The 72,089-nt window shown below is 43.4% G+C and overlaps 1 protein-coding gene across 1 annotated transcript; it reads left to right on the top strand.

Moving 5' to 3' along the window:
• The first annotated feature begins 21,185 nt into the window (after nt 1-21,185).
• Nucleotides 21,186-51,076, top strand: LOC147885111 (uncharacterized). Its single transcript, XM_087397135.1, has 7 exons — nt 21,186-24,078; nt 24,466-24,701; nt 24,782-25,802; nt 26,169-27,282; nt 27,440-28,652; nt 41,430-41,560; nt 48,219-51,076. The coding sequence occupies exons 1-7, from the start codon at nt 21,294-21,296 to the stop codon at nt 50,911-50,913; spliced, it is 9,195 nt and encodes a 3,064-aa protein (XP_087253261.1). The 5' UTR covers nt 21,186-21,293; the 3' UTR covers nt 50,914-51,076.
• The last annotated feature ends 21,013 nt before the right edge of the window (nt 51,077-72,089 follow it).

Below are 72,089 nucleotides of genomic sequence, written 5' to 3' on the forward strand. Positions count from 1 at the left end.
CATGTGAGCTCAGTAGAGCATCTAGATCCACAAATCTCTTAGTCAGTTCCATGATTCTCTCAATCACACACCACACACCTAGATTCACTCAATCACACCTACTGACACCTATCCAAGCACACCATGTGTTCACACACTCACAACCTTAGACCTTAGGACTCTAGATCCCATTACATCAATTTGTCCTTCATTTCCCCCCACAAATTGATGACCTCAACCCTAGCAGTAGTCCATGGGAAACTTCATGGCTTGCCCACCTCTAGTGGCAACACACATGATCCACAACGTGGTACTCACTCTAGTTGCATTAGCAGTAGACTCATTTGGGCATCCTCATCCCAACATGATATCACTCTGACTTTTGTTTGTTGGTTTACAATTGGGAGATAGACAATGACTATGCATGGGAATACCCTTAGATCCAACAAGGTAACACATAAGACTAACAATCATTTGAGGGGGACATCCCAAGGCAGAGAACCCTTATTGACCACACACACAAAAAAAAATCTACTTTGAAGATGTGGGGAAATACCCCCCTTTGACGGCATATCTTGTCCTTTTCCTCCTCTTCCAAGCTACCATAGTGTGAGGTTCATTGTCATTGGAGAGGTTCTTGGTGTAGCCAATCTTGTAGCTCCTTTGCTCTTTGTCCTTCTCCACACTTTAATGTATCTTGTCCATATTCTGCAATACAAGATCCTTGTAGTCCAAGCCTTAAAAACATTTTGTGAATCATATGGACTGAAGAGGGTCTTACCACTTGTCATGAAAGGGTAATGTCTACTCTTGTACAAGAGGTGGTCATGATTGTATGGCAAGGTATAGTCAACCAAATGCAAGTACATTTCATACATCATGAAAGATACTGAAACCATTACTAAGGCATCTTCAAAATAAGAATCATAATGGTTGTAGTTGAAACCTTTGTTCCAATCATATCCATTGGAAATCATCATGCAAGTCATGATATATTCTTCCTTCATGTAAGCTCTTGTCATAGTCAACCCACACTAGTCAACTAGTCAACAAGATAGTATGACTTGGAGTCCACTTCAAAGTATCATAACCTCAATCCTCAACATAAAAGGTGAAAAATGCATTCAACTGAACTTAAAAGGAATCTCTGAATCTCTTATCTATACTTTAACTCCTCAAGCATCAACTTAGCATTTAGTGTAGCATCAAACTTCAAAAATAGTCTAGAAATGCTTGTAAAAAACAGAGAAACCTTGGAGGATTGCTACCTCACTCCACAAAGCATCAAATAGAGGGCATTTGCTGCACAATTAAAGGTACTTGGAAGTAGAAGACTCAGTGCAAGTCTTAGATCAAATGAAGCTTCACACCATCAGGGGCAACAGCATCTTCTCCACCTCCAAAAACATGTCTTCTTTAAAACCTGACTGGTTTTTCCTTAGTTTCTCCCTTGACTAACCATTTGCCCTCAAAATTCACCAGCAGGTAGCCCATAGGGTCTCCTAAGTGCACCTTAGACCGTTTTTGAAATGGTGGCTCCAGCAAGCTATATCATCAGAAATGGCACGGGATAGGGTGAGTGTAAGCATGAGCTGTAGAAGGACAATTTCTAGAAACCCTCTGGAGTGGAAGTGCACCTATATGCGGGGAATCTATGGCTGAAAGGGTTTGGAGAATGGTCGCCTACATTGGGAGAGCAAGCGCTTGGAAATTCTACTCAAAAGAAGAGAAAATGGAGAAGAAGAGAGTGTGAGGGGGAAGATGATGACATGGCACTCAAGGAGGTCTCAAGGAGAGTGAACCAAGGCTCTGATACCACATGTTGGAGTTGCAAGAAGGATTGAGCAAGTGAAGCAAAAGAGAGATAGTTTATTCATGAGAGACAAGCTAAATATATAGGCTCCAGTTACATCCAGTAGTGACATCACATGTGAGCTCAATAGAGCATCTAGATCCACAAATCTCTCAATCAGTTCCATGATTCTCTCAATCACACACCACACACCTAGATTCACTCAATCACACCTACTGACACCTATCTAGGCACACCATGCTCACACACTCACAACCTTAGACCTTAGGACTCTAGATCCCATTACATCAATTTGTCCTTCATAATGGAGGTGTCGAGGGAAGAGGATAGAGCCGCCAAAGGGGCCAAGTGAAGTAAATACGAAGGCCTCGAGTCAATGAGGGTGGCTCTACATGTAGCCAATCCGGATGCCCCCAAAGATCTGATAGTCAGTACTCTACAGGTTGAAGTGGACGCTGCGCTCCATGAAAAGCAAATCCACGAGGTTGAAATAGCCCGCCTTAAAAGTAGATAGCTATGGCTTAATGTGGGTGATTGCCCATCTAAAACTTTCTTTTAATCAACCAAAAGGAATTAGATGTGGGAGAAGATAAATAAGGTGCAGGATTCCCAAGGTCGGCTCGTTACAAATTTTTGGCACATAGCAGAAGCCTTTATGAGAGAGCTAAGCACACTGGTGGGCAAAGAAGCTACCCAGGATGAAGAGTGGTGGCAAAGCTTTAACGAAGCACTAAGAAATGTGGACTGCAAGGTGTCAGATTATCAAAGGAGGCAGCTGGACAGGCCCTTTGACGAGGACGAGCTAGAAGAAGCCCTTAATGCACTGGCGAATGAAAAGGCCCCTAGACCTAATGGCTTGAAATGCAGAATTCTTTAAAGCCATTTGGGACGTGATGGGGCCAAACCTGGTCAAGATGGCAAACAATGCAGTGGCGAAAGGGGCACTGTTTGTGGATGTGAACTCAGGCCTCATGAAGCTTTTCCCCAAACGACAGTCGAGGCTGAAGGTGGGGGACTGGATACCCATCACCATGCTCAATACATTGTATAAGGTCCTAGCCAAGGCCCTTGCCATCAAAATCTAAGATATTTGTTCCCAAATAATCGACAAGGAATAGACAGGTTTTGTGAAAGGAAGAGATATCTATGAAAACATCTTGAATGTTGGCACAGCCCTGGACCACGCGAGCTCCTCTACTCAAAAGGTGGTGATGTTCGCATCAATATGGAGAAAGCTTATGATTGAATTAGATGGGACTTCATCCTGGGGACTCTTGAGCGCCTGGGTTTTGGTCGTGATTTTGTTAAAATGGTCCAATGCTTGTTGGGTAATGCTGGCGCAGTGTTGTGTGTTAATGGTGCTCCAGTGAGTCGATTTGAGCTCAAGAGATCCATCCAACAAGGGTGTCCAGTGGCTCCACTTCTATTTGCAATATGCATGGTTCCTTTCATCTCTATGATCAAGAACCGAGTACAGGAGGGGCTGATCAAGGGGATTATCCTCCCATCTAGTAGTCAGCTGTGTAACCAACTGCTTACTGATGACACAACCTCATTCTCCCAAGAAGATCAAGGCAATGTCGCCGGCCTGTTTCAATCCATCGAAGTCTTATGTAAAGCCTTCGGTTCAAGGTGCGATTGGGCAAAAACTTTTGCCATCCGATCATGTTCGATCCCCCCCCCAGTGGTGGCTGAAGGATTTAAGAGTCCAGATAGTCCCAAGGGGCATGATTATCAAGTATCTAGGTGCCTTGATAGGGGTAAGAGTCTCCCTGTGCCACCAGTGGTTTGAGTGGTTTAAGGAAAAGGTTAAGGCAAAGCTCCAAGCATGGAACAGAGTCTGCCTAGGATGGAACGCTCGTTGCCTTGTGGGTGGTTCAGCGTATACTCATGGCCTTAGTCACATATGTAGCCTCCATTTGGCACTTCAAGAAAACTCAATGGCTTGAAATCAAAGCCCTATTCAGAGGATTTTTGTGGGCAGAGTTGGAGAATAAGAGGAAGATGCATTACATTCCCTGGGAGCCCCTAAAAACCCCCAAATCCCAGGGAGGAATCGGATTGCCCGATGTAAGGTTTAGGAACATTGCCCTCATCGGGAAGTTGCTCTCGAGCTTGTTTACAGACAATGCTTCGTGCATTAAGGTGGTAAAATCCTTTGTCAAGAAAGAAAAGGGTAAGAGTGTGGGGAATTGGCCACGCCTTGTTGACTCGTATGACAGAGTGTTCTAGGCCTTCCCCCTCCACATAGTCGGTTTAGACCTGATCATCGTGAGGATGGTTGACGTTTGGAAGCTCTACAATCGCCATCTCACATGGAAGGGCATGAGAGGCATGAGAGGAGATGGGATCCTGACAGAGAGCATTTGGTAGAGTTTTGACCCTCTGAGGAATGGAGAAGTATTCGCCCTCCAGGACATCAGGAAGACCAGAAACCTCCACAAGAAAGGCCTACAGTGCTGGAACCATAGTAACGCTGACTGGAAGACCCTCGAGGAAATTAAGAGGGAGGTGCACATTTTAGATGGTGAAGTCGATCTTGTTAGCGCAATGCTAGAAAGGATCCCAAAAAGCTAGCCGTCGAACACAATGATGGCCGCCAGCGGTGCGAAGGAGCAGTAGTGGACGATGGGGAAAACCAAAATTGGCAAACTCTCATCCATAATTATATATCAGAAGCTTTTAGGTGGTGTAAGCCCCACGACAAGGATGAACAAGAGACGAGGGCTGAGATGCAGCCTAGCTTGGTGGAAGGCGAGATTGCAGGATGTGTGGAAAGGATGCGCATGTGGGAAGGCCAAATTCCTCCTCTGGAAAGTCATGAACCAATGGTTGCCGGTGAGGGCGAAGCTGGCGAAGAGAATTCATATCAACCCAATCTACCCCATCTGTGGTAAGGCACTGGAAGACCTCAGGCACTTGTTATGGAAGTGCCTGTGGTAAAGGAAGTATGGAGGAAGCTAGAGCAGGTTGTGAAAAGTGCACGGTTGATGAGTAAGTTCTCCCTAGGATCCAACTGGGCGCTCCCCCTCCTAGGAGACACATGGAAATTTTCTTCCACGTTGGCGGCAGTGTGGCCATACATAAGGGCGACGGCCCTCATGAGCATTTGGGAATTCAAGAACAGGTTGGCCTTCGAGCACAGAGTCCACAACTGGGGTTCAGGGCTTCAGTCATTCTCACCTTAATTAAATCCTATCTCTAAAACTTTGGTAGAATCATTTGTAAGGATGACCCCGTGATTAGCCAAGTCCTTTACGATGTTAAAGCATGCGTGCCTCAGGATCTATGGAGCACTCTAAGGTGGATAAAACCTATGTGGAAACATGATGAAGAGAGTGCTCATGACATGTACCTCAAGTCAATTAGCTTGAACTCATAAATAGAATCTTGAGTGAGTGTGCATTTTTCTCTGTACTCAACAATACATGATAGGCCTCTTATATAGAGAGTGCCCTTTGATCAACACTTGTGGGATCCTCTGATCCACATCTCTCCTTGTGGATATCCTCAATCCACATCCTAGGGTGGCTACTTTGATTCTTTCCTATACCATACCTTAGCCTTTAATCTATGTGCTCATGGCACCATATCTCAACACCTCCCGTTAGTGCCATGATCCATTGGCTAGTGCAAGGTGGTCAGATCTGAGTTTACATTCCATCACCTCCCCTTAGTGCATGCATTGCTACTTAAGGTGGTCAAGTGTAGCTTTGAAATGTCAATACCTCCCCTGGGTGCTTTCATATCTATTCTCAGTGGTCAGGCTTGATTTACAAACATGTGGGCTAAAGGTGGCAAGGTTTTTGCTTCTCAATGCTTGATGTCGATGGTATTGTCTTCTTTGCTTGATGTAGCTTGATGCGTGATGCTTTGTTCTTCCATGTGCCTTAATGCTTTATGTGTGGATGCCATGTTATGTGCTATCATCATCTCATGCACTTGTGCTTTTGGCATGCTTATGACAGCGATGTGTGCATTCATGCTTTGATTTTTCATTTGTTGCAAAGGTCTTACCAATTGATTTCTTTCAATATTGGTAGTGTCTACTTACGGATTCTGATCTGACAGGCACGTAGAGCTCGAAAAGGCGATCAATCACTTTTCCTTTTTGGAGCGTGTGCAAATTCCTCCTGGATTGCAAGTTACACCTTGTCGAAATTTCTGTGAAGAAGAGGTGTTTTGATGATGTGGCTTGGATGTTCACATGCTGCTTGCAGGATTGTGCTTGGCAGGGGCTATGTGCTTAGGTGGTAATGCTGACATGGCATTAACCTAACCACAGTTAAATAACTCAACCAAGGGTACTTCTAGCTAACCCTAGTTAGTTATTATCTACTACGTGGTAGAAAACTGACCAACCCCCAACCTCAAGTTTCCTTGACTTAACCTGTGTTTGCCATGTGGATTTGCCACGTGTCCTAAGGTTAACTTGCAAGAGATAAGGTCTTTGTGTAGACATGCAGCGACGTCGACGATGGAGGAGCGTGAAGAGAGACAACGAAATCAAAAGATTCTAGCTGTTGAAGGAGAGGCTATGGCGATGATGTAGAACTATGCAAGACAATGGCTTAGGAGACGCCTCTGGGTGCCCGTTGCAGAGACCAGTCGAGCTTGAGCGTAGCTAGCTCCTAAAGGTCACTGGTGTGGGGAGGGCCACGTTGAGTTATGGAGAGGCTTGCAGGTACCACTGTTGTAGAGGCTTTGGGTTGTATTGTTGTTGAAGGCTGTTGACCATCACATTGGCGGGGAGTCGAAAGCCTTTGTTGGAGGGAGCCACCTATGCTTGCTTTACCGAGTCCCTTCGGAGTATCCTCTTAGAAATTCGAGAGAACTCACTCCTCCAGTAGGTGAGAAATCGCCTCAATAAACCTTGAAGCTGGCCAGGTTAATCGCAACTTCCTGGGAAGGAAGAGCCAATTTGCATACTTGGCGATAGCGGAGCCCTGGCCCAAGGTCTCAGGCGTTGCCAAAGTGGATCTCCATGCAAATGGTAGCCTGGACGAGACGTAAGCTGTCCAACTAGAAGCGAGGAACTCTTGAGACCTAAAACTAATCTTACATTTTGAAACTAATATAGGAATGGGAGCAATCCTAGTGAACTACTAATCAGCTAAACTAGGAGAGCTAAACCTATGCTCTGATACCATGTTAAAACATGCGTGCCTCTAGATCTATGGAGCACTCTAAGGAAGATGGAACCTATGTGGAGACATGATGAAGAGAGTGCTCATGACATGTACCTCGAGTCAATTAGGTTCCAAGATAGATTAGCTTGAACTCATAAATAGAATCTTGAGTGAGTGTGCATTTCTCTCTGTACTCAACAATACATGATAGGCCTCTTATATAGAGAGTGCCCTTTGAATAGTCAACACTTGTGGGATCCTCTGATCCATATCTATCCTTGTGGATATCCTCAATCCACATCTCCACATCATGTAGTCCACATCCTAGGGTGGCTACTTTGATTCTTTCCTATACCATACCTTAGCCTTTAATCTATGTGCTCATGGCACCATATCTCAACATACGATGTTGATCGAAATCTCCAGGTAGGTTAAGTAAGTTGTTCATAGTGTAGGCCGTGGGTAATCCACCCCTTTTGAGGGCCAAATTTTGTATGGTCAGCTGACCCTTATTTTCCTTTTGATATATCACTCCTTTTATTTTCAAAAAAACTTGCAAATTTCAAGGCATTTTAGTTATATTTTTTGCTTGAAACCTACAAAATTTCAATAAAACCCTTAAAGAATTTCAACTCGACGGCCTTTGTATCTGTTAAGAAAACATTTTTTTGTATCTAGGGGCATAACCTCCAAAGGCTCCAATGTATTATACCAAGGTATGAGCTTTCAAGTAGATTTCAAACTTCTCCTTTTACTATTTATTTAGTCCTTGGAGGAAACATCTTCCATAAGATCGCTTCTAGATATAATATTTTCATAAAAAGTATTGATAATTTTTTTCGTATGAAAGTCAAAATTTCATACTTATAAAAAGTCAAAATGTATGAAAATTTTCTATATTTGGTTGTAGAAGCAACCAAGAACCAAGAAGAAGAATATTGAGAATGAGAAACGATCACCCTTGTAAATGCTAATCATAGACTCCAAGATGTTCTTGGAAACCCTTCTTTGTATTTGGTGGGCAAAGGAAGGAGAAGCATGGCTATCATGATTGAATCAATAGATAAGTCATAAGACAACTGGATACTAAGACATGATATTTGAAAGGTAAAGCTTTATGTGGTGGCAAGATTTGAAGACAAATCCCCTCACACAAGAAGTCTTTCATAAAGAATTAATTGAAGAAGAAGAAGAGTTTAATCATTTTAAGAAATTAGCAAGCTTGCAAAAATGAGTTCTCAATTTTGAGTTTTGTAATTTTGAGTACTGAAGTTCCCAATACGGGTTCTATTACGATTTGTAACATGTTTATAAAAGGACTTTAGCAAGACTATCATAATGAAATTTGTAGGAGCTAGATTTTATCTCTAGAAGATGTAATCTGGTTTGCTAAGGTTTATGACGGCACTATTGCAGCCACCACCAAGTCTACTAATCCCCCTACTAATAAAAAGAAGAATGGACTTTTTACGAAGAAAAGAAAATTTTTCTCTATTTTTAAGAAAGACAACACGAACCAATCTTGTAAATTTGTCCAAAGAAGGGTTATGTTGTTTCAGGTACATGTAGCATGGATATTATAGCAAGGACTACCCCATCAAGACTAGGAAAACCACCCCAAACCTTGGAAATCTTAGGCGAGTCAATGATTTACTCTGTAAAAATTTTCACTTGGAATTATCTTAGTGTAGTGAAATTTTTTATGTATTGGTTTAATTAAAGCAAATGGTATAATCTTAGGTCTTGAAGTACACATCCTTTTTGCACTCTTGAATTCCTTGTTGATGCATTATCCTCCACTTGTCAAATAACTATTCATCTTTTGTGAAAACGCTTTTCTCTTCCACCATCTTGTTTGAGCCATAAAAACTTTAGATCTAAAGCTTCAATCATGCAACTTACAATTTTGATGCCTTAGTGCTTGCAATAAGCTTCATAATTGACTATATATGGAGTGAATATAATGCATAACACTCACAAAACAAAATTATATTCAAAGAAATAGCATCCATTGCAACAAAGCCAAATGAACTTAATTTGCTTTCAATCTCCTTGAAAAGGTCACTCCATTCTTTGGAGTGTGGCCTCAAGAGGCCATGGTGTGGTTTTCAAGGAGGCCAGTATAGGGGACTTGATGTCTAGTGATGCAGTGGAGGAGGGTCAAGGTGAATTGGTATTGGGAGGGGAGAATGACAAGAAGGAGGGCATTGGTGAGGAGAGGGTGCCGTCGTATGCAAAGAAGGCCAACATGCTTTTTAATAAGCAATTTTAGGAGTTGTTTGGAGAGGAGGGGCATTCCCTCCTACTTTGCAGCAGATATTGCCCATAGAGTCAAGAGGTAGAGCAAAAAGGAGAAGGAACCATGCCTTTTGTTGTGAGGCTCTATTGGTAAAAATAAATCCTGATCTTGGTAAGTTGGCAAGGTGTGGGGTTATTTGTTCTTCACAAGGAGGGTTCCATCATTTGAGGAGTTGGGAAAGTTGCCTGAATACAAGTGTGAGTTGCTTGGATATTGTTATGAGGTGAGGTTTATGGGGAAGGGTTTTTTCTTATTGTGGTATGTTTTCGATACACCTTGGGTGGATGTTCTTTAATGTTTGTTGGAGCTATTGTCTTGTCATTTAACATAATGAATTCTTGTTTCATGAGGGTGGTTTTTTACAGTCCTCCGCAATAGTTGGGGGATGCTCTTGGGCACCTTGCATGTGCATTCTATGATATACAAGCTCCCTGTTTGGGACACAAAGAGCATGGATTCTATGGGATCGAGCACAAGATATCCTGGATCATCTTGATGTCAAGCTGATTAACAATTTGGTTACTCATGGCACATATGATTCGGCCACTCCCTAATATGTTCCAATTTGTAAATGGCAAGGCCATTTTGCATGCAACTATCACACTAGATGAAGAGAATGATGCATTGCATGTTGTTGAGGAGGGGTTGCACGAGGCTAAAGTGGGTGTTGAAGTTTTAGTGTAGGCTATGATGTGGGTCTTGAAGTCCTAATGCATGTTGATGGTGGTGAAGCTACAATGTAGGTCATGGATGGGGAGCAAAGGACAATCAATTCGCTGGCTCAAAGGTAGGGGATACTGGACATAACGAGTTAGCTAAAGAAGGCAAGAAGGTGGTGTGGAATAAGGGTAAAGTTGTTTAATTGGGGTTTGATGTTTGAAGCTTGAGCTTTATCCTAAGAGTCTTAAATGTGCTAATGTTGAGTGGTGGACTTTGATCGAGTGTTAAGGGTTGGTTCTGCTATCAATGATCTTGCCTTGCAGTGTGAGGATTCTGCACGTGGTGAAGATGAAGTAATACTCGAAGCTTACCATAACAAGAGAGGTTTTGAAGAGTTGTAATTAGAAGAAGCCACCAGCAAAGGTTGGGATTTTTTGAAGTGTGTTCATTCTTCGAGTTCAAAACTCATTAAGGCTGTTGTGCATAGCATGGGGGCTAGTAAGAAGAATAGGTTTCATTTTTTGTGTGGTTCTTATAACGTCTTGTTGCAATAGGTCTACCTTGACACTCGATCAAAGTCCACCACCTCGGCCAAACCTCAAGGAAGATGCAAGTTGTGATTTTAGCCTTGGTAAGTAGGTTTTTGGGTCTATACATGTTGGGTTGGCTAAGCCTTTTTTGGTTAAAGAGTTGTGGGATGCTTTAACCCCTATGGGCAAGGAGAAGTCTTCAAGTCCGGATGATTTGAATGTTGAGTCCTTTGTAGATTTTTGGAATGTTGTGAAGCATGACCCAATCAAGATGCCAAAGGAAGCTATTCAGAGAGGGTCTCTCTGTGAGGATGTGAATGCGAGTCTAGCAAAGCTTTTCCCAAGCTATTACGATGCTAAATATGTCCTACAAAATTGTTGATAAGGCTCTAGCAATGAGGATTATATAATTATGTATATCGATGGTAGACAAGGACCATAACGGGTTTGGGAAGGGCAAGGATATGTTTGAGAATATATTAAATGTTTTGATTGCTTTGGATTATGTTTGTTCTTTGAGTAAAAAATGCACCATGTTTGGTTTTGACCCTGGACAAATTTGACTTATGATAGGATCTAGTGGGATCATATTTGTAGGGTTTGGTTACAGCTAGGATTTGGGGATGCTTTCTTTGGGATAGTGAAGATATTGTTTGGGAATGCTCTGCAAATTTATGTTTGAATGGGGGTGTGGTCGAGTGATTTAGGTTGTGAAGATCTATTAGGCAGGGGTGCCTAATTTCCAAGTTCTTGTTGCAATTGGGGATGCATTTTGGGATGGTGAAGATATTGTTTAAAATTACTCTGTAATTTTATGCTTGTGGTCAAGGGATTTGGGTTGTGTAAATCTACTAGGCAAGGGTGCCCAGTGGCACCATTTGCTGTATGCTATTGGTACTATGCCTTTGATTGGCTTGTTAAAGAACAGTATGGATGAGGGAAGCATTGAGAAGTTGAGGTGAATGTCTAGGAAACAAATTTGTTCATTGTTGTTTGGTGAAGATATAGTTGCCTTTTCTGTGAGATAAGATGGATAATTTTCTTGGTATGCTTTAGCCATTTTGTGAGGCATCAAGGTCAGTATGTAGCTCAAAGAATACTTTTGCCCTTCAGATGAGTGTGGATGGAAAGGAAGATTGGGCAACGTGGGCTTGTCATTGCTAAGATAGAGGTCTGATTGCATTCATGATAATTAAGGGGCATAAGTTTTGTGGCTAGCATGGTCTATGTTTGGGGTGGAATTCTTGCTTGTTGGGTGGTGTCTATAGCAATAATCTATGTGGCCTAGGTGTGGGATTTTAGGAAGTGTCATTGGATGGGGGTTGAAATGATATTAAGGAAACTTTTTAGAGGGTGAGGAAGAAGCTCAATTTATTCCATGGGAGGCCCTAAAGGCTAGTAAACACATGCATGGGTTGGGGAAACCTGATGCTAGGTTGAGGAATGTCTCCCTGATCTGTTAGTGGCTACCGAATTTGTTTGAATTAGTACTTACTATGTGGAAATTGTGAAGGGTACATGGGTGGGGGTGGGGGTTTGGAGGCATATGAGTGATATGAGAAGCTAGTGACATTCTTTCCTTTAAAGATTATGGGGTCTGCTTTGGTTTCGTGTCTGGCGACTGCTTGGAAGGCTTTGGGTTCTTTGTTGTAGTGGAAATGTAGGAAGGGCATTAGAGTTTATGGGAATCTACTGAGAGCAATTTGGTGGAGCCATACAATGGTGTGGGATGGTAAGCCTCTATCATTGATCAATTTGCCTACAGCTAGGAAGTTGCACGGGAGGGGAGTAGTTGCTTGGGGGTAGCTTTGAGATGATAGGAAGACTAATTGGAGGTCTTTGGATTCTCCGGGGTGGAGTTTTGACTTAATCATGCAGAGATGGTTGTGTTAGCTCAGGGGTCTGTCTGTCAGATTTGTGGCCTATGAATTGTGTGGTTAGGTCTGTGAATCAATGGTTGCTACGTAGGGGTCATGTGTTATGTAGGGGCTAGGTCATGAATCAATGGATGTTATGTATGGGTTGTGTGTTGAGGAAAAATTTAGCTAAAGTAGCTTGTAGAGCTTTGATGATGGGCAAGTCATTTATTACAAGGTTGAATTATAAGTGGAGTATTTGACAAGGTGTTAGCCGGTAGAGGAAAAGGTTGGTGGAGATTCAAAATCTTGTTGGTGTTGGGAAGGCTACATTTTTTTCTACAAAAAGCTTCATAAAATGGTTATCATTCTATGGCTGGTTCTCAAGGTTTCACCGTTGTGCCCAATTTGCTGATAGTCAATGGAGAGTTTAAGGCATCTCTTATAAGAACGTGTAGTGTTGAGGGTCATGTGCAAGAAGTTGGAGTAGTCGATTCAATGAGCGGGGTTTACATTGAGATTATTGTGTAAGTTCACTTGGAGGTTGATCTTGAGATATTTGTGTAAGTTCACTTAGAGGTTTGTGCTTGTGGGGGATGCCCAAGTGTTCACATCTACTATTGTGGTGTGTTTGCTTTATCTTACAGGTGCCCATTAACTACCTTTAAGGAGGCCCAGTTGGAAGACTGTGGTGCTACAGTGGTTGCTTTGTTGAAAACGAGTCTGTTGGGTTTCACTGTGACTCTACAAACAAAGAATCTAATAGAGAGCAATACTTTGCTAGATATTTGTCATTCACTGCTGGGATAGTTCTTTTGGGTTGCCCAATAGCGTTGTCCATGAAAGTATGCCCTTGTGTTATATTCGCCCTTTTTTGTGTGTAAGATTTTGTATATTTGGTCTTTTTTGGGTTTGACAAACCCCTAATATAAGGCAACCGGTTCATTCTATTGTACTTTTTTGAAAAATATCCTTGATAAGTTTTTCATATGTTGAATATACAAATATAGAGCTTTAGTAGCTTTAAAGTGTGGAATGTCTTGAGGAAAACAAAATTTGATATTGAACTACTGAAACTTTTGCCATATCACCCCCAACAATAGCATTCACATGTTTTATATGATTGATAAATCACTGTTCTACACTCTCTTTTTTTCTTACAATAGTCACTTCTTGAAAACACACACAGAAGCTAAAAAACGGGTCACAATGCTCACATCACAAGAGCTTGCAATTTCTTGCCAAGTGAGAGCTTTGGAAACATGATAGCCTCACAAAAAAGGGTCTGACATCATGTTAGTAGAATGGGGAATGGGGTGAGAGAAAAGAAGTGGATACCACAAGATACCTAGCTGTACACTTCATTTAAATGAGAGAAAAATGGTATTTATATGAGTAGATGAGGTTATGTCCATTACTTCATTGACTTAGTTCATGTAGCTTGGTACACTCTCTACATTTGCTTGCATTCTCTTACTTTTGGGCCATCTTAACATGTTCACAAGCATGTGCTCTAAGAAAATAACTCTAAGAGGGTGATTCTAATACCATTTAAGAGAATAAGAAAGGAGAGAGCACACAACCGAAGAGCAAAGCTAATACGAATTGCACACACTCCAAAATTCAAAAAAAACAATCCTAAATCCTAACCAAGATATGTAACAATTGTAAATTCCCTTAAGCTATAAGGCCTAGATACCTCAACTTGATTCATTTGACATTGTAAATCGGACACCTTGACACAGAGATATTGGATCATGGCCACTAGTTATATAAGTCTAGGTCTTAGTGACCAAAGTAACCTTATGGTCAATAACAAAAAATAATGAGTGCATTATTCAACAACTATGCTAAAAAAATGAATGTATTTCTTTAAAACATCCTACATGGGAGCCTTGGTGCAAGTGCCCACTTACTTGCTTTGCTTCAATGTTGTTGAAGTCTTAGCAAACATCCCTCATGATGCAAGATTGTTCTTTTCAAGAATTGAGATGCATTAGTGTATTTTATTACAATACTAAAGCACTATTGAAATATTTTTGGTGCTTCTACCATAATAGCTTTTGAATTTGCCAAGGCGGGGTGTGGTCTTGGCTTTTGACTTTGCATAGATGGGGTGTAGTGTTGGGTATGCCTATTTTTGTCAATTCTAGCACAACAATACTTGGAAATAGGAACATCTTTGTTAACTATGATTCCGTTGCTTCTTATATCATCCATCTTAAATTTCTTGCTAGCTATGTGGCCAAAATTTTCACTTCCCTTTAGGTCAACCTACTAGAAAGTCAAAGCATAGTACCACGGGGTACATAGGAAAATATTATTCGAAAGTATATGCTTTATGTTATATCATTTCTCTTAGCAAAACAAGAGTTTTATTTTTTTCAAGGTATGAAAAAATGTATAACATTTTTAAATAGGTATACCCATGTATGACAATGATTGAATTTTGCACCAGCTGTCATACTTCTAAATAATTCACAAGTATTCAAGATTTCAACAAATTGCATTTTTATAATTTATATCATGTTCAATGATAAAACTTATAATTTATTTATATCACATTCATTTATAATTTATATCACATTCAATGATAGAACTTATCTAAAAAATGTTCAATTCATAATAAGCTTATCTACACCTAATTCATTAGATCCCACCTTGTAGTCATGAGCCTACATAGATGAGCATGGGATAACTCCTACCCCAAAGTTATGTACAAGATCAACACAAGTGGAATAAGGAAGTTACTCACTTTAGTTTACTTTAGACTACTACTAGCACATTGATCATTGTTCAGCTAACCTCTTAGAGGTTCTACTCGACGGCCTATTGGTGGCCCTTCAACAATCTAATAAAACATTGAATGTGTTCTCGATGTCCCATTGCTCATAGTCTTATAGCTATAGTTTTTTGTAGACATTCAATGCTTCTCTGGTGACACTGTCTTGCATAGCCTATGCGTTGGCTTAAGTGCCTATTGCCACTTGGTCTACACACCTTACATACCCCTACACTAGACTACACATTTGTCATTTATTGTGCATGTGTGGGCTATTTACTATTGTAGGCTCTTATTTAATATTGTTTTGCTACTCACCAGCCTCTTATAGCTTATGCAGGGACAATACCACAAACTAGGCAACTTCTTGTCTAAAGTTGCACTTATTCTTGTTGGCTCTCACACATTGCAGCTTCTTGCCTAAATCTACACTTGTTCCCTAGTTCATGCCATGAACTCCTCATGCCTGTAGCATGATTTTTGACGTGGATGTTTGTACTCCCCTACTACCTATCTATACATAATAATGCTTGTAAGCTTCCCACAAGTCAAGCCTGGTATTGCACCTTCAAATCACTTTCTTGAGCTCTAAGATTATTCCAACTAGCTTGCCACTTCAACTTGTCTATCAAATTATTTTGCAATAATCCTTAACAAATCAGTAACCCTAATTCAACAAGGGAGAAAAAAAGAGGATTTTCACACTTAGTGAAATCAATATCTTATCAAGTTTGAGATCTTCTTAAATCTTAGGTGCTTGTCACAAACCACCATAGTAGTATTAGAAAGTGTAGATCTCTCCTCTCTTTCAAACCTCATGCATAATAATAAAGCTAGAAAGCTTTCTAAGAAAAAGTATACTTGCACAATGCTTTCTCTTGTAATTCTCCCTCCTTACACTTCAAAGCATGTAGTATAGCTTGCAATAAAAAATAACACATGACCACTCATAACCAAAAGACTTCATCCATTCCACTTTGATTCTCTTGCTGAAGACCCCAATCTTTTACCAATGTGATGACTTTCTCCGCAAGTTAGCTATCATAGTCAACTTACATCAAACCAAGGACTGAGAAATGGACTATATGAATCACCGTCTCTAACTCCCCACTCAGCCTTACTGTTGTTCCAGCTTAGCTTTGAGCAAATAGAGGTCATAAGTAAGGTACATGGTATGACCCTAGTCTAGTAAATATTTGCATCCCATACCATGGACATCCGGGAGGCATTGGACTAGCTGGCTAGCCTACCATAAATATGGTGGCCAAGATCCACAATTCAGGCGCTAATCATTGAATGTCCATGGCCCAAGCCCTTATGCCAATATATATCCTAGGCTACGACTACATATGGACTGAATGCTTTTTATCCTTGGACCTCTCTTCCAAATAGTTCTCTTTAACCTTAGACCTATGGCCTTGCACTCAGGCTCATAGCCTGACCCTCTAGGGGCTCTAGGACTGCTGGCCACTTGCAACCCAGGGTTAGCCTCACCCTACAATGTCCCTAAGGCTAGCTAGTTGCAACCCATGGTTAGCTAGGGACATAATAGTAATACCATCGTAGGACCAATAGGCGAGCAATAAATAAAATTGATATTCAAGTGGAACGTGTGGAAATTGATGAAATTTTTGCTTTCCATCTTAGTGTATATGCAATTTTACTATGCATAAATTGTCCTATGAGTGATCTCACCACTTCGAGCCCCTAAGTCTCTCTCTTCTCTTCTTGTTTAGGTATATGCACTACCTCTTGCACTTTTTTTTCATTCTCTAAAAATCCTCTTCACTCATTTATCCTTTCCACTTTTGGAAGATGGCTCCTATGGTTTCTCTGCAATAGGAGGATGAAAGAAATAATCAATTGTAGATGAGAACATTTGGGGAGCTATAGATAGTGCATGTGCCACAAAGCCTTGTCGAGTAGCCAAAACATAGCTTGCATCTACCAAACGTTACTTGTTAATGACATTGCATAGCTTGAGAAATTGAAAAAGTATTTTTGTTGAACATATAAAACTTAACAATTTAAACACTATAATGAACTGAGATAGAATTATAATCAAGTCCAATGTTTGCGGTGGTGAAATTTCGTTGGTCTATTTAGGGTTGCAAAAGGGAAATCACACTTAGTATTGAAGCTTTATGATTCAAATTAGTTTGCCTAATCATGCTTTTGGAAAAGCGGAAGCACTACTAGGGTTGACTAAAGTTTTGGAATGTTGAAACACTCAATTTCTTTGGAGACTATACTATTTGAATTCCAAGATAGATTGCATGTCCAAGTTCTAGAATGAGAAGCATTGATAGAGTCCATCAAAAGTATTGCAAATATTAAAATCAGTGTTTTCCACTTGAACCCTGAGGAAGGGAATGCGAATGTATTTGTCATAGACAAAATTGTCTTAAATCCATGTGTGAAGAATATGGCACTTATAACTTAAACTTGTTGCTATGAAAAGTTGTGTTGGTTTTAATGTTGTACGGACGGAGTCCAAATTTATAAGGAGCAAAAGAAGAAGTCTTTTTTGTGGATACTCACCTTTGAGGTTGCTTTTGTATACCCTTAAGCTTTTTTGGGAGTCTTGGTGTGGACTTTCATTATACTATGTGGTATGCTGCACAATTGTTGTTCTTCTATTCAATTTTGGATGTTTCTTTTGTATTCATTGATTAGAATTGTGTATGGATTCAAAGGATTTTATAGTTTATGACCATGGATGGGATGAGTGAGGTCCATGCTTGCTCATGTGTAGAGCCGGGAATACTAATCTTTGGTTACTATTGGTCAAACTTGGGGTCCAATTACCATGAACCTTAGGTTTTAGTTTGTCAATCATTAGCACCTTCATTTATTTAAGGGCGTTTTATGAGAGACACTTATAGCATGACTAACAACTAATTTGTACCAATGTGTAGAAGAAACTTGAAAATGCTCATTGGTACATCCTGATAAGTTATCAGGAGGAGTAGTCCTCATGCCTTTTGGGAGGAGTAGTCCTGTTGCCTTTTGGGAGCTTCCATAGTGTGGCATATTTTTTTATTCGCATGTAATGACAAGGGAAAATGGTGGTATCTAGCAACCTTAACCATTCATAGTGCCATCAAACATGTATTGTTTGTGTCACATAAAATATGTACACGCTATCATGAAGCTTGAAGAGTTTAACATTGAAAATGTTAGGAACTAACCTAGATTAAACTCAACATCGTGCACTCACACAACAAGGCTGGATCAACACTCTTATGTTGCTAATAATTGCCCTTTTAAAACAATTGGAAAACTTGCAAACTCACAACACATAAGAACCTAATTTTAGTGGCTAGATTGGTTGCATCTATTATTTGCTCAACTATACATTAGCGTTTAAGACATTAAACATGCTTACACATTTGATAAACTCTTTAGTACATGTGAGGCGCTACTCCATTTTCATGTTCCTTTTGTTTTGTCCCATGCTCACTTAAGGGTGGAAAACAACGACAAAGAAACTAGCCTACCTATATTTTTTGAGTAACTTATTGCCTCGCTTTTTGGCACTCCTACCCAAGGGTTTAAGATCACCTTTATCACCTTTTTTGATGGCAAAAACATCATACCTCATCTCCTTACCTTTTGTATCCCCCATATTTTGGAAAGCTTGCCAATAATTTGCATCTTCTGCGTTCACCTTTTTTGGGTAAAACCTCACTTGACACGTATGAGTATATGCCTTTATAACTTTGTAGTTGGTACCATCATTGGATTTGGTATCGAGTGCTTTTTTGAAGATTCAAAATTGATCCCACAAGCTATATGTGAATCTTCTATTGGACTATGAAATTTCCACGGCCCTTGGGCTTATGTCTTTCAAGTGAGTGTGTATGTGATGGACCTAGGTAATACATACTTGGGGTTGGAGGGAAGAGAGAGAGAGAAAGAGAGAGAGAGAGAGAGAGAGAGAGAGAGAGAGAGTTTGGTGCTAATGTCTCACATGCCATCTATGGTTTGGTTTTGATTGCATACGACAACACCCTGACAACGTCATTGTGAGATAGCGTTGCCACCATGTATTATGAGGGAGAGAGAATTCAGTGCCAATGTCTTAATCACATATAATCGATACATTCACGTTAATCACATTTGACAGCCTATATAAGAGGTAGCCTTGCCATCATGTATGATGAGGTGAGAGTCTTGTGTAGACCAACGTATTTTATGGTTTATTGGCACATGTAAATCTAGGATGTGATTTGTGAACACCCTTAGACCACATATTGCTAAAATTACCACTTCTTCAACCTGTTAGTAGCGTCAATTTATTTAGTAGGCCTAGATAAGACCCCCTTTCCACAAAAGCATCGTCGTGGGTTTAAAGACAAATGAGGTAACTAGACCTTAGCTTTAGGAGAGAGGAAGTGAAAATGTCAACATCATAGGCTACAAACTCTTCTTGTAATGGAAGTGAAAGAGGCTCACTAAATTCATATTTAGTGACTTGCACATGCATGCACGTGTACACATGTATGCACTCATGCATGCTTGAGCATGTAGGCATGTGTGCACTTGTACACACACACAATCTTCGATCATGGTTACACTATAAAAATTTCACATTTTCACCCTCTAACGATTGATTATGGAGATCTATCTATCCCTTGTCATGTGTAAATGAGTGGATGTGCATGTCACCATTTATCTTTTCTAATGGAGAAGGTTCCACGTGGCACTCAGAGGAGAGTCAGGTTCTAGGCAAAGGAGGGCTCCACGTGGCGAAGAGAGAGAGAGGAGAGAGAGGAAGCCTATTGTAGATGACCGGTCCATTTACTCATAGATATAAATATCCTAGATTGATTAGGATTTCTTTTTCTTTTAGTGTGCTCTCAACATGTGTATACTTGGTTGTCAAAACGATTGCTTACATGGTGAGGTATTTGGCCTATCTTACAAAGGAATGGGGTCCTTAAGTTATCTTACACTAGCTAGAAGTCCACAAGAGCCCAATACCTTTTTAGTTGTAGTCGTAGGATCAAAGTTCAAATCTATTGATTATGACATAGCTCTCATTTCTCGTATTTTATAAGTTTCTCTTCTTCACCCTTTGTCTCTTTCTTGTACAATTTTGTCTCTCCACCCACCTTTGCCACCAAAAGGTTTATGATATCTGCCAAAGACATGGCGTGTGTTGTGGGTGTCTGCATGTCTATTGTGTGTGTTCGTGTGTGTGTGAGGGAGCTCCGCGTAGCAGACTAGAGGAGAGGCAAAATAGGATTTTTATAAGCCAGGGGTTTAATTTTTTGTAAAGGGGGTGCCTTAATCTTTCCTAAACCGATGGGGAGAACTTACTTTATTTTTTTGCGAGCAAGATGGAAGACTAATACTAAAGACTTTCCCATTTTTCAATAGCAAGACACATTCTGTGCGTGTGTGTGTGTGTGTTGCCCTTGGATGCATCATGCATGTCCACCCACCCTTTCATGGAGGCGTGTGAATATGCACACGGTATGTAGTGTGACAAATTTTGGAGATGGTTTGGTATCAAGAGATAGACACACGTATGCATACATGTATGCGTGCATGCACACACATTGCACAAACAATAGAGCAACAATGAAGCAGGCCATGTGCGGAGGAAGAAGTGAGTTGCCCTCTGATAGGTGCAAGTATGCCCGCACATACACACGTGTGCAGACACACACAAACATGCGAGTGTAGGAACGAGTAAGAGGAAGAGAGGAAGTTGTGGGTGAGATAGCCCGTGCACCGTATGCCGAGGATTGAAATCCTGTAAAGTTGGATGCTATCAGAATTAGGGGCAAATGGTTAGCTCATAGAAGTTACGGGGACATGCATACATGCTGAAGTCCGAGAAGCAACACTGCGTATTTATTGGCTATCCATCTCGTGTCAGATGATGCCTACCTCTGTAGTCGGATTGCGTCTCTGAAGCTCCGTCGGGCATCTAATCTGCCGTACTTGGCTGAACCTTGCCAAAAAAAAAAAAGCTACATGGGGTGGGGGAGGATTAAGGGGGGATTAGGGTGGAGATTGGGGGGGGTAAGAAGCGATTAAGGGAGAGCCACATCAAATTGATTTTCATCTTCATTTTTTTGCTGTTGTCTGAGGACCTGAGTCCGCCATAGCCAATCCACCACAAAAGCTTCATCTGGATCAGCCCACGTTCTTCTTCTTCTCCATTTTCTTCTCCTCCATCGTCGTTAAGGTTCCACAGCTTCAGCTCTTGCTCTATTTGTTTGCATTTCGTCATGCCAAAGCGCTCCTCCTCCCTCAAGCCCTCCTCCAAGCCTTTCACCCGTCGCGGCCATAGCCATTCCTCCGGTAAGTGCAATGCTCTCCACCTCTCCCTCCCTCCTCCTTCCCCCTCTCCCTCCTCCTCCTCCCCTTCTTCTTCTTCTTCTTCTTCTTCTTCTTCTGCAGCTGCTGCTTCGGATTCCTCCTTCCCTTCCCTATCTCCTGCCTTCTCCGAATCCTCCCCCACCTCTTCCTTGCCTTCCAGCTCCTCCTTCGTCGTTTCTTGCACCTCCCAATCTCTCCCCCCTAGTACCTCCTTCCCCCCCATCCTTCCTTCTTCCGCTTCTTGCTCCTCCACTCCAACTCCTTCCTCGGTTTTTACCTCCTCTTCCCTTCCCCCTTCGTCCCCCGGATCCTGCTGCCCCTCCCCCTCGCCTTCCCCTTCCTCATCTCGCTCCGTCCCCCCTTCTTCCCTTGCGTCTCTGGCGGCCACGTGCTCCGAAATGGCAGCTCCCGAACCATCCTGCAGCGCTCCTTGTTGTCAGGTTGCTCAACACGATGTGCTTTCCGAATACGTGAAAGGTCTTCAGGATGCCAACAAGGCCTTAGATGCAGACGTGGCTGAACGAGTGCTTCAAGAGCTGGCTCAGTCCCTGACTTCGCCCGCTGCTGCTGCTCTGGTGGTCTCTTCAGGTGGTGCCCGGCTGATTGCATCTTCCGCCAAGCAGTTCAAGTCGCACGGCTTACAGAAAGTATGTAAGAGCATTGGAAGGGGTTCGAGATTGGCAAGCCGCTGTTCTTCGGGTCCAAAGATTTCGGAAGCAGAGAGCACAATCGCAGAGGAAACTTCTCGCTCAGAGGTAGTTCAGAGCGCGGAATTTGACGCGAACCATGGGAGTGCAGAGGATGCGACCATCCAAGAGGGACAGCCTTCTTCAGCTGGAGCTTCCAATGAGGCTAGACGAAAGAGACAGAGAACGTCTGGAGAGTTAGTTGAGCAAGAGGATTGTAAGGATGACTGTACATGTGAGAGCATAATAGGAAATAATGCCCCGCCCTCATTAGTGGTAGAAAAAGGGAAACTAAGCGAATCTTTTCCAGATGCAAATCTTCTCAGTCAATGCGGGGACGTGACAGAATCGTCTTGCAGGTTCATTCGGATTGCAGGTCGATTTGATGCAGAAGAGATGAGTTTTTTTGAAGGTAAGCTGTCGTCCTCAATACTGGACGAGGCTGTAAAAGGAAGCGCAATGTGCCACGAGGGGAAAGAAAGCTTGCGGCTTAATGAGACGTCAAAGCTCAGTAATGGATGGATACAAGTTGATGAGAATGTTAGGATCCATGCAGGCTACAACCACATTACTACGGAAGATCTGTTCACCAATATATCGAACGTAAACCTTGACCACGTTAATGGGTGGACACTTTCAGCTGATGTCATTGAGGGTGCAAGCGAAGTTAGACTAACAAGCGCTCATAGAAGCACAGAAATTGATGTGGCTGTAGCGAATGGATTGAAAGAGAGGGTTGCGGCACCTTTGCAGGCTGTTGCGCTGAAATCTAACCCCCGTTGTGCTTTCTCTATTGCAAAGAGAAGAGAGTTGGTGAGGGTGCAGAAGCAGAGTTCAAAAGGACCTGCAGTCACTGTCAGGGAGAAGAATGGGGTAAGGACATTCCATGGTTCGATCAAAGTTGTTGCAGGGGGGGTTGAGGAACAGCCGGTTGTCGGGGCAATGGACAGGGTGGCTGCATTGGAGACTCTTGCCGGTCAGAGAAGCAGCAAAGCTACAGATGACTCAAATGAGAAGGATAGAAGCCCCCAAGTTGGACATGGGGATATTTCGAGGAGCAGGAAAAAGGATCAGAGTGAACTAGAGAATCCTGGTTTGAAGGGAAATAATAGATTATCAAAGGATAATGTCCCCAGAGAAGAGCAAAGCAAGCCTTTGAACAACTCCAGTAAGACTGAAATGAATGAAGAGGTTCTGAGAGAGGAGGAGAAGAATGAGCTGCCCAATGTGCTTACTATGGCAAAAGAAGCAGGTTTACCTGATGTTGTTGCCGCTGCTTGTAATGCTCTAGACAAGTTAATTCATGCTGCAATGCATGGCAAAGGCTCGCTAATTGCTGGCAAGTCTGCTGCTATATCCCTTTCATCTGGAAGAAGGCGAGGAAAAGCTATGTCTGCTGAAATGTATGTTGCGCTCACGGAGGCCTTTGTGGAGATCGTGCAAGTTCTCAGGGATCATGTGGAGCTGCTTTGTTGGTGTCTAGATTGCTTAGGAAGAATTCTGCCCCCGACCTCCTATGATCGCTCAACCTGCGATGGATCTCTAAGCACGGGTTGTACTGGCCTGGGTTCTTTCTTCTCGAGTAAGGATCTCCTACATGCAGCAGGGTGTAAGGGTAGTAAATCAGAGGGCATGGGTGTCTCTGCGAAGCAGTTCACACGTCAACCAAGCAATTCGCAGAGCAACTCTCAGTCTCTTAAACAATCTTCTCTGGCTGCTGATAGTGAGGTCCCCCCCAAACCAATGGTCAAGTCATTTTCTGGTGTTGTAAGTTCAGGCACCCCTAAAAACGCTTGTGGCAATATATGTCCCAGTTCTGGTAAGAATGGGAGTGGGCTAGGTTCTTCACTTTGCAGCAGCATCGCATCTGATTCTGCTGCGAGCTCTATATCTGCATTAGCTGCCGTAGCTTACACAGCTACAGTACCAATGCTTGCAGAGAAAGCGGTCAAAGCTGTCTTGAGTGCTATGCAGCCATGTGATATCGAAGCCAATTCGACACAAGCTGGTAGGTTACATCTTATTCGAGTGCATACTTTTATGATGAATGTTTTAAGCATAGAGGGAGCAATTAATATGCATTGAGTGCCACATTTGATGTGATAAATGAGCATGTGGCTGCGGGTCACATCCAAAGCCTGTGTGCATCTGATTTTGAGTGTTCATAAGTCTTGGTGTCTAGGAATGATTGAGAAGTATAATTTTGTCTATGTTATGTTCTTTTGGAGGAAGTCAATGAGAGAGCGTGCTGGAACAAGTCATTATATTTGTAAAACATGATGGATTTGGTTTAGTCACCATTGCACGGAACAAGTCATTATATTTGTTAAACATGATGGATTTGGTTTAGTCACCTTTTTATTCCACTGATCTTGGTTTTTCGCGTCTATAACAGCACTGCATGCCCTCTCTGCGCATCTATCCTCAACAAACTCGAAGTATGTTTGTGATGATGCTATTGCCTTCATCATAGCAGCGATGAAAGAATTTAAGAGCAATGCCAGAATGCAGACTGAGAGCTGCATCGCCCTTGCTTCACTGAACAGGGCCATAAGTTCAGCTACAGGGCACAATGCCTGGTCTGCTATCATTGACACTATGGAGAACCATTGCTCCGACCTGACTGTGCAGGTAAGCTTATTTGAAGAATTTCTGCATTTAATTGGTGTCTGAGAGGGCAATTTGATCAGAAGTTGTGATGATGATTACAGAGGGCAGGATGTGGGGCTCTACAAGTCCTCTGCACAAGAGCTGGCCTGGGCGTTCCTGAATGGGGAAGTGGAAAGAGACCTCTGAAAGCTGCAAAAGACACTGATCGGGAGGCAGGTGTCCGAGCACTCATTACTGCTATGTTATCCTTTCCAGAAGATGTTCGAATCCAATGGCATGGTTGTAGCGCTCTTTGGACTTTGGTTCACAGTGCAGGGGTTCGGAGTGTTGCAAATATGGTAAGGAATGGAGCAGTATCTGCTGTAGTGGGGGCAATGCTTGTTTGTAGAACTAATGAAACAATGCAGCAAGAGGGATGTAATGTCCTCGGCACTATGGCTAGGACTCTGGCAGAGAATGGATATGAATTTGGGCCGTTACTACCCTCCGATTTAGAAAGGTGTGTACTGGCTTCTTCAGGGCATAAAAGTTCTGATAAATATCCAGAAACACAGCATAGGCTGGTCAACACTGAAGTGGCTGGGGAAAATGAAATGAAGGAAAAGTGTCCAAGTTCATCTGATGATTGGTGGGAGGCTCTGAAGGTAGTTGTTGCCGCTATGAGATCTTTCAACAAATCAAAGTCAGTGCAGAGTAATGGAATATTTGCTTTGGGTTGCATTTTGAAGGGATCTGTGGAAACAATACACCTAGAAGTTTCTGGACCAATGCCAGGTTTGCCTTTGAGCAATGTTAAACCATCTAAAGCCGATGGTGCAGTAAACAATTTTGGGAATGATACTCAGATTAGCCAACAAGGCCAGAAAGGATCATCCCCCTTGTTAAGTGCAGATGCATGTTTTGAACGGGCTGGGGTCAAACATGCCGAAACCCTTACATGTCTTGGGAAAGACTTAATTGATGACATTGAGAGGCTGAATGCAGCGGTAGAAGTTACAATGACTGCCATGCCAGAGTTTCCTAAGGCAGAGACTGTACAGGTTTGGGGCTGTGCAGTTCTTCAACAAGCATTTTTGGCTTATGTACACTACTCCAAGCACATGATGCCTCTTTCACCTACTGGTACGCTACTCAGGATTGCACATAAATGGTCTTTTCAATGTTTGTTCCAGAATTTGTGGGCAGTCTAGGATATTTTTTTGTTCTGTGCACATGAATAGAGAAGTTTGTGGTAGTGGCATACTGACCTCGAGTGTAGTTCTCTCTCGCACTATGATTGCTATTCTGAATGCATTTAATGTTTTGAGTGTGATGGTTAGTGTCATGTAATGCTCCAAAATGTCACCTATGGTTCTAGGGTTCTGTAGTTGTGGGATATACATTTTAGTTCTCATAATCATGAGGCATGCATATCTTCGATTAAGAGTAGAGAAATTTTAGTAGCCCTCGCTGAGTTGAGGGCTTGCTCTTTCATGTTTGTTTCTGCAGGCTCTATGGTGAAGTCTGGTTTCTCACAGGAAGTATCATCATGTCAAGGTCTCATTGATGTGAAGCATGTGACACAGGTCGCCTCCAGTTCTGCAATTCCCTCACCTGCAAGTGCTTTGGCTAATCTTGTACTTTCTCAAGCCACTTCAGCCATGTTCATGATTTCTGGTATGATGGCCTTGTCCTACAGTGGAACTGCTGCCAATGGGGGTCAACAGGCACAGGATAAGGTAGCATCTACTTTTCCCACAAAGACACTGCCAAAATTGACCACAAGCAAGGTCTCAGGTGTCAAGTCTCAAAGTTCTGCAATGAATCTATCTTTTGCATCTGTTAGGCAGAGTTGGTGTGCTGCTTTGGGTGCTATTGGAGATGTGTTTGGTCACCTTACTCGAAATACTGAGGTGTCAATTGGGAAAAATTTGCCAAGAATGGCAGATGCCTTGAATGTGGCTTCGGGTATTGGTTGTGTAGATCATTCCAGTGACAGGCCTCCTGTGGCTGATAGTAAGAGTGCTTGGTTGATTGAAAAGGTGACTGGACATCTCAAGGATGTAGAAGTGGCATGCTCCAAAGATGAAAGGTGTGAACTTATTCTTGGACCTGCAATACCATGGAGGTGCCACAAGTCTAATGGTCCAACTGAAAACAAGTCTGCTGCTGATGTCAAGGCCTTTGACAACAGTTCTTGTCCTCATTCCAAAGAGAAACTTGCAGAGGCCTACAAGGACAACAAGAAAGAGCTGCATGGGGATGTAGAATGCGGCTCTGAGAAGAGGGTTTTGAACAGCTCAAGCTCTGAATGCAAGGACTGGGAGCTCCCAACGAAAGATTGGGCCGCCAATTCCTTGTCTCAGCAAGAAGCAATGAAGGATATCAAGGCCTGGCAAGAAGCCACCGAGTCATTGGCTAAGATTGCTGAGCGGGTGGGATTTCCTATGTCTGTAAAGAATGCCATACTAGCCATAAGAACCATGCTGTACAAGCTTGAAGATGCAGGGACAGTAATTTGGGCTTGTCATGCGCTTATTAGTCTCTACTTGACGTGGGAGAATGTTCACTTGTTTAAGCCAGGAGTTGAGAGTGACCGAGAGGACTATAAAGCGAAAATATGGTAGGCATGAAAATACATTCAGGGGTTTCGAATTTTGTTAATGGTGGTCAAGCTGATGGTTCTCATTGGAGGTGGTCAAGTTTTGCATATTGTTTCTTCTACAATGATGGTTCTGCTGATGGCCTTTTCTTGTTCTGACTTCTGTCACATTTTGCAGGGGTGAAGGTGATGTGGGTGTCCGACAATTGGTCTATTTAGTATCACATTGGATGGGACAAAGCAGGGCAGATGTGACAAGCCTTGCACTTCAGGCTTTGTACAGTGCATGTGTTTTTGCAGCGACAGTCCGTGAAATTGAGGAGGTTTTTGCTCCTGCTGGTTGTGGCACAGGGGCTGTGCTTGGAGCAATGCAGAAAGCATTGGGTTCGGCAGGCAGTCTGGTTCAGAGGAGAAAGGTAGTCCAGCAGGCTTGCTGTGTGCTTACAACTGTCTGTGGCTACAGTATTCCTGCACAAGTTGCATTCGCTGCTGCAGGTGGAGCAGATATCATACTAGCTGCATTGGACCGGTACGATGAGGATAGTGAAATATTGGTTAATGGCCTCCATGCACTTGGCTTGGATTCTAGACTGCAGCCTGACTTTGATGCCCTATGGATTGCTGCTATCTATAGAAATACTCCAAGTAGTGGGGCCAAGGGAAGCAGGAGGAAAAGAGGCGGTCCATCTTTTGGCTCCATTGTGGTGGGGCTTTCACATATTTTCAAGGAAGGAGCTGGATTGCTGTCTAATGTAGACCTCATTTCTGTGAATGGACGGACGGCTGCTGATGATAATAATGAATATGAAGCTTCAGGAAAAATAAAATGGACATCGCAGCTGGAGAGGCTGGTGTTTGACAGCACTGTTCAGATGGGCCTTTTTCGCACCTGGTTAATTGCTGGCCCAGGATGTGGCGGGCCTCCATTTGCTACTGAAATTCTCAGAAGATTGAACTCAGAGGCCCACAACCAGTCATCTGTAGCTGAGATGCAAGCTCATGTGTGCTTAGTTATTGGTTATATGTCTGCTCATGATCCAAAGTGGCGCCAGAGTTATCTGGATGCTGGTGCCCTTGAAGCCGTTTTAGCTTGCATGGAAAGCGCTTACAGCGAGAAAGAGGAAACTTTTTTGAGTTTATGTATGGTTATTAATGGGGTTGAGAAAAACTTACATCCAGAAGAGGCCAAAATTGAGATCAAATCATCCCTCTCACAAGGCAAGCCAAAAAGGGGTGCAGGCCAGAACGTGAAACAAGGAGGCAGGAGGTCAGTCTTTGGTTTGAGTAATGTTTTAGATGCTCCTGTTCAATGTGCAGCATGTTGGGCTCTTGCTGGTTTGGTCAAGGATCATAAGGGCTCATTTCCAGTATCTGTCAATGCCATTATTCAGGTGACTTTCTTGAATACTTTTGTCATCTTTAAATGACCAACTGCACTGTTTGCTTTCCTGTTTAGTTTGTCTAATGTATCATGTTTTTGTGGTATGATCAAAGCAAGCCTACAATCTGCATTATTCTTCAATGATTCTTAGTCTGCTCTGTGAAGAGATTTTCATGGTCATTTTCAGGGGTGCACATCCCAAGGATTTTCCTTCTTTTAGTTCTGGAGTAAGAGCTTGTAGTTGAGCATGCTTAATGATGAAATGACTGTTCCCACAGCTGTAAGGGAAGATACGACTGCATCTGACAGCCTTCAAGGCTAGGGTACATATCAACAAGCCTGCACATATTGCAGCAGGCACATTTGCAAACAGATGTCACAGTGATCTATGTAGAAGCTGAGTTTGTTGAGGGTACTTTAAGATTAGTGAAAGTAGCCAAGCTTTTTTTTGCTACGTATCGTAATGATGATTTAGGAGCCCGTGCTTTCAATCTGATACACAGCTTGCTGCTCTAACATTTGTCAGAGTGTGGGACGGGGTTTTTAAAGCCTTTGATCTGCCATAGTTCAATATTACATTTTCCAACTTTTGATCATTAACATACTCAACTGGAAATACTGACTTAGAACAACATATTCAATTTTTTCAGCCACAGTTTCTCCCATGAAAATGTGACATATGATTGCTATCCTGCTGTCACCTCTTCTCAATATTTCGTAACCTTTCAAGGTAAAGTGCTTGTATGTACAAATTTGCCTCTTGAGGCAATAGAGTTCAACATCTCCTGATGTCACCTAGAGAGATGGCCTTGTTTGTGGGTGTGCCCGCCTAGTGAGTGTGGCTAGGGTAGATGAGTGAGGGCCAGTGTTGTGGGTGTGTGCGCCCCTCTTGTGAGGCTTAGGTAGAGTAGGGTTTGGCAGGATGCTCAGTGCGGGAGGGGGTTTTGAAAGCCTTTGATCTGCCATAGTTCAATATTACATTTTCCAACTTTTGATCATTAACATACTCAACTGGAAATATTGACTTAGAATAACATATTAAATTTTTTCAGCCACAGTTTCTCCCATGAAAATGTGACATATGATTGCTATCTTGCTGTCACCTCTTCTCAATATTTCGTGACCTTTCAAGGTAAAGTGCTTGTATGTACAAATTTGCCTCCTGAGGCAATAGAGTTCAACATCTCCTGATGTCACCTAGAGAGATGGCCTTGTTTGTGGGTGTGCCTGCCTAGTGAGTGTGGCTAGGGTAGATGAGTGAGGGCGAGTGTTGTTGTCACGATCTGTGACGTATTCCTTTCTCTATTTCTAGACTTATGGATGGTTTGATGAATGGACACTTGTGGAAGGGTATGCCCTTTCGACGGGACACTTCCTATAAGGCATAACCCTTTCCCTTTCGACGGGACACTTCCTATGAGGCACAACCCTTCACGAGAGACATCCTATTGAAGAGACATTCCTATTGTAATGTACCCTCTCATCAAGGGTCACACCCTTCACAAGGGGTACACACCTCTTCATGCACATGTGACTCTTCACTCTCTATATAAGAGAGGCCCAATTGTATGGATGACACACTACATCCACCCTACAGACATTCAAGCAATACAATTATTCCCTTGTTCTCTGCTATTTCAGTCTCCTTTTCTGTTCCTTAGCACATTTCTAAATATAGTAAGTCAACTGTTCGGCGATTGCGTTGACCAGTGTAGGCTTGCGGAAGTTTGATGTCAAGTCTTTTAGTTTTGGAAGCTTGAAGTAAACGGTAGAGGGCACGTAGTTCAGTGTTTTCTACCTTTGGTGGGAATGAATCTGCATAGTCGTCTAGTTGCGTCACGTCATCCTCTATATGTGTGGTACTGCGAGACTCTTGAAGTTGTTGAAGTTTCTGGACCAAGTCGGAGATGCTGTCCTGAAGCTGGGAAATTTGAAGTTGCAGTAGTGATTCGCCTTGTACGTTGACTTCAGGGGTCTTTTTTGGACTTGAGTCTTTGATCTCTGGAGAGGCTTCATGCGAGCGTTGCGACATATCGGAGATCCCTGTGAGAAAAGCGCGAACTTGCGCCATTCCTGGAAGAGGATTCGGGCTGCTCCCTGAGGTTGCTCATGTTGGAGGGGGCAGGCGAGGTAGGATGGAACCACCCGTGGAAGTCTGGTAAAGGAGGTCCTGTCTGAGGTAACACTGGTGATGCCGAAAGTGGTGTTACTACTCGTGAGAGGACAGGAGTAGGTTGCAGAGTCCACGGATCTGAGAAGGTATAAGGAGCTGCTGTCGGAAATGGAGGATATCCAGGAGGAGTGCCTTCAGAGTGTAAATACTGTCTTGGAGAAGGTATAACCTATAGAGGAGGATATCTGGGAGAGCTGAAGGAGGTGGAGAGTACCCTGGAGATGCCGAAGGTGAGGGGTAAAATTCTCTCCAAAGATGGACAGCAAACTCTTGAGGAATATCGGGTTCTGGGTATATTCGTGTCTCGTGGAACACAACCTGTACGGTGCTAAGGAAGTAATGTAACTGAGGTGCCTCACGCAGAAGATATAGGATGTGGTCCAAATCACTGGGAGGGCACGTGACACAGAAGACCCACGATGCGAAAGCTCCGAAATGGGCTGGTTGTGCAATCTGAACACGATATTATGTGATAGATGATGCCTGAGGTGTCCTTGAAATGCCGGGTGAATTACCAGGGGTTTCCATGCTTTAAGGGAGATTCTTTCATTTGCTGTAATTTGATAATGACAAGAGAATCCTTAAAAGCAGAATGGAAAGACTCCACCTGGCAAGGAGAGCAGGCTATCAATGGCGCAACAGGCTGCAGGTACCCGAATCTGGATCACAATAGGGGCTGGCACACCAGGCTGCTGCTGTCATGGCGAAAATCTGTTTGCAGGTTGTTTTTCGACCGAAAGGCTGGCTGATGCTGTGCTCCCGTTGCAGGCTGGAAAGGAGCAGGGCTGCAAAGGACAAAGAACCTGGCAGCGACAGAGGCAAAGGGCTGGCAGCGAAAAAGGCAAAGGGCTGGCAGCGTGATTCTGCGTGAAGGCTGCAGCAGGTGGCGTGGGCTGGCAGCGAGATGGCGAGGCCAAGATGTGCAGCAAATGTACGCGGGCTGGCAGCAAGATGGCGAGGCCAGGCAGGGCAGCGAAAAAGCGAGGGGCTGCGCAGGTAGGCTGAGCGAAAATGGCGAGGCTAGGGGCTGCGCAGGGAGGCTGCGATATGGTGAGGCTAGGGGCTGCGAACCTGCGTGGAGATCCTTACGGTGCAGATCCGTACGGAACGGGGCTGATCCGTACGGTGCAGATCCGTACGGCAAGGGGCTGAGGCAGCTGCTGCGCCTGGAGATCCGTACGGTGCAGATCCGTACAAAACGTCAAAGAGGTTCGCCTCTTTTCATTGGGGCTGCCTAAGGTTGGGTAGTTGCCCAAAAATTTATTGGGGGGTTTAGTTAACCCTAGGGTAGCTAGGGTAAACCTAAGGGTAGGAGTTGGGTTTATTTTTTTTCCCTTTTTTACCCCTCTAGGTACCCTATTATAGGTGCTTGGTGCCTAAAAGGTGTGCCTATTCGAAGGGGTGTGACCCTTGGAATAGGTGCACCTTTTCATGAAGGGGTGTGTCCTTGTTTCTAAAAGGGGTGTCCCTACATGAATAGGTGTGTTCTTTTGTCCATGATGGGGTGTGTCCCTTGAGTGAGGAGTCGAGACTCTTCATCAAAGGTGTGTCCAATGGTGGAAAAGATGCGTCCCTTGGTTTTGGGACAGCCCAAGCACCTGAAAGGACACGATTTTTGTCGTGTCCATTCACATCAACTCGTGATGTGTGGGAGATGGAGAGGCCATAGTTGACTTTAGGCAGGGTTGGCGCTAAAAATTTTTACGCTCATCCTCTCCATCTCTTCCATGCACAATGTGCATGGATGTCCTTCTAGCGGAAAAGATGTATCAGATCGGCGCTAGAAGGTGGGGGGCATTTCCTACAGGCAGGAGCGAATTTTGCTCTGATACCACTGTAAGAAATCCTAGATTTACTATATTTAGAAATGTGCTAAGGAACAGAAAAGGAGACTGAAATAGCAGAGAACAAGGACTCAAGTCCAAAAAAGACCCCTGAAGTCAGCGTACAAGGCGAATCACTACTACAACTTCAAATTTCCCAGCTTCAGGACAGCATCTCCGACTTGGTCCAGAAAGTTCAACAACTTCAAGAGTCTCGCAGTACCACACATATAGAGGATGACGTGACACAACCAGACGACTATGCGGATTCATTCCCACCAGAGATAGAAACACTGAACTACGTGCCCTCTACCGTTTACTTCAAGCTTCCAAAACTAAAGACTTGACATCAAACTTCCGGAAGCCTACACTGGTGAACACAATCGCCGAACAGTTGACCAATGGCTCGCAAAAATGCGCATGTATTTTGATACTGTTGACCTCACTGAAGGCAAAAAGATCGCCTTGGCAGCCTCCCTCCTCAAGGATACAGCTTTTCTATGATGGCAAAGACGCTTAAAGGACGGCAAAAGTGTGTTAACATGGAAACGTTTTGAACATGTGCTCCGTAAGTAGTTCATACCTGCCAATGCGGACTTCCAAGCACATTCAAAACTCCGACAGTTGGAGCAAACGGGCTCCGTGTCTTCCTACATCTCTCAGTTCACCACATTGGTGCTGGAGATAGATGGTTTAACTGAGGATGATCGCCTTCATGCTTTCATCTCAGGCCTAAATCCCTCGTTACGCATTGATGTCCTTAAAGCAAACACCACCGCCACAGCTGGCGCTATTGCCTATGCAGAGCACATTACATATTTCCAAAACACAGGGAAGCAGAGTGCTACTCGCACACAGAACTCTCCTATGGCCAAAGATGCTCGCCCTCAAGATAACACCAGGTTTCGAAAAAACTTCGGTAATCAAGGTCAGCGACAGTCTCAAGATCCCCAGAAGACTCAGAAATCATTTGCTAGATTCCAACAGAAGCACTCCTCCAAGGATCGCGCCTCTTCTTCTTCACAAAGTCATTACCGACATCCCCAACATAAAGGTGCGGCCACTGACAAGAAGAACAACTCCAGCACAAAAGAACTTTATACCATTTGTACAGGCGACCATAGATGGTTCGATTGTCCCAAGCGACGAAAGCCAATATGGAACCTAGCACTTTCCAAAGAGAAGATGCTACCTCAGCACAAGACAAGAAAGGCAAAGCTGTTCGAATGGCGAATACCATCCACCTGAGCCTTGCCAGCAACCCCGAACCTTCCCTGGCCACTCAAGTACTTTGTATTCAAGGATCGATTCATGGAACAACGGTCACTATCCTCATCGACAGTGGCTGTTCTCATAACTTTCTAGCTAGTTCTATGGTCGACAAACTTCGGTTGACTACCAGTCCTAGTCTTATGGATTATCAGATTGAACTCGCAAATGGAACTACTTTCTTGTGCAACACCAGGATCAAAAACTTGTCTTTTCGCATCCAACATTATACGGACAAGTTGAACTTCGACATCGGTACGATGTCATACTTGGACAACAATGGCTCTATGACTATGATCCATCAATCAGTTTTCGCAGCCATACTATCCAGTTTGTCCACCAGGGAAAACTTATTGAGCTAACTGGTTCTAGGGACTCTCCTTCAATCCCAGTTGTCTTTGCCCTACAAGTAAAGAAGTGGGTTCGTAAACGTCAAGTAAAGACTTCACTTCTGTTGGTTACGGCAGTAGAGGAGATACCAACCAAGGATCCTCCTGAATACCCCAACCAACCTTTTTTCCAGCCCTACCTGGATATTTTTCCACAGGAATTGCCAAAGCTGTTACCACCTCGATGACTAGTGGATCACCAAATTGAACTTATTCCCGACATTAATCCACCGTCGAAACCTCCTTATCGGGTTTCTTACACTCAAAATGAAGAAATCCAAAGACAGGTCACCGAACTACCCGACAAAGGTCACATTTGGCCCAGTCGCAGCCCTTTTGGATCTCCTGTACTACTTTTGGAAAAAAAGAATAAGTCAATGCGCCTCTGCATCGACTACCGAGCCCTCAATAAGCTCACTATCAAAAACAAGTATCCATTGCCTTGCATCGATGACCTCTTCGATCAACTTCTACATGCAACACAATTCTCAAAGATTGATCTTCGTTCATGTTATCATCAAATTCGCATACGAGAAGGCGATGAGTAGAAGACAGCTTTTCGAACAAAGTATAGACACTATGAATGTTTGGTCATGCCTTTTGGGTTAAACAATGCCCCGGCCACATTCATGACATTAATGAACGACATCTTCAGGCCTTTCCTCGATAAGTTCGTCATCGTTTACCTCGATGACATCCTTGTTTTCAGCAAATCCCTACACGAGCACAAATAACATCTTCACCAAGTTTTTGAAGTTCTCTGCGCAAATTCTCTCTACATCAACATTGAGAAGAGTGAGTTCTTCAAAACCCAACTCGAATATTTGGGACATGTTATTTCCGCTCAAAGCATCTCTGTGGATCCCAAGAGGGTCGAGGTAATTCGAAACTGGCCTACTCCTAAGAATGTTCATGATGTCCGCTCTTTTCTCGGATTGGTAAACTTCTACCATACAAAGGTCTATCAGTTTTCCGAAATCGCAGCTCCTATGTCCGAATTATTGAAAAGCACAGCATTTTTTCAGTGGCTTCCCGAAACAAAGTATAGTTTTCAACAATTCAAGCAAGCACTCACTACCACACCAGTTATGGCTATTGCTGACCCAAACCTTCCATTTGAGGTCATGACCGACGCTTCCGACATCGCTACAGGAGCAGTCTTGATGCAAGAAGGCAGAGTTATTGCTTTTGACAGCCATAAACATTCCGATATCCAAACCCGATACCCGGTTTATGATAAGGAGTTTCTTGCCGTTGTACATGCTTATCACTCTTGGAAACATTATCTCATGGGAGCCGACTCTGTGGTCAAAACAGACCATCACTCTTTAAAGTATATCTTTACTCAGCCAGTCATGAACGCTCGATAAGCACGCTAGGTTGAGTTTTTGGCCAACTTTCACATGACCATTGAGTTACATTCCAGGACTACGCAATGTAGTTGCAGATGCTCTCAGCATGTTACCTCTAGCATCAGCTATGGTAATCTCTACATTATCTGTGGATGTTCCGAATTCATTCAAAGGAAAGTATTTCAATGATAAAGACTTCGGCACAGCAGTATAAGTTCTTTCAAAAGATCAACCTTCGACTTCCGAACAGAAGATTTTCTCATCCTATTCTTATACGGACGACCTTCTGTATTATCAAGATCGCGTCTGTGTACCACATGACAAGGATGTTCGACGTCTTTTGTTAAAAGAGCATCATGTAGTTCCTTATGCTGCCCATCCAGGCATCAACAAGACTTATCGGTTACTCAGTGCAACATACTACTGGCCTCAGATGAAAAGCGACGTCATCAAAATGGTTACATCTTGCTTATCTTGTCAACAAATGAAAGCAAGCCGACGACTTCCAACAGGACTTCTTCAGCCTCTTCCAGTTCCAACTAAAAGATGGGAAAGTATTTCCATGGATTTCATTACAACACTACCGCGATCCTCTAGAGGTAACACTCAGATTATGGTAATTGTTGATCGATTGTCCAAAATGGCACATTTTGTTGCTTGCAAAAGCAGTGCACAGGCTTCGGACATAGCCAAACTCTTCATATAACACATCTTCCGACACCATGGATTGCCCAAGAATATCATATCCGACAGAGATCCTAAGTTTACCAGTCACTGTTCGAATTTTTGGGTACAACCCTACTGTTCAGTTCAGCCTACCACCCAGAATCAGATGGCCAGACTGAAAGAGTCAACCAAGTTCTGGAAGAAATGCTTCGACATTATATTCAGTCACGCCTAGCTGCTTGGGAAGAGTATCTACCACTCCTTGAGTTTGCTTATAATAACTCTTTCCATAGTGCCATTAGCATGACTCCATTCCAAGCAACTTATGGACACACTCCGATTGTACCAGCGAATTTTGTACTTCAACATCGAGTGGCCCTAGCTGATCAACTGGTTCAAGAAATGCAAGACATTCTACTCCAAGTCAGGGATCATATGCGAAAAGCGCAAGAGCGGTATCTACGGTCTGCCAACAAACATAGACGTCACCTAGAATTTAACACTGGTGACATGGTGCTATTATTTGTAGCCCCACATCGCTATAAGACGGTTAAGTCTGTGTTTCCTAAGTTGCGACCAAGATACTATGGACCTTTCCGGATCGTCAAGAAAAATTCACCTTTAAGTTACAAATTGGAATTGCTACCATCATGGGGTAAAATCCATCCAACATTTCATGTTTCTTGGCTAAAGACATACATTCCAGGGGATGAAGCAGTTCCTCCTGCAGGTGATTATGTCCCAGAAATCGAAGACGATTATGTTCTCCTTCTTCCTGAGCGTATTCTGGACCATCGACAGCGAGAGACTCGACATCGACTTATCACGGAATTCCTTGTTCTTTGGCGAGATCTGGACGACTCCGACGCTACTTGGCAATCTGATGAAGACTTGCAGCAATACCCTGACATTTTACAGCAGTATTTTCAGAATTTATAGTGATATTTTCTACATCAGTTCATTATCTCCACCAGGGTCTTATTTTGAGTGGGAGGGGATGTCACGATCTGTGACGTATTCCTTTCTCTTTCTGGACTTATGGATGGTTTGATGAATGGACACTTGTGGAAGGGTATGCCCTTTCGACGGGACACTTCCTATAAGGCACAACCCTTGCCCTTTCGACGGGACACTTCCTATGAGGCACAACCCTTCACAAGAGACATCCTATTGAAGAGACATTCCTATTGTAATGTACCCTCTCATCAAGGGTCACACCCTTCACAAGGGGTACACACCTCTTCATGCACATACCCTTTGGAGTACACACCTTTTCATGTGTGACTCTTCACTCTCTATATAAGAGAGGCCCAATTGTATGGATGACACACTACATCCACCCTACAGACATTCAAGCAATACAATTATTCCTTGTTCTCTGCTATTTCTGTCTCCTTTTCTGTTCCTTAGCACATTTCTAAATATAGTAAATCTAGGATTTCTTACAGTTGTGGGTGTGCGCGCCCCTCTTGTGAGGCTTAGATAGAGTAGGGTTTGGCAGGATGCTCAGTGTGGGAGGGCTTGCTGGCCATGGGGGGGCGGTTCAGGGCCTTCCTGAGCCCTGTTTTACTGCCACGTGGCAGCCCCTTCTTAGGTGCCCTAGGTGGGCTTTTGTAGGGGCCAGTTTGGCCACCCTTTTGGGGCAGATAGTCCGACCTGCCGGTCGTCTATCTAGCAGAGGTGGGCTGACCTCTTGGTCGGCCACCTAGGTTGGAGCACACCCCCTTATAGGGCAGGTGGAGGCCAGCCCCTAGAGGGCCTGTTATAGGCGCCATGAGGAGCAGCCGGCCATCTATGGCCTGTTGGGTCAGCCTTCTAGGGCCCTGCTGGTCGGTTGGTTGAGGCTGGGGCTGACGCTATATATAGGGCCCCCTCCCCTCATTTGTTTTTATCATCTCATTGCGGTGCCTGGCAGAGGAGCAGAGCCAGCCCACCGTTTCACTTGAGGAGCAGGGTAGTGGAGCAGCTCATCCACTCCCTTGTGCTCCCATTCTCTTGGTTGTTGAGCTGTTTGTCAGAGCTCTCCGAGGTTTTCCGCCAGTTGTAGCGGTTTTTTTCCCAGAGATCACTTGCAGTTCCTTGTGCCTTTCTCTCCTTATCAGTGTTGTGTGTGTGTGAGGCGTCACGCGTGCTCTCTCTCTCTCCCGTTCATTTCCGCTGCATCTCTCACAAGCTCAAGTAGTACACTTCTGCTCAATCAAATTTTTGGTAATTGACAAGCAACATCAGCTAAGGACAGGTGGATGAAGTGCATCTCCAACTGCTCCAAGATAACTGGTAAAGACTGCTGTGCATGTGCTCTTGGTCCTTTTCAATGGGCACTAGACTGCTTCCATAGGGTGTCTGCTCTCTGCTTCAAGCTTGGCATATGGACTGTTCCAAGCTGGTGTCATGGTAAGACTGCTCCATAGGCTGAGGAGCTCTCTCTTGCTACTGTGACACTCTGCTGAAGATGCTCTTTCTGTGCATCAGGATCTCCCTTGGGTCTGTTGAGGAAGGATTTTAATACAGGTGCCCAGGTGCTACCTAAGCCTAGTCTATTGTCGGGACCATAGGTATGCCCTTAGGTATCGGGCTGCATGAACTGGGATATGGGGTGTGCTTAGCTGCATCCATCCAAAGTGTGCTCCAGAATGGCCCCCTGTGGGCCGCAGCCTACTCTGTGGGGCCCCTGTGGGCTGCAGCCTTCAACCATAATTCTTCATGTATTGCTGAGGAAGTTTTCCCCATGACCATCAATGCTGCCATATAGGGTGGGATGTGTACACCCATGAATCGTTCCTCAGTGGATGTCACATAACAGTGGACTACTTAGCTATTGCATTTTCACCTATGATCAATTGCTTGCTAGCAACATGGTGCATAGTCACAAGAAACACGTTTCTTTGAAAAGAGAATTGTTTCAAACCTTGCAGCACATTTTGAAGCGCTTCTCTTCCAAAGAAAAGGTACTCTAAATATTATGGCAATGGACATGCGTAGACTGCACACAACACAGTATGTGTTTTATACCATCCCATTGTGTAGGGCTGTGTAATTGAGAGTCTGCGTGTTTAGCATCTTTTGAATAATTTATATGCGGCATTTGTTTTTAAGCAGCATCCACACTTGGTGTTTGTAAAGGATGTATGGCCTATAGATCTTGTCAGCAGTGATTGTACATGGAAAAATACCTAAAAATTTTGCAATGTTTTAAGCTGTGTTTAGTGTTAGACTCTCTCGAACCTGACCCTTGCTATGACGAAAGTTTCGGGAGAGGTTGGATCTAAAGAAAGATGGTTGAATTATATTACTTCCAGCAAATACAACTTGTTCAACCAAAAAAGATGAATAAAAGGAACTGAGACATAAAGAAAAGCAAATCATACATCAGTTATATACTGGGAGTCTATGGACTTGGCTTTGTAGTCTCTGATCAAAGCCTTGCCGTCTCGAAAGACAGCCCATTTTCCTTCTTTCTTTCTGCACTCTTAATCCTTTGAGCTTATTCGATTGTTTGACAACCTGAGTTCTCTCAGCTTTTGACTCGAAGGTAAGGATTGCATTTGCTCCTGCTTTTCCAATATTAAGTCTTCCCATTAAACTCCTGGTAAAGCTTTGCCGATTTTCTTAGGAGTCTCTTCATAAGAGTCTAATGCTATGTATCTGCTGTCTGGTAAACCTCCAATCCTGAGCATTCTTGAGTTGCACAGTCTATCAACTTGCTCTTTAACTTCCTTCTGTAGTCGAGTAGACATCTGTGTATCTAAGGAGCTCTTTACTTCTCCTTTGAGCTTCTCTTGGATCTCTCCCTTGAGCTTCTCATGTATCTCTTCCATTTGACTAAAGACAGCTTCATCGTTTAGAGCTGCAATGGGACTTGCCTTTTCTAGTTTGCTCTCAGCCACTTTTACTCTCTCTTCAAGCTCTTGGAACTTGGCTTCAGCTCACTCTTTTCCTTTTTGAGAAGGAGAACTTATTGTTGTAGAAGAAGAATGACCTCATTTTGCCTAGTATTAGGCAAAGGTGAAGCAACTGTTGCAGCATATGAAGCCTGCTTCTCTTGTTTCCTATGCCCCATAAAAGATAAAAACAGTCTACCATTACCCCCTCTGCTTGCGACTTTCACCACAGCCAAATGGTAGCTTTGACTTTGTCCCAAAAGATGAAAATATAGCGAATCTTCCAAAGAATAAACTTGCTTTTTACCTTGAAGAGATCTAAGCAAACCTTGAAAAGTTATGGTCGATTCTTTGACTGTATGGAAACCAGTCTTGAGCAGAAGAAACCTTGATCTGGAGCAGAACGGCGACCAGAGGGGAGCCTCCTAGAGATCAAACTGAGTGAGGTTGTGAAGAACTCCATGCCTAGATCTAATCCCCTGGGTTGGGCCATGGAGTTCAGCCAATCCAAGAGTGGGGAGAAAGTGATGGAGGGGAGAGGAGAGGTAAAAGCACATTTTTTTTAAAAATTATTGGAGAATATTCCTAGGTTGAATCTTCTTTAGTGTGTATGCTTTAAGTGTCGAAGGCTTCATTCATATATGTGTATGTGTATGCTTCCCTCGCGCTTAGGATGGAAGCATACACAATGTGTATGCTCTTTAAGGGTTGAAGGCTTCATTCATATATATGTATTTATTGTGTATGCTTCCATTGTGTTCATGATTATTAGATTTATGTGTTGTAAATGTAAGTCATTAATGTTGATGTAGTGTGAAGTGTAGAATTCGTTTTCGGTAGTGAAGTCATCCAAACTTAGTCTTGCAGAAATCAAATGGTTGAAGAAACTTTGTTCTCGTTGCTTGCTTGGAGGAGGAGAACAATTGTTATATTCTTCTCCTTCTGCACACATGCATGTATTGCTTGTTCCTACTGTTGGAAATGTGTTTGGGTGATGCCAAAACATGAGCTGCCTCTGTGTATGAGGGATGTTTAATCGTCCCATCTTTTTTGGATGCTTACTCAATTGGTGCACTTTCAAATGAACAGGCTTTTTCTAGTCTCATATGATTGTTTGGAGTTTTATATTTGGGATTCATGTTGGTTGTTATATGCTAGGTTTACTTTCTAGATGCCTCAAATCCTCAAATCCCATATATTCTAGCTTCTTTAATTTTATGTTTTGGTTGGACAGGCTATTGCATTGACATTGTACAGATATGGTGGCCTATTACATCTGGACCTTCGTATTCCACAAGCTGAAAAAGTACATTCTGAAGTGTGCGCACCAGCAAGGTTAGCACTTGCAAGACTCGGAATATCCAGGTAATTGGTCCCAACTTTGCAAAATGCTTTGTTATGTGGAATGGACTAAATCATTGTATTGCATTTGGATTTTCTCACGTTCCAACTCTAGATGCATGGTTTTTATCATTTTACTCTTGAAAGGTAGACCCAAGTACTTGTACGACTAAACCATCCCCAGATCTTTTTACCTTAAATTTGCATGCATTAAGTTTGTATCATGTACCAAGGGTCATGGTTCTTGTTTTGTCAATCTTCACTTACATGTTGGAAAACTCTGAGAACTTAATCACCCATCCATCTTTGCAAGCCAGATATATCCCTTGTGAATAGAACCACATCATGTTGATACAGCAGGCCATAAGGCCACTCACCATGATTAGTGTATTTTTTCTCCTCTGAGTATGAGACTGGTTTTTCTTTACCAGTCCGTTGGGAAGCCTCCTTCTACTGCCTGGTTCATTATCCTTTAAAGAGTTTTCCACATCCTTGCAAGGAGTCCCTCTGAAATTTGAATCCAGTGATTTCTCGTTGATGGCTAATTTCTTCAGCCTATTTCCAGTGTCATTGACCGTTATGATCTGGCCTCATCCATGGTTATGCCTGTTTTTACTGCAGCAGTGCAGCCCTTGTAGTCTCTTTATCATGCGGGATCGCGGGACAATGTTGAAAGCTTTTCGAAAATCCACAAAGCATGTGTAGACTTTATGACGTCTGGACCTCGCCTCCTCAATGATAGCTCTCAAAGTGAAAATGTGATCTAGAGTAGAATGCTATCTCCAGAATCCTACCTGCCCTAGTGCCCGCTGCCCCTAAGCCTCTCTATGATTGCTGAGCTCCCCGTCCAGACTCGATCCATAGATCTTTGGCCAAAGTATGACCAATCATGAGGGTGCGGTAGTTCCCAGTCTCCACAAGTGTCCCCTGCTTTGTGTATCGGTACAATAGTGGTGGTACTCCAAGTAGGTGGGAAGCCGTGACAAACAGCTTGGTTGAACATCTGTGCTAGGATCGGAGCTAAAGCTCCTTGCCCATGCGCAAAGTGCTCAGTCCATAGTCCCTCATGATCTTGTGCTTTCCAATTGTGTAATCGGCAAAATGCAGCCCGTACATCAGATGGAGTGAGGTCTCCCAAGGCTCGCTCGTGTGTGCGGTAAGCTCTCATCTCTTTGCACTCGTCATCAAACCAAGAGTTTTGGGGGATCTTCCCATCTATAACATGTGCATATCGAGTCGTGGGACAAGATTTGATGGCAGCATCCTGTACTACTGAGACGAGGACCTTTGAACCGCGCGCGAGGTTCATCTCATCACCCAGTAGAGGTGGAAGCTCTAAAGCTAGGTGGCTCTCGTATACCGGGTCTACGAGCACGATCAAAGTGAATATGGGCCTAACAAGGTGGTCCACCGTGTTGGGCCCGCCACCATGTGGAACACAATTGAGCCCACGAGATGAGAGCCATGTCTGGAGACCACATTTTATATAATCATGTCGTAGACAGCCCCCAGCTCAAGTAGATGTCGTCCGTATCGTGTCACATGTGGTGTGTCTGCCAAGTGTCAATTATCCCCAACTTTGTTGTATCTATTTCTGCTACTATGAGTGATTTGGCATCAAAATCTAGCAGGCGAACTTATTTGTCCCCTGTGCGTGCATTGAAGTTACCAAGGAGGGTATCTCCCTGTCTTGAGAAATCCGTGATATCATTGTGTATGGTCTCATATGAGATGTGTCCATTTGTGGCGACCTCATGTGTGTAGAATGATATGTCTGGGGGGAAGTAGCACATCGCAATGAAGATCGGTCTGTATCTGATAACTGGACTCGTACCCACATATGTCGTGCATGTTCCTTCCTCTGTTCCGATGGTCCCCTCTCGTCTCTTTCCTACGGGTTGAGAGAGAGAGAGAGAGGGTTGGGGGAGCGAGGGACGGAGGGCCACACCTCTTGAACCCTAGATCCCATTGTCCCTCTCATCTCTTTCCTATAAGCTGAGAGAGAGAGAGTGTCGGTTTTTCCCCCTCCGACGATACACGTCAGCATAATTGGATATCCCAAACAAGTATAATGTGGCCTAAAATGCTTTAAAACACAAATAGGCCAAAGGGCATGTTATCAAGTTTGATGATGTGTATTATTAAATGCAATGACCTTTGGCATGCTTATTAGCCATATAGCAAGCAAGTGCATGGAAAAAGAAACAATACAAAATTGTAAATAGTGTTGGATTTATTAAAATATCTTTGCACATGCACAAATTGCACTTTTTCAACTTCTTCCATTTTAGGGTGAATCTAGATACCAATACCAACAACTATCAATGTTTTAAGACCACCATGCACTAGTCCCAATAGTTTGGATTCCAAATGTTCAATCTGTTTTGGTTGTGAGAGAGAGAGAGAGAGAGAGAGAGAGAGGGGGGGGGGGGAGGGAGGGAGGGAGAGGTCCGCGGAAGGGTAGGGGTAGAGAGAGAGAGAGAGGTTTGCGGAAGGGTAGGGGTAGAGATAGAGGTAGAGACGTCCGCAGAAGGCCTTGCGGTCCTATGGGACAAAGTGGAAAACACATCAAAAGGAAAAAAGAACTCATATATGCCTCAAAGGGTTGGAGCAAAGGGCGCGCTAAGACCCTTGCTGAGTACTATGCTGAAATAAAAAGCTCAACGTGTGTATTCTTCTATGTGAGTTCTAATTGTAGGATTCACATAAGTCGGGCATCTTCTGCTACCATGTGCACATACTCTCCTCAACTTAGAGTACTCTCTTTTCATGGCTGATCACCATCCATGCTATCTTCAATATAGCGCTTGTCACCTTCAGTGTGACCTTTTTCGGGACTTCACAGCTCTTATCGCCTTCAACGCGATCAATCACCTTCAATGTGATGATCCCCTCTCTCGTTAATGCAGATTGCCTGCATATCAGCTAGCTCCTCCTCCTCCACCCCACTATGTCGTGGAGCTGACTCAAAACCAGAAATCTGTGACTCGCCGCTGGGTCTGGTCAGCCTCTATACCCTATGGTCTTATCACCTCTTGTTGCTCTCTGATCTGTTGTAGCAGGGTCTCCCGGTGTCAGCGCATCTCAAGCAGATAGAGCCCAATGCAAACCTGGTCATGGAAGTGGATCAATCATGATAGTGGTCTGAAGCCACTCCCATCCTGATAGAGATAGTGGTATTGCCCCCAGATCTTGTAGTAGGTTGGGCACAGAGAAAGAGCTCCTCTGTCTGTATCACTCCCAGTATGCATAGCATGTAGATTCACTACTCTCTGGGTATACATGCCGCTCTCCTTGTTTGAATCCTGAGCTGATGGGATGAAACCTGCATCTGCTCGATGGCAATCCTCGGTGCTTGTGAGATTCCTCTGTCCCCGAGATATTGGGTTCCCTCTGTGTGGCTGTTGATCTCCCTCTCTAGTACCGATCCATAGATCTTAGCTAGAGTGTGGCCAATCATAAGAGGGCAGTAGTTATCAGTGTCCATGGGATCCCCTGCCTTATGCATCGGTACAATGGTGGTAGTGCTTCAGGTAGGTGGGAAACTATGGCCTACGGCATGGTTGAACAACTGGGCTAGGATGGGAGTCAAGACCTCTTGCCCATGTGTTCAGTGCTCTGTGTGTAGTCCCTCATGATCTGGTGGTCTCCAAGTGTGAAGTCGGAGAAGGACAACCCACACATTTTGCGCAGTGAATAAATGACATGTGGTGGGCTTGGGCATAGAGGAAATATCTGGTGGTGTTTGACCTGAGACATCATATAGAGAGCATACATGTGTGCCGAACCTTTGGGTCTGTGATGGGAATGGGCGGCTTCCCCTCTGATAAGAGCCCCCAGCCAATGGTAGGATCCCCTCCACAAAAGGATCCGATCACCTCATCCATCTTGCGTATGAGAAAAGCCCGCTCCTTACTCTATCTCACTTGGTGTGGAGGTGAGCTCTCATCATTGCACTTGTCATGAGATCCTCTGTGCCTTAGGTGAAGTTAAATGTCCCAAGGCTCGCTCACGCTCATGTGTGAGGTGAGCTCTCATCACTCTGCACTCGGTGTGAGATCTTCTGTGCCTCAGGTGAAGTCAAATGTCCCTAGGCTCCCTCACGTGTGAGGTGAGCTCTCATCACTTTGCACTGGTCATCATTACTTGGGGTTTTGGGACATCTTATGCGCGATGGAGTTTATGGTTTTCAATCTTGTGAGTGACTATCGTGAGATTGAAACTGCACTATGTTGTGTTTTTAGAGGATGAGTTTGGGAATGTTCCTGGATTCATCTAGGTATATACCATTGCAATTCCACACTGCCATTTTCAGTCCATTTTGTGCACGCATCCCATTGGTCGGACAGCGTCATAATTCCCCATCCCCCTCTCCCTTGTCTACTCTTTCTTTGATGATCACTTTGCCATCTCTGTAGGCAGCCCACTTTCCTGCCTCTCTTGCTGCCATTACTCATACCATTCCCTCCCTTCGATGTTTCTGCTTTGGAGAGTGGGGTCGTCATCCAAATATATCTTTGTCCCTTTCAGAGTTGCCCTCATACTCATGAGGGTAAATCTGTCCATGGCAGTCCGGAGTTTCAGCACTAAAGGTCTTGTTGGTGTCTCTGCCTGGCCTACCCTCCAAGCTATCTTGCACGTGAGATTGACGCCCATCTGAGTCAACGGCATCTGCCATTAGAGTATCTCTCACTGTCAAGCCTCTTACCAGCACGTTCAAAGCTTTGCTGGCCCTCCTTTTCTCTCCCTCGAGAGCTTCTGAAATGAATTCCTTCTTAGGGGTTGCTGCTCCCTTTTTAACCACTGCTGTCCATTCAAGCATCTCTTCTTTTCCTTTAGTGAACTGTTGTGTAATTTCAGCATGTTTGCCATTCATTGTATGAGTCGACTTATTCTAGTCTTACAAAGGTATATGCTTGCCATTCATTGTGGCCTGTATGGCAGCCATCTGCCTCTTGAGAGTTGCATTTTCTGCTCCAAGGTCCTCCATGTCTTTGCATTCCCCTATGAGGTCACTTGCATGTCTTTCATTTGCTGTTTTTCAGTCCTAGTGCATGTACCTTGTCTTGGAGGCTGGTTCTCTCTGTTTCCCATCCTGCTTTCTCTTTTTCCCATCATCACGCTTTGCTTTTTCTTTTCTCCATTCCTCCTGTATTTTTTCTCCCTGTTTCTTGAATTCATTGAGTGTCTTGTCTACATGAGCCTTCTCAGCCATTAAAGCCACATTTGTGGACTCCAAACTGTCAGTCCTCTCAATTAGTGCAAGGCATATTTTGTTATTTGTTTGCATCTTGAAAGTTTGTGTTAGCATGGGAATTATAGGCAAGGGCCGAGAAATACATGCTGAGATTGCCAGAAAGGGGCTGGAAAGAAATCTTCTTTTTATGGGAAACACCTTAGTGGATATGCTTGCCAAATTTGGCTTGCTTGGCCTTGCCTTAGCATGGCTGCCCCCCAGCACTACTACTGTTGTCAAAACAATGGCAAAATTGCTTGATGCCTTTCCCTTATCTCCCACATAATCTTGCCGCTAGTGTCTTCTACGAAACCTCGTGTGGGCATTGTAGGCATTGTGTTTGGCATCTCAGCTTCTTGCAGTTTCTTGATGGAGTCTTGAAGCTCTTCAGTTGAAACCCCTTCTTGACAGCTTGTTACCCTTTCTTGGGTCCATCATTTGAGATCTTACTCTGTTTTGCAGGTATGGGGGTATGCTGGAGGGGTCGGACGACAGGGCTGCAGGTCTGGAGGTATGTTGGAGTGCCCTCAGTGGCTAAGCGTGGGTTAGGGGCTGGCCACAGCAGCAGGTAGTGAGCAGGGACTTCTTATAGCAGTTCGACAGCTTAAGCGGGGCCTAAGCAGTGGCTAGGGCCGTCCTGTGACAGTGACAACAGCCAAGGCAGCCATGGTGGGGCCTTAGGCTAAGCCTGAGGCTGTCCTGCGACTGTGACAGAGGTCCTGGTGGCCCTCTTGTGGTGTGACATGAGCCAGGAGAGGCGCGTCAAGGGGGGAAAGTGACGCGACCAGGCGGGGGTAGTGGTGCGACATGCGGAGGGGGGCTGGTAGGGGGCACAGAGAGAGAGAGAGAGAGAGAGAGAGAGAGAGATCAGATCTCGATCTTGCCTCCTCCATGACGGCCCGTAGGGTGAAAATATGGTCAAGAGTGGAGTGCTACCTCCGGAAACCATCAACTGCCCATGTGCCTCTGTGTAAGAGCTGATCTCTCTCTCTCTTTATCTCTCTCTAGTACTGAAGCACTATGGTGGTGGTATTCCAAGCAAGGGGAAGCTGTGTCATACTGGATGGTCGAACATTGTGCCAAGATCGGAGCCAAAACCTCACGCCCATATGCTAAGTGTAGCCCCTCCTGGTGGTGGGCTCTCTTGTGGTCGTATGTTGAATTGTGCATGTGTTTCTGTTGAGAAAAGAGTGCACAGATCTGGCCAGAAGTCTCATGGATTTTACTCATTACAGTATGCAAATCACAAAATGGATGCGGTTCATGGTTTTTCAAAGTTTTGCTTGTGTAAAGAGCTTTCTTATAGTTGCCTTGCCTTATCTTGCTTGTGGTGGTGATGCTTTCATGATTTTGCTCAGTTTCCCTTTTTGAGCGAGGTAAGCTTTCAGATGTACTTTTATTTTATGGTGTAGTTGTGTGATGATTTTGATCTTATTTGGGTTCCAGGATTGGAGATAACAAAGGCAAACATTTGGCGCATGAAGCAGCAGAAGCAGGTGACGTTGCTTCACTGGAGGCTCTTGCAAAAAAGGGCGTTGACTTGCTCGTTGCTGATGGCATTGGTCACATTCCACTCTGGTATGCAGAACAGTTTAACCAGACTAAGGCTGTCCAGTACCTGAAGGAACAGGCCCATCTGGTGGAAATGGGTAGTAAGAAGAGTATTGCTCAGTCAAAGAAAAAAAGCAAAGGGACAAGAAAGTCGCAATTGAAGGAGCAGAAAATGAATCTGGACTTTCCCTCAAGCTGCCTGTCAGAGGTCTCTACTACCACCTGTCCAAGAGGAGAATCAAATGTGTGCGCTAGGCAACAAGAGGACGATTGTGATGAAACAAGTAAGCAGAACTTGTGCCTTGAGAAAGAAGGTGATGTTGCTCTGAACACTAAGAAGTGTGAACATGTCAGTGAAGCTTTGCCCTGTGGTGGTACTGAAAAATTGGAAGCATTGGTACAAGCACATCAGGAGTCAGCAAAGGCTAATCAACAGGATGGCCCTGATGAAACAAAGAGGCAGAATCGATTTGGTGACATAGATAATGCTTCTGTGAATACTGATACATCTAAATGGGTCAATAAGGTACTCAGTGAAGCTTTGCCCTGTGGTGATACCGAAAAATCGGAAGCATTGGTACAAGCACCTGAGGAGTCACCAAAGGCTAATCAAGAGGATGGCACCGATAAAACAAAGAGGCAGAATCTATTAGGTGAAATAGATAATGCTGCTGTGAATACTGGGAAGTCTGAAAAGCTGAACTCAATTCTCCGTGAAGCTTTGGTGTCTGGTGTTGTTGAAAATTTGGAAGCAGCAATCCAAGCAGGGGAGGAGCCCGATTGTGGGGCAGACGAGACTCTATTGAAAAAGGTGAAGGCAGCATTGTCTAAGCGCTTGAAACGATTGGAGAAATCAGCTGCTTTGCAAGAGGAGCTTTCTGCTGCTATTGAGGAAGGCAAGAGCTTGCGACTGCATAGTGCCATCTTGGCCATTGAGAATGTACCAAGGTTTGCTGCAGCATTTGGAGAAAAGATTGCTGCAGCAAGGCATATTCTGTTTGAGATTGAAAGGAAAGAGAGGATGATGGAAAAGGAAGAGGCACATGCTGCTTCTGAATGCAGCAGTGTCGATGAAGCTCCAGTACTGCAAATAGAAGATGATGGGAATGGTGATGATGAGACAGATGAAGTGACTAGCAATTTCATGCTGTGGGAAGGAAAGAAGATGAATGCGGAAGATGGACTCGAGAATCAAGTGGGGACTCCACAGTATCCTCATCCAATACAGTGGACGAATGCTTATGCAGGTAGGCGGTCTAGAGAGAGAGAAGCGAGAGAAGATGGAACTGCATTTTGTTCTGCCGTATCTCAAAGTGAAACTTTTTTGCCTAGAAGCAGATCCAGGAGGGAGAGAGGAAGCAGGGGGAAACCTAAGGGGGGTTCGGCACGCAGACATTCTGTGTATGCGAGCCGCGTGCCAGTGCCACATTTAGGGCATGGGTCAGTGAGAATATTACGTAGCACTGTTGGAAATCCTCAACCATTTGACTTGAATTCTCTTGGACCTCAGGAAATGCCTCCTTTACTGCCAACCCCACAACCCTCGGAAACCGTTCCTGCATGTACTGGTCAAACAGTCCGCTCTGTGATTCAACCCCCCCGTCACAAGGATCAATCGGTTTCTACTGCTGTAGAACACAATCCCATAACTCCACAGTTATTTCCAGTATCGAGAGCTCCACCTTTAGGCTACAGTTGTCATAAAGAGTTTCAAGGAGCGGAGGAGATTGATGCTTCTGTTAGCTCACTTTCACCCAAGGGTGATGGTTGGCCAGACAATGAGTCTGGCCTTCATCACATTTCTCAGCTTTTTCCTCCTTGGGGATCTTCTCAGCTATTCACTCACGGGGGGTCTATGCAGCAACACCCTTGGCCACCAGATTCGCCTGCAGAAAATGGAGGTTCTACCAATGGGTCTCTTGCTTCCTTGCTTGCCACCCTTCTACCCTTACACCCATCAGGGGCTCCAGTGTCCTCTTCTTCAACTCTTTTTAGCGCTCCTTTTGAGAAGTCACCTTTTCCACTCTCATCATGTGGTTCTTCGTTTTCAAGTAGTGCTTCTGAAACTTTCCTTCCGGCATTTCTACCCACACTTAATGTGCACGCTCGGCCCTTCCTCCCTACCAATGAAGGAAATGTGAGTTCTCTTCCTTCTTTTGTACAGCAGGCACTTTCTTGTACTTCTGAAGAAGATGGATGTCAAGGACAGCTTGAATCTCCAAGCAGTCCGTTACAGACTGCTTCACCTGCCTTCCAGCTTTTAGGGGATATAGGTGAAGCTTCAGACTCTAAAATTGGAATGCTTTTGGCGGAGCACAGGTTTGCAGAAGAAAGTTGCATTCAGGCGGGGCTGAATTGTGGTCACCATGACCTGCAATGTATGTCCCAAGTGCACCTGCAACAAGCAGCTCTCTTGGATGCTTCCATGGAGGACTCGTGTTGTATCTGCTTTGATAGACCAAAGGATGCAGCTCTTATTTCCTGTGGACACCGGATGTGCAAGGGGTGTGCTGAGGAGATGCATAGGATCCGCCATCTTTGTCCTGTCTGTAATCGCATTATTGAAGCAGTGCTTGCCCTATATGGATGAGCTGGTGTCGTTTTATATTGCTTTGTAAAGCAGGTGAAAGTATGGATGTGATTCACCCTAATTTTGATTGATCAATTTTTTGGCATCCTTTTGTGAGGTTGCTTCATTGTAACGAAAAGTTTTGTCTTCTCTGTACATATTGCCTTTTGGGAAATATCAAATTATTTTTGGGCACTCCTAGATTTTCAGAATTATACATGTTTTGACACGATGAGTAAGTAATGGCTTTGAGGCAGTCAAGCTTGTTGTTTGATAGAACTGACAATTACAGATCACAATTTTTCATTAGAATGTGTTGAGGGCTAGTAGGTTCTCAATAGATTGTTGCTGGCACTATTAATTAGGCTCTGCTACTATTATTGTGTGCTTCTATGTTCAGAATAGGCATTACCAAAGGATTGCTCCAACCCTCTGTTGTGGCATGCAATGGGCAAAGGTCTCTCAGGTGTTGAACTAGGTACAAATGGTGAGCTTTGCGACCCTGACCTCCCCAAACACTGAGTGGATATAATTAGGGAAAAGGTAAGAATTTTACAATATCATGGACATAATTAGGGGTGAATCGTCCCCAAGGCTAGAGAAAGGAAACCAATACAACAAGGGTCTCCAAATTAGGATAAGCCAAAAAAGATCTGCTCTAGGTGTGAAAAAGAATAGCGTATTTACTAGAGCGCAGATCAAAGCCAAAAAGATATCAACAAAAGCTTTAGATCGAAAAAGCAATATGCACATGTTCAGGTGAGCCTTGATGATGAGTTGGGTATTCCTTCTGTTGTTACACCTGAATCAGCTTAGGTGGGCAACACCAAACAAAATTTGCATGGGTTGCAAACACAAAGGACACTTTTGCACATGGTGTCTAGATAGTACTTGACTTATTTATCTCTTCGGCTCATGGAGAATAATAATTTGGCTCATGGTCTACCCAAGAGTAGTGTGGGAAATTTGTGTGGATGTGTGTATGGCAAGCAACTGAAGGAACCATGTCCTACCAAAGGACGCGCGGCCATGGTCCATTTGATATGGTGTAGATTGATATTATCCATTTAATCAACCTTGGCTTTATGATTGGTTTGTTGATCAAGTAGAGCAACACGTAGTGGTCTACATAGAAGATGAATGGGTTGCCCAGGAGAAAGTGTTAAATTTTTTGAACACTACACCATCCCTAGGGCCTCCCTTCCTTTTAGTAGTCAAATAGCTAATCTTTCCAAACATAATCTCTTGGAGCATGAAGTCAAAGGGAACGAATAAGTAGGTATTTGCCACAAAAGGAGGAGCTAGGGCATGTGGTCCACTACAATTCCCCGCAGTCAATATAATCACAGACAAAAGATTGCCTCATGGTATCTCTGCGGGAAACAGTTCCCAAAGCAACCTCTCCCGCGCCCTTTCTTTTGGAAGCAAATGTTGCCCATCAGCACAAAGCCTTCAAGTCCCTCCTAAGATTAGCAAAGGTGGTGGTCATTCTTCCTGCGGAGCTTGTATATCTTGGTAGGTTTTTGCATGTAGTGGTCCAGATTTCAAAGGCCTACGATTGGAAGGTCACGGCGTATAACTTCACTTGGGTGTGCGATTGTGACAAGACTCAAGGCGTTTATATTGATATTACAAGATGCTTGCTACCAAAGGAGGAAAGCATGTGGTCCATTGGATTTGGTGCACAATGAAGGATATTTGCTAAATATACCATCATCAGGCATGTAGAATATTTGCTATATGTGCCATCAATGGGAAGATTTAAATTTTCATTAATGACTACCAAGATTTATCTATTATATAGAGAAGTGATTTCAAACCTTTGAAATATTCAAAGCCTTTAATGCAATGCCAAAAGCTCAATCAAGAAAAATGATAAAATGGTTAAGGAGGGATAATGGTAGAGAATACTTTGTTACAAGATTGTCCTCTCCAAGAGCAAAGCATCTTGAGATGGACCACCACATTAGATACTTCCAAAGAGAGTATTGAAAGACAGAATGGAGATGGATGTTATAGACGAAGAGTCTAGGAAAGGCTTAAGTAGCAAACACTATTAAATACTTGTTACAGGATTGTACTCTCTGAGAGCAAAGCATCTTGAGATGGACCACCACATTAGATACTTCAAAGAGAGTGTTGAAAGATAGAAATGGAAATTTGTGAAAGTTGCTTTTAGACGAAGAGTCTAGGGAAGGCTAAAGCAGCAAAGACTATATTGTATGGTTGTTATAGACGAACAGTCTAGGAAAGGCTAAACGGACAAACACTATATTGTATGTGATAAATCACTCATTAACATGTGAAGTCAAAGGTATAACACGAAGAGGCAAGGGCAAAAGTGCAAATGACAGTGAGACATTTTCGGACGTTTAGTATAACCTCATTTGTGGGGGGCAAGTTTGTATCGAAGAGTGGCAAATGCATATTCATTGGATACATAAATGAGAAAAAAACATACTAGTACAATAACTTGACGACTGAGAAGATACTTTCAATCGGCATGCAATTTTTTAGAAAATGTCAAATGATGAAACATGCGATGGACATGATCCGATAGATGAGGGCCACTTGAAGGATAATCTAAACAAGAAACTAGAATAGAACAAGTAGGAGGAGCAATAAAGGACATGCTTGAATAACATACAAATTTGGGTGAATCTCCAAGTTAGTAACAACATGAGACATTAGAGTCAAGTGAGGGGACATCGAGTTCGTTTAAGAAGAACAAGATTGATTAGCCTAAATCAACATCAAAGCTTCAACTCGAATAGACAAGAAAACTGGTGAAAGAAGCAAAAGATTTTGTCAAGGAGACACAAGCCTCACAAGACATTAATGCCTATGAAGTTTCTTATCAAATGTCCAATGATTCAACATCTTTTGAAGAACCAACTAGAAGTCATGGCAGCTTGTAGAGCCACGCCAAATGGATTTATAAGGTTATACTCACAGAAGGCATGGTAGAGAGATGCAAAACAAAGTTGATTTGCAAAAGGTTATTTTCAACAAAATTTAAGGAAAATTTTGCAGTAGTGATTAAAAACAAAGATAATCAGATTACTATTATCAATTGCATGCACTTTGCACTTATATGCTCATTAGATGCACATCAAATTCACTTTTCACAATGGAGATTCACAAGAAAATACTTACATGCAACAAGCACAAAGTTTTGAAGTAGAAAGAAAACAATATATGGTATGCAAACTAAAGAAAGCATTTAACGGTGGTTGTGAACGTTGTTGTGAAATAGTTCCAAACGGTTGGTGCCCAAAATTAATGCACAGTTCAAGTCAAAATAATTGGTCAAAAGTGAAGATGCTGAGGATTTATATAGTCTAAGTTAATTATCTACTTGTAGAAGTAAACTTGTGTAGGTAATTGCTAGGAGAAATCTTGGAGCATTGCATTGCATTTTGGGCATTGAGGTCAATAGGATATAAGAATGAATCTTTTTTAATTAGAGAAGATGTATCCATAAAGTGTTTAAAGAGTTTGATATGATCAAACACAAATATCAAGCATTATGTGTGTTAATGTTTCACCATGTGGCATTACAACTTTACATTGACAGATGTCAATACAAGATGCTGGCTTTCTACAATAGTGGCACACAATTTCATTGCGCTCCTCCATAGTTATCAGTCTCAATGCTACTCTCTTTTGTAAAGAGTCTTAAAGAAAGTTGTGTGATATTTCATATTATCACTGCACTAAGGGCAATTCACCCTATGGACTTTTAAAGCCCCTACAAATAGCTTAACCTCATGGTACATTGAATAGACATAGTCATTCTCTAGGTTAGTTTAGATGTGATCGTCAAACTTTTTTTCCAAGCTATCCATTCATTGTAATCTTTTTGTTTTCCCCACAGAAAAGGAACTTCTATTAATGCTTTGAAAAAAACCACCATACAACTCAGCAAAAACCTAAAGGTGCTGATCATGGAAAAAAGAAAAGAAAAAACTGGTTGCCACTCGAAAAGGGGCCACCCTGTTTCCTAAGACCCTAGCATACTGATTAAGGTGTCTCTAGAATAGGGGCTAACAACCACAACGGCGGACTGTACAACCAACACATATACCCCTCTTAGTAAGAACATAAAAGATGCTTGCAGAATGCTCTCATGGTTGCTCTAGAACCTGAGGTCCCACGCTCCTAGATAGCTCATAGCGTGTAGATGATATCCTACCAAATGGCGACTAGGGTGGCCACCAGAGTGATCTGCTAGCCACCCATCACCCGACTATTGCAACGGGTGAACCAAATTTGCCATGCCATGATGCCATCAACTATCCACCACACGCTATCCTCTACCAAGGGTGCTTGTCGGCGCACCCATCTTGGAGGCATTGTCTCGTATGCCTCGATCCTGGTCACTATCTAGCCATGAAAGACAGGAGCGGTGGGATCAATAAAAAACATGTGCCCTCCCTTCATGAGCAAAGCAACCATCCCTCATGTAAAGTCTATCTCCATGTGCTACATGCTCGCCACTATCCTCAAAGCTGTTGTTCAGATTCGTTGCACTGTCGAGCATCCCCATAGACAATGAGGAATCATCTCAGTCACTCCATCCATACAGTAGTGACATCTACCATCAACGCAAATTCGCTCCAACCAGGGGCCAATGGGAAAGCCTCTATGTGCCACCATCCAACAGAAATAGGAGATTTTCTGTTGTCTCAGGCTAGACCATAGGCATGACCAAAAACAGGGTCTAACCTCTCTAGGGACTTCCTGCTTGACCCAATATCATGCCCTCAAGGGAGTCCACGCTACTACCTCCAAGTGCAAGCGACGTCCAATATGGGTCATGTAAGAGAAGAAAGACACCTCCTCCACCCTGTCCGAACGCCCCACTAGAATGGGACAAAAAAACAATCGTTGTAATCTTCAAAGGTGGGTGGAAATTCTAGAACAATGTTTCCATTGTTCTCTGTACCTCTTTCACTTTGATGTTCATGGCAAATGACTTTGGATGAGTTGACAATCATCGTCCTTGGTGTCCTTGCCACTAAGATGGTCAATACTATCTTGGATATCAACATGATCAATATATTTTGTGTCCTTGCAAGCACTCTCACTATCTTCATTTGTATCATCTTGGATGTCAACATAGTCAATAAACCCCCTCCACTAGGTTGAAGCAATTGCCTCGAAAACCCTTTACATATGCCCTTTTACATCACTAAAGTTTCGATTATCATCCTTGATACTCTTAAAATTTACATGTAAAGGTAGTGTCTTCTTGAATGTCAACTCAATTTCAATCAGCACTCTTACCTTTTTATATCATCCTCAATTTCAAGCGCTCTTACCATTGAATTCTTGTCCACACTTGCTACACATTGATGGCCATAGCTCTTCATTATCATCCACAGTATGAGTTGGTAGAAATGCTTGGTGAACAAGGACAGACCTGTTAGTCAAGGAAGAGTTGAATAGATAATGTTCATTGCCATTTAAGTCCCAATTTCACCTCAATTTTTCTTTCGCATCATTTGATACCATCTAGCATTATGACATGCTGGGTAGGAGGAAGAAGGCTTTTAGAAAAAATGAGCTTATCATGACTAGACCATCTCTCAGAGGTATACTTCATGAGAAAGTTCCACTCCATCTAGCTCTCATTCTGTTGATGCTTCTTTTGTACCCATCATGCAAACAAGATAAGAGGATGTGACAAGCACTGGTCGAATGGGTTCCCTAATTGCCTGGAAGGAAGAGGGATCACAAGAGTAGGTGAGGGAGCCTCCTCCCCCCCTAGAAAGTAGCCATGTTGGGTGGGGTGGGGTGGGGGAAGAAAGAATAGGGGCTCCCATTTTTCTTTTCATTCCCTCCATAAAGCCACCATGGGGTGTGTGTGTGTGTGTAGGAGGGTTGTGGGGGGCGTACCATTGTGGTATGGTGTGGGGGTGGCCATGGTTGTGTGTGTATGGTGGGTGAATGGCGGTTTGAGAGAGACCACAATTTTTATTCCCTTCCCCCCCCCCAAAAAAAAGCAACCATGGTGGGTGTGGGGGGGCAAGGCTTGAAAGTAGGCTATCGACCGGCCCAACCCTCCCAAAATAGGAGACCTTGTCCTAAGTCAATGGGAGGAAATTAACCATAGCTTCATAAAATGGCAAATAATGCCTTTCCCATTTAATTTGGTATATAACATGACCCCATTTGGATTTGACAATCAAAAGATATGGGCTACCAAGGAGGGAAGGGAATGAAAAATGGGGCTCTAGAGAGCCACTATTTTTCACTCCCTTCCCCTTAGCCAAACTTTCGTATCTTTTGATTACAAAATCCAAATAGGGTCATGTTATATATCATGTTAACTCACAAGCCATGACTTACATCAATTTCATGTTTACATATCACATTAAATGACGAGCCATAACTTACATCAATTTCATCTTTATACATCACATTAAATGGCGAGTCATGACTTACATCAATATTATGTTTATTGCACTATTTAATAAATCTACACTTATGAAAATAAGGATTTATTGAAGTTATGGCTAATTTTCTCCATAAAATTTAGGGCAAGATGTCCTAGTTTAGGCTATCATTTCTCAAGGGTTGGGATGGGGTATATCCCACTTGGGCAATCCATTTTCATGGGGGGTCTCCAAAAGAATAAGGCTTAGTAGGTTTGGAGGCTGTGGAGAGCCTCCATTTTGCTATTGCCCCCCACAGGAGACCATGGTGGGGGGGTGCGGGGTATGGTGGATATGTAGGTGTGGTATGGTGGGGGTGTGTGAGTGTGTGTCGTTTGATAGGTGATAAAAAAAATAAAAATGTGTGCCATGGTAGGGATGGGGTGGAAGGAAATAAAAAAATGGGTGGGTTTAGAGAGCCCCCATCTTCCATTCTCTTCCCTTTACCATGCCCTATCCCACAACCAACATTGAAGCGAGACTCTCTAAAGCCACCATTTTTCTTTTCAATCCCCCCATATAAAGCCTCCATGGTGTGGGTGGGCATGGGTTGGTGGGTGTGATATGGTGGGAGTTGATGTGTGTGTGTGTGTGTGTGTTTAAAAAATAAAACCTTTTAACAACACGGGACACTATGCTCAAATAAGGACGGATAATAAATTTCTCATCTTATGGGTGTACACAAAGGTGTACACAAAATATGTATACAATTGGTACAAAAGTGTTAAATCATTTAGGTAGTCCAGGCTCCAAGGTCCTGGGGTCCACTTACCTACCACCATCCACAAAAAACCATTTGTTAGAACAAAATTGGTATCATGGGGAAGACAGGTAATGCCTGTGTTTCGTGGCTTGTAATTGCTTGACCTAGGAACGAGCACAACCTTTTAGATTCTAGAGTATAAAAATATATGAGAATTCAAAAGGTGTAAGACAATAAAACAAGGGAATGTGCATCCAATTCTTTTGAGAAAGTGGTCAAACTTGATTAGGCAATTGCTCCTAGTGTAAAAGTTACATTATTTTATTGTATATGCATAATTTAATTAAATTTGGAGGATAATCCACACCCATCAGTTTTTATGTAAAAAACTTTGAAGGGGGGTAATCCAGTCCCTTAAATGATAGGTTAAAGAAGCATAAAAGAATTAAAAATTTAATAGAAAAAACTTAAAGAAAAAATTAAGAGAGTTGAAGCTTTAAGAAATGCAATTTACATGAACATTTAAAAAATGTTCTAAGGCAAATTGAGAGAGAAAAATAAAGTCAGGCAAAGAAAAAAAAACCAAGTTTAAAAAAAAGAGGAAACAATTAAAGGGAAAGTGACAAAGTAGAGAGCTTGAATGTTAGGGATTAAATACATACACAATTACAGATGTAAAAAAGTCAAGGAAATCTTTAAGAAAAATAACTATAAGATTGAGAACAAAAGTAAAAAAAGAAAAGAAATTGAAGAAAAAAAATAAGACAATTAACTAGATTAGACATTAAAGAATAGAGGATACCATTAAACATTAACGAGCTTAAGTAGCTAACTGAGCACAAGATTTTAAAAAATCAAGAAATTAAATGGTGTTAAAGATAGTTTCCTATGTTTATTATATATATATATATATATATATATATATAAAGAAAGAGAAATAAATAAAAATAGATAACTAGAGAGACATAGATAGTAAGAAATAATAATTAAAATCACATTTCTTTAGAAAGAAGATAGATTAACTTTATAGAAGAGAATACCAAACACTTAAACGTAAATATAAAATATAAATCCATAAGTAAAGGCACCTAACAAAAACTAGATAAATGTAAGTAAAGAACCACCAAAAGCAAAATTGCATCAAAAGTGAGCAACAAACATATAAATGAGATGAGAAAAAGAACCGTACAAACAATACTTATCATAGTAAAGGTTTAGAAAGCAATGGTTTAAAACATTCCATACATAAAGGAAGAGCTCGTGGTGGTTTGGGTCAGGGACAAAGCTATCCTCATCTGGCTGTATGCCTTCCTGCCTCATTTCCTCAAACAACGTCACTAAGAAAGAGAACCATGAGGGAGTGGAAGCTGTGAAGGATGCATATGGAAATTCGTCGCAAGATACAGCTTGGAAGAGGCCAAGCGACGACCAAAGGCAAAGGGTGAGCCGCGGACTCTTGTAAGAAAGGCTTCAAATTCAACCACATTGAGCAAGAGAATGTACAGCCAAGCCGTCTAAGCAAAACAGAGGTACTGGACCACTGGTGATCGAGGTAATAGAAATGGGAGGCCCTGACCTACAACTGTGAGGTGACCAGCAAGTAAATACAATGAGAAGCAAGACTAAAGAGAGGTGTTAGTTGCACGCGCACATGAGATCTGCTTTCCACGCTTTAGCCTACACCTCTCACCAAAACACGACCCGAGGACCTATGCTACACTTGTGAGCACCTATGCTACAACGAGCAACGACACGACTGTAGGTGTGACCAACACCTTCAGAACCTGCACTTGGGTAAAACAGAGACAACAACAATATACCATAAAGGAAAGGCAATATATATTCATCTGAACAAGTATAACTAGGATAGGCAATATACCACAAACTTGGTAATCATATAAATTCTTCTTAACAAGTACTACTAGGAGAGGAAATATAAATTATTCTTACTTCTAAAAGAGGCAATGTACCACAAAGGAGGTACTTGTATAGAAATGATGAAAGACAAAGGATTGGAAGAAAGTTCCCATGCATATGAAAAAGTGGGAGAGAAGCAAACAACCAAACAAAGTTAGAAGTCGTTGAAAGGAATGTTTGAGCATGATCTTTTGGAGATTTTCCTAAAGTAGTTATTTTAGTCTTCACATATGATCTTTACAGGCATACATACAATTTATACACATCGCACCAAAAGATGCATAACATAGTTCTGAGCTAAGGTCCATAGCCAAAGGTGCTAAGCTAGGCTTAGTGCATGCCAGAGTCAATGAAACTCTAGGAGTTGTGAAGTTGAGCATGCACATGAGAAGAGAGCAAGATGAAGATGAAAGGCAAGATTAGCTGTAAGAGGGAGGTGCATGATTTGAATGGGATACTCCGGGGATGTAGAGGCATCACTAATTCTATAATTCACATTTCATGGGTCATTGTGGGTGTCACTCTAGGTAGCTATTGTTTGTCAAAGAGTCACTAGTTGAATCCCAGTCATTAGATGCATCCATCTTGCCATGTCTTTATGTTACTATTCAGCAATATTGTTTTAAGAAAAACAAAGTCATTAGACAATATAAGTTATTTTAAAGTAATGATGCTTCTAATTGACCTTTTTCAGAATTTAATGATCGGGTGGCTATGTAAAGCATAGCCTCTACGTGCCTCTATGCCTAGTTGTGGTTATTTTCTTATAAAAACCAAGTCGATGTACATTTCCTTCACTCCACGGCCATCGCTACCTTTACCCATGTCTTATCCTCCTTTTCACAAAAATGGGGGCTATCTTTTCAGCACCAACATTAACCCACCCACCCATTTTCCATTCCCTTCTTTTCGACACCCACATTAACGCACCCACACATTTTTTATTCCCTTCCCCCCCACAAAGCTTCAATGGTGCGGGTGTGGGAGGGGAAGGAAAATAAAAATGGAAGCTCTTTGGAGCCCCCATCTTCCTTTTCCTCCCCCTCGACACCCCCATCATTAAATCTATTTGGGGAAAATTCAATGGAAAATGCAAACTCTCTGGAGCACCTGTTTGTCTTTTCCTTCCCCCCTCCCCCCCCCCCCCCCCAAAACCCACACCTCCATACCAATGCACACACCCATCCAGCCATGCATTTTTCATTCTCATCCCGTCCACAAAGCATCAATGATGGGTTTGTGGGGAGAGAGCCCCCATTTTCCTTTTTATTCCCCCCCAGGATCCCCACCATTAAATCTTTGTGTGAAGGAAGGGAATGGAACACAAGGGCTCCCTAAGGCCCCATTTTCGATTCCCTTTGTCACCACACACACACAGCGCGCGCACGCGCACACACACACACATTTTCTACACTCTTACACACATTCATGTAGTTATTGACACTTACATTACCCCCACTGTCCCCCCTCCCCACACACACAGACACACTTATCTTGGACTCATTGAATATTTTTTGGTAACCCCCCCCCCCCCTCCCCCCACACACACACTTACACACACACACACACATTATACCCCTCCTACTTTTTTCTCTATTTTTCCCCCCCTTCCCCCCCCCCCCCCCCGCCAAATTTTTTTCCCTTGATTTTCCTGAGAATGTTTTCTCTTCTCTTACTTTTAAACTTTCCTTATTAATTGCCCCCCTTTTTTTTGAACTATCTTGTTACAATTTTCTATTATCTCTAATTTCTTTTCTTATTTTTTCATAATTTCTCCTATTACCTCTTTGCTTTAAATCCCCCTTTTATTTTTCCTTAATTATTTATTGTCTTCTTTAATATATATACGCTATATATTATTTTCCCTAATTATTTATGCTATATATTCCGCCCCCCTTTTTTATGCTAGGCAGCCTAGGGGGAAGTTTGGTTTTCTTGAGCCCTAGTTGAACCATGTGTATAGTTTTGGGCCCTTGATTTTAGATTCATCTAAAAGCCTAAACCAAGCCTTCCAAATTTGGCCCAAAAGCACAATGCTTTTATTTTTTTTTTGTGCTTTTCAATAGCTCTACTTCTGACTTTCAGCAATCGTGCCCTGTTCGATTGTGACTCATCGAAAGACCTTACGAGTGTGGGGTCGAAACTATTGATTTTTTATTTTAAAATTATCTAAAAACTAAACTAAACGTCCCTAACTAAACTAAAACTAACTACTCCCTAACCTACGCGATAACCCAAATCCCCTCTCCCCGGACCCCCTTCCCTCAGCCTATATAAGCTCCCCTAAGCTAAGCCTAGACTCACCATGCCTCCGTAGTATTTGCGTATTGCCTCTACGGAGTCCAGACTGCACACAGTCTACTCACAGTCTCTACGGACTACCTCTCACTCACAGTCTACAGACTGTGTACTGGTCTCTCCCACTCCTTACTCCTTGGCAGTGCTCGACAAAAATGTTTTTCTGAGCCTTGGAAATTAAAGGTACCACCGAGATCGAACCTAGGTGAAATTATAAAAGTCCATAAAAATTTATACTCTTACCGGGATTTATAACTAAAATATGTAAATCCTAGCCCTTAAAATTAAATGCAACCTTCAACTCCAACCGGGATTTTTCAATTTCAACCAGGAATTTTATATGCTCAACCGGGTTTGGTGAGCACTGCTCCTTGGCTCTATAGTCCCGTACGTCCCCCTTGGCTTGACTGCTGCTACTACCCACTGACCTCGACTGTTGCTACTGCTGCCTTAACTATCGGTGGCTGATCTTCAGCTTCGAGCTTAATAGGTTGCTGCTGCCTCAACTGCAGTATTGTACCGTTCGTACTTGCTACGAGCTTATTTGTGAGAAGGTATGCCGTAGGTACGCTGCATAATAGGTCATGGCTCTCTGTGTGTCTATTGTACTTCTGCATTATCGATGGTCACCTTATGCACTCCCCTATGGATCTGCAAGAAAGAGGGATTGATTATAATGATTGATGGAGGCACTCGCCTCCACGGTAGTTCAAGGGTTTAGAAGGGGATTTCAGGGTTAGAAATGGGGATAGGTTGAGAGAGTTAACTAGGAGTTCCAAGGTTCAAAGGGGGTTGTAGGGTTTAGGAGGAGTCCAAGGTTGAGGAGTGGAGAGCTAGTCTCCTTCAGATTTGAAGGAGGGAGGAAAAGGAGGAGGGAGGAGGAGGAGAAGGGAGGAGAAGGAGAAGGAGGGAGGAGGAAGAGGAGGAGGGAGGAGGAAGGAAGAGGAGGAGATGGAGGAGAAGGATGAGGGAGGAGGATGAGGAAGAGGGAGGAGAGGGAGGAAGGAGGAGGAGGAGGGAGGAGGAGGAGGAGGGAGGAGAAGGAGATGGAGGGAGGAGGAGGGAGGAGGGAAGTGGAGAAGAAGGGAGGAGGAGGAGATGGAGGAGAAGGATGAGGGAGGAGGACGAGGAGGAGGGAGGAAGAGGGAGGAAGGAGGAGCAGGAGGGAGTTTAAGTATTTAGAGAGTGCAAGGGTAAGGGCATGCTAGAACACAATAGTGTAAGAGAGCATGGACGCAATGGAGATCAATCGCATGAACACAATAGTGAGCTTGAACACTGAACCCCAAAGAGTGGGAGCTTCATTCCATTAAGAGATATTTATACATGTTGGTCTCTACACAATCTGTAGGTACCTCCATGTGGTGGGACCTCTTTTGTAGGAGACCTTTTGGACAGGAGTCCCTCCACTTTTGGGGGAGGCCTTTTGGGTCTCTACACAAAGTGGGGCGACCTTTTGGGTCTCTACACAAAGTGGGATCGAGTGATCCGGCCTGTGGTTCACATGATATAATAAGGCTTGATGATCTGTTTAGAAGATAAAGTCAGTAGCCAATAGATTATGTCGAAATTTCTTCACGCTGTAGATCATTGCCAAGGCTTCTCTTTATGTTGTGGTGTAATTCACCTCTGCACCATTTAGCTGTATGCTTGCAAATTATACTGGGTAGTCTTTGCTATGTTTGCTAGGTTGACATAACACACTTCCTACTACATAATTGGAACCATCAGTATGTACATGAAAGTCTATGTCCCAATTTGGTGCCATTAGAACAGAGGTTGTGATCAATCTCCACTTGAGGGTTTCGAATGCTTGTTCGCATTCATCTGTCCAAATGAATTTGACTAGGAGCTTGTATAGGGGCCTTGCAATTATGGCATACCTTAGTATGAATCTTCTATAGTATCCAGCATGTCCCATGAAGACTTGAATTCCCTTGGCATTTAGTGGGGGGGGAAGTTCCATGATGATCTTTATTTTGTCCATGTCGGTTACAATCCCATGTCGAGAGACTATGTGTCCCAAGACTACTCCGTGTGTGACCAAGAATTGGCATTTTAGAGGATTCAAAGAGATTCCATGCTCCCTGCATTTTTTAAGCACTTCTTCAAGGCATTTCAAGTGATCCTTTTTTCCTGAGTCTACGCACAAGTGTAAGTCCTTGAAGGCGGTGTTCATTACCCTTTGAAAAGTAGATGGGGCATTGCATAAGCCAAATGGCATGACTTTGTATGTAAAAATACCCCATTCTATGGCAAATGCTATCTTTGCTTGATCTTAAGGTGCAATTTGTACTTAGTTGTACCCACTGAACCCATCTAAGAAGCTATACACTTCAAATCCTGCTACCCTTTCTAAAACTGTTTTAGTCAATGGTAGGGGATACTGATCTCTGATTGTTGCTGCATTGACATTCTTGAGATTCACACATATTCTGAGCTTCTTGTTTTTCTTAGGAACAATCACAATTGGTGACACCCAATCGGTATGCTCGATCTCATAAAATGAAACCAGCCCAATCCATGCAATCTCTATATTCCATTAGCAATGCTTTCAATTCATTTTCTTCTTCTAGAGTGAGCTGTTCACCAATGTACATAGGCTTTTCTTCTTCACCACCCAAGGCAAGATTCAGTTTCCTTATCTTGGCTAGTCCTTCATAAACTGGGGTATCCTCAATATTCTCTGTTTCTTTGAGCTCTGATTCCCTGACTGGCCCAGGCATTACTATTGTTGCTTCTCCTCTAGTGTAGTTTTTGAAGTAATCGGGAACTTCCCTTAGGCCTTCATGGCACTTTGAGGTGCTTGCTTGGTTGCTGCTAGCTCCACTGGAATATGTTTGGTCCAATTCACTTGTGTTCCCTTGTTCTTCTTTTTTGTTGCTATTCACCTTTTCACTCTTCATTCTCACATTGGATTTGAACTTTCTAAGCTTTTTGCTTAGTGAGACCAGTGATGGATTTTCAATAGGAGTTGCACTCCCAAGGAGTGGTTCTTCAGCCATACAAAGACCTTCAAGCCCTTCAAGATCCCATTTAAAGTCTAGGGACTCACGTGCTTTTGTGGGCTTAGTCAAGTACAATTCCACCACTCTTGTCTGCATTCTTTCGAATTTATTGAAATGCTCTATCTTGGCCTTGTGGCACTGTACATCCTCCTTCTTTTTCCTAGACCAGTTGCTTTTGGATTGTGATGGAGGGTCGATCTTGGGGAATTCAATGGCCATGAGTTCCTGTAGGATTGCCAAGTCATTGTCAAATACTTGGCCTTCCAAGGATGCATTATCAGCTTCTATTTCCAAATCCCACTCTATGTCGACACCGTAGCCTTCTATTATGGACTCTTCAGGGTCATTGTCCCATTCGATGTTTGTCATGAAGACTGGCATTTCCACTACTTCTGATTCATCATCCCAGATTCGTGCTTCTAGTTGTATCATTTGGGCATCCACATTTGGCAACATTAGCTGTGTTGTTTTACAATTATTTATTGTAGCCAATGTCTGTATCCAATTGTTGATGTCACTTTGTGGATCCCCTTCTATGGGCTTTTGTGCATTGGTAGGTTCAGGGGATGCCTGGTGGCTGTAGTGGAAGAAGTGTCTTCAACATTTCTAGGAATAGTGGGTTTGATTTCCCCTATTCCCAAATTTATCTTTATAGCAGTTTCTCTATTTTGGATAGTGATCCTATCGGTGCCCCAATCATGGAGTACCAATGCTTCTTGAAGCCATGGTCTTCCCAACAATATCTGGTATGTTGTGGCGCCCTTGGGAAGATCCACGATAGTAAACTGGAGCGTGAATCTTACTCAAGCAATTTTTGTTGACACACTTTCAACGATACCCAATGGCTTCATTTTCATGTGGTCAGCTAGGCAGATGTTGAATGTGGCCTTTTGCATTGGAGGTAGGCCCCATTCTTCATATAGCTCTCTTGCCAGAATGTTTACTTCGGCTCCGCCATCCACTATTGCTGGTATAAACCAAAGGCTTTATGCTCCAGCAGGATGGTTACATTTTTTATGTCATCCCGAGCACTGAATTTTACCAAAATTGTCTTTTCCTCTTCTTCAAGTTGGGGGAAGTATTGTGAAGATTCGATCCATCCCTTGAAACTTTTCCACATTGTAGGGAAATTTCATAGTAAGGTCCCAATTGGCATCGTGTACTGGGTAGCTTATCAAGCTTGCTAGTGCGGTGCCATCCAATTGGGAATGTTTTGCATGTTGCTCTATTACCTCTTGGAAGTTGTTGGGATCAATCACTATGTCAATGCTAGGTGTTGATGGTGCACTCACCTATGCTCCAGCGGGATGGTTACATTTTTTATGTCATCCTGAGCACTGAATTTTACAAAATTGTCTTTTCCTCTTCTTCAAGTGGGGGGAAGTATTGTGAAGATTCGATCCATCCCTTGAAACTTTCCCACATTGTAGGGCAATTTCTTAGTAAGGTCCCAATTGGCATCGTGTACTGGGCAGCTTATCAAGCTTGCTAGTGCGGTGCCATCCAATTGGGAATGTTTTGCATGTTGCTCTATTACCTTTTGGAAGTTGTTGGGATCAATCACTATGTCAATGCTAGGTGCTGATGGTGCTCTCACCTCTGCTGCTGCCATCCTGTTTGCCTCAAATTTTTCTTGTTCTTGTTGAACCCATTGCTTCAAGCCTTGGTAGCATGTCTTTTCAGTTTCAGCATTGGGGTATGCTTCCTTGGCTCCTTGGGTGGCACTTTTCATGGATGTGCTAGGCATGGTCTCATTGTGTTATGGGATTGGCATGGCTTGTTTTACCAGAGGGCTCTTTGCTTTTTGAGCGGAAAGGAGTTTTTGCCATGCTACTTCTTTCTGTTGTCTTGTTATGATCAAGACTGGCTGTGATGCCACACTTCGTGTTACCACACTGTGATTTTCCACACTTATCATCCCTAGGGGTACTTCAGGTTTTACTTCCGTGGTTGTGGCTGAGGCTTTGTTCTTAGTGGGCAATCCATGCAAGCATGCCCAACTCCGCATTCCTTGCACATAGGTTGGAATGAAGTGGGGCTACCCTTGTGTGGGCATTCTGCTATGTGGTGGTTTTCTCCACAACCAAAACACTTGATGGGTGTTTGATATGTGGTGGGTTTTACTTGATTTGCATACACCAGGATGGGTCCTTCAGCACCATCCATGTAGTACATAGGGTATTCTGTTTCATACTCATAGTAAGGTTCTTGCTCTTTAGTTTGGAGTTGTTACACCGGAACTACTGGACCAAGATTGGGAGCCCAGGGATATTGCGGAGGATTGGGATTCCTATTAGTTGAGGCACTTATGTTCTCACCGAGAGTGGGTTGAGACGTGGCACTTGTGCATTAGGTGCTAGTCCCGGTTGTCTGTACACTAGGATTTACGACGGTTGTTGGTATTGTTGGGCCGGGGTTGTGCTACCCTCATATTGTAGAAGCAAGTATTTACATCGTGCCCTCCAGCATTGCAAATTGGGCGCTATAAGCATGGGGGCTGAGCCACTTCTGGTGGGTTGAGTCTGTTCCTCAAGATCGGGCATTCATTTGCTGTATGGTTGGCCATACAATGTGGGCACCAAATATTCTCTCTCCGTGGGTACTATGGTGGCTGAGAGACACGTAACTTTTGCTTGATGGCCTACATCATTTCTTCTTTTACTCTTAGGGCCATGGCTTCCACTCTGTCTTCGGTGGTGTAATCTTTGTGGGAACTGCTTCCCTTCTTTGAAGATTTCTTGTCGTGATGACTTGATTTATAGCCATCACTGTCGCTGTTAGAATCAGTCATGCCATCCTCAATGTCAATTGCAACTTCATGAGCGTCGCTGAAATGTGCATAGCTGCTGACTTTTTTCATATCCTTATGAATGGATTTTTTCAGAAACCATGCTATGAGGTACTTGTCGTCCGGATGGGGATCACATTTTGCTATTAATCTTTTCATTCTTCCCAGGTACGTTTTGACCTTTTCTTTCTTGTGCATATCTATATTGCCGAGTTGTAATGTGGGGTCATCATGCAGCCTTTCTGTTTGGAATCTTCTTCTGAACTGGTCAGATAGCAGTGCCCATGTGGCTCTCTCCTCTACGAGAAGGTCAAGGTACCATTCCAAAGCCTCATCGGTTAGGGCCATCGGGAAACAAGCGGCTTTGGTTTCATTTGATTGGTCACCGCCAGCACAACATGCTGCATCAAAGAGTTGCAGGAACCTGGTAGGGTCCCCTCATCCATTGTACTTTGGCATTTTCAATTTACCAAAGTGTCGTCTGCCATTGTTGTTGTTGCGGTTGCGTCGTTCTTTAAGGTGCTCTAAAGGACTTTGATTGTCACTACTTATTGCTTCTTCAATTGTAATTTCCTCCATGTTGCTTGTCGATGGTGAGAGGTTGAATTTTTGAAGAGCGGCAAGGGTCGAAGAAAGCTCCCGGAAGTAGGCAAGTTCTAGTCATTTTCCTTATCTTAGGTGCATAAACAAGTCCTATTTGTGACTTTCAGGTGGGTGCATATGACTACAAAGTCCAATTATGATTTCGACCTTCGTGGATCCAAAAATGGTCAAAAATAAGCAAGCGACGGGTCAAAATCAGTGCCTACGTGAGGCGACTACCGGAGCCCAAAATTGATGGTTAAACACTTCGAAACACTTCATTTACAATAGATCTTTACATGCATGAAATCTGTGTTCAATCCGATGCAATTTGTTCTTTAAACGGTCGTGATATGGGTTCCCAAAAAAGGAGTCAAAATAGTTAGGGGGGTTAGAGATGCATTAGTGTTGTAGGGACTGTCGTGTTAAAAATGTACCTAGCATTGTTCCACATAAGTGGGAAAATGTGTCATTGTAGGCGGATTGTCAATCGGAGGTCTCAGCAGAATCTTATGAGCGAATTAGTGCAAAAAAGACACCCACATGGGGGTGCAAATTAACGTGTTTTATGGATGCCTAAATGGTGTGGGATTGGTTGGAAAAAGTTCCCGTAGCTCAATGGTTCCATGTGTGAAGTTGTGTTCAATCTGGGTCCAATTTGGGTCCCAAACGGGCAAGATATGGACCCTCAAAGTTAGGGGATTTTTAGGGGCCCTTTTGTCTTTAGGGCCAAGTGTGAATGGTCCTAGACCTTTGAGCTAACTAGGGTTATGCACTAACTGCTAGTTAGTTTGGACTAAGTTACTATGACTGGTCCTTAGCCTAACCTAGTTTATCTAATTTATAATAATTAATTTGAATGTAGTTAGTCCAACTAACTAAACTTAATTACTAATTGATCCACAGTTAAGTTAATCTAACCCGATGGTCAATTTACCTAGCCTATGGACAACTAACCTAACTACGGTTAGTATTTAGGGTCAGTTTAGCCCTCTTTTTTTTTCTCTCTGAAGGGGGGGGAGGTCAGCGGCCCGTGGCTTAGGTTTTTTTTTGGAGGGGGGGGGGGGATGAGCCTAAAGCCTTAAGGCTAAGGCTCTTTGATCGGGCACGGGGCATCGTCGAGTGGACAGGCTCTGCCGTAGCCACTGGCGCGGGGCAGTCAAAGCCCAAGGCCTTCCATGGCCTTGGAGATTAGAGAGAGTGGGGGAGGGGGGAGGGAAGAGAGAGAGAGAGAGAGAGAGAGAGAAGGGGGGGGTAAAGGGGGGGTGGAGGTGGAGGTGGAGGGAAAGGGAATGGGGGGTGGAGGTGGAGATGGAGATGGGGGGGAAAGAGGGAAGGGGGGGGGGGAAATGGGTGGTGGAGATGGGGGGGAAAGAGGGAAAGGGGGGGAAATGGGTGGTGGAGGTGGGGGGAAAGGGAGTGGGGGGTGGAGGTAGAGATGGGGGGGGAAAGAGGGAAAGCGGGGGGAAGGAGGTGGGGGTGGAGGGGGTGGGGGAGAAGGGGGGGAGAGGCGGGGGGGGATAGAGAGAGATAGAGAGATAGTGGAGTGAAGGGAGTGGGGGATAGAGAGAGGTAGAGAGATGGTGGAGTGGAGGGTGATGGGGAGATGGGGGGTGGTGGAGGAGATGGGAGATGGAGGGGGAGGGGAAAAAGGGGAGATAAGGTGTAGAGAGAGGTAGAGAGATGGTGGAGGGAAAAAGGATGGTTACCTTGAGTGGGGGAGATGGGTGGAAAAAGTGGTGGTGGAGGGGGGATTGACAAAAAAAGTGGTGGTGGTGGCGGTGGACGGAAAAGAGAGAAAGATGAAAATTATGGCAGCTTAACGGAATTTGGAGAAGGAAGTGGCTAGCAAAAGAATAGGGAAAGAAATGAGGGGGGTTGGTGTTGCTTTTGTAAGATGTGGGGGGATTAAGGGTTAATTTTGGGTGTTTAGTGTATTAATGTAACTTTGTAAGTCAACATTATCCTTTTGCATTATTTGGAAGCATTTTTTCACTCCTTTGCCTTGAGGGATGTATCTTGTATGGTTTTTCGTAGGGGGTTCTTTTTTCACACATGCAAGCACGTGTTCTACTGTCACTTCAGGTGCTAACTTCCTCGACAACAGTGCCAAATGTTGTCTCTGTTTTACCCAAGTGCAGGTTCCAAGGGTGTTGGGGTCACCTATAGTCATGTCATTGCTCGTTGTAGCATAGGTGTTAGCATAGGTCCTTGGGTCATGTTCCGGTGAGAGGTGTAGGCTAAAGCGTGGAAAGCAAATCTCATGCATGCATGAATGAGAAAGAGGGATTGATTATTATAATGATTGATGGAGGCTCTCGCCTCCACAGGAGTTTAAGGGTTTAGAAGGGGATTTAGGTGGCGCTGATCTCTTGTTGGAAAGCCTCCTCCCCCAACTACTGCTCGTGGAATGGCATCACCTGCGACTCCACCTCGAACTGTGTCACTCGCCTCAAAGTTAACCAAGCAAAGCTTGCTAGCCGCCTCGCTTCTTCCTGGGCACTCTCTCTGAGCTGCAAGCTACTGATAAGTAACAAACAGAGCCCCGACACTATGTTGAAGAGGGTGATGGCTATTGTTGTTGAAGCTAATGACAAGCTTCTTCTTCCCACAATCAAAGGTCCATTTCTAAGGTCACCTTCAAAAGAAACATTCACTGCAGATAATGAAGAAATATTTCTCAATCTCTCTCTCTCAAAGAATGCATACTCAAGAATCCTTCATGATTTGAAACTCTCTCTCTCTCTCTCTCTCTCTCTCTCTCTCTCTCTCTCTCTCTCTCTCTCTGCCCCCCCTATGAAGAAGAGATGAACGGAATTGGATGGAAATCTTTCACAAGGATGGCGCCTCAGCAGAGGTACAACCATGCTCTGATACCATGTCAAAATGAGGGAACAAGGAGGATCAAAACACCATGAAGGAGACATAAAATAGGCAATGCTCAATCTATTGCAATGTGTACTCAACAATACACGATAGGCCTCTTATATAGAGAGTGCCCTTTGAATAGTGAACACATGTGGGATCCTCTTATCCACATCTCTCCTTGTGGATATCCTTGATCCAGATCTCATCATGTAGTCCACATCCTAGGGTGGCTACTTTAATTCTTTCCTATACCACACCTTAGCCTTTAATCTATGTGCACACACCATATCTCAACACCTTGGAAGTCCTTCTAACCCTTAAACTCTTTCTCGGCCTTTCAACCCCTGAAGGAGAAAGCCTACATTACCACGACCATGTTGATATTCATTCGTTTCACATAAGCATGTGCAATGTTTGCTTCCCACATGTAAGCCTATGTCTCTCATCGGAATATGACCCAAGGTCCTAAGCTACACTTATACTACTACAAACAAAGACACTGATATATTTGTAGGTGATGAAAAGCCTCAAAGCCTTGCATACCCTAATAACCTTGCTCCTCTTGTGGACGCCATAGGAAAGACCCAACATTA

Source organism: Dipteris shenzhenensis, chromosome 26 (assembly GCF_047967505.1).
Source record: "Dipteris shenzhenensis isolate YYH24624 ecotype China chromosome 26, Dip_SZ_1.0, whole genome shotgun sequence".
In the NCBI taxonomy this organism is placed as follows: Eukaryota; Viridiplantae; Streptophyta; class Polypodiopsida; order Gleicheniales; family Dipteridaceae; genus Dipteris; species Dipteris shenzhenensis.

Coding starts and splice junctions, on each gene's coding strand:
- LOC147885111 (XM_087397135.1), top strand. CDS start 21,294: ATGCCAAAGCGCTCCTCCTCCCTCAAGCCCTCCTCCAAGCCTTTCACC. Junction 24,702..24,781: donor GCTCCGACCTGACTGTGCAG/GTAAGCTTATTT, acceptor TGATGATTACAG/AGGGCAGGATGTGGGGCTCT. Junction 28,653..41,429: donor CTGTCAATGCCATTATTCAG/GTGACTTTCTTG, acceptor TTGGTTGGACAG/GCTATTGCATTGACATTGTA.